The 71,240-nt window shown below is 47.1% G+C and overlaps 3 protein-coding genes across 5 annotated transcripts; 1 reads left to right on the forward strand and 2 right to left on the reverse strand.

The window, feature by feature from the left end:
- Nucleotides 1-3,459: 3,459 nt before the first annotated feature.
- LOC144721623 (AP-5 complex subunit sigma-1-like) lies at nucleotides 3,460-8,458 on the reverse strand. 2 transcript variants are annotated; one of them, XM_078599411.1, is made up of 2 exons: nucleotides 8,126-8,458; nucleotides 3,460-4,465 (listed from the first exon to the last, which is right to left on the reverse strand). In XM_078599411.1, exons 1-2 carry the CDS (start codon nucleotides 8,441-8,443, stop codon nucleotides 3,947-3,949), a joined length of 837 nt encoding a protein of 278 aa, XP_078455537.1. In that variant the 5' UTR covers nucleotides 8,444-8,458; the 3' UTR covers nucleotides 3,460-3,946. The 2 variants fall into 2 exon arrangements, with proteins under 2 accessions (XP_078455537.1, XP_078455538.1); XM_078599412.1 differs by having other exon boundaries at nucleotides 3,460-4,469; nucleotides 8,126-8,280.
- A 2,101-nt stretch (nucleotides 8,459-10,559) lies between these two features.
- Nucleotides 10,560-23,889, reverse strand: LOC144721625 (stress-70 protein, mitochondrial-like). Its single transcript, XM_078599415.1, has 17 exons — nucleotides 23,783-23,889; nucleotides 22,785-22,843; nucleotides 22,061-22,148; nucleotides 20,946-21,127; nucleotides 20,350-20,474; nucleotides 20,102-20,175; nucleotides 19,559-19,665; nucleotides 18,530-18,692; nucleotides 18,021-18,113; nucleotides 16,734-16,943; nucleotides 15,947-16,174; nucleotides 15,044-15,148; nucleotides 14,274-14,391; nucleotides 13,713-13,807; nucleotides 12,958-13,050; nucleotides 11,821-11,961; nucleotides 10,560-11,433 (listed from the first exon to the last, which is right to left on the reverse strand). Exons 1-17 carry the CDS (start codon nucleotides 23,819-23,821, stop codon nucleotides 11,323-11,325), a joined length of 2,031 nt encoding a protein of 676 aa, XP_078455541.1. The 5' UTR covers nucleotides 23,822-23,889; the 3' UTR covers nucleotides 10,560-11,322.
- Nucleotides 23,890-30,545: 6,656 nt separating this feature from the next.
- Nucleotides 30,546-57,912, forward strand: NUP107 (nucleoporin 107). Of its 2 annotated transcripts, none has more exons than XM_078599413.1 (28): nucleotides 30,546-30,886; nucleotides 31,865-31,936; nucleotides 32,680-32,787; nucleotides 34,087-34,220; nucleotides 34,991-35,144; nucleotides 35,601-35,704; nucleotides 36,083-36,210; nucleotides 37,655-37,709; nucleotides 37,813-37,884; nucleotides 39,761-39,849; nucleotides 40,680-40,758; nucleotides 41,346-41,459; nucleotides 42,334-42,424; nucleotides 42,903-42,988; nucleotides 44,044-44,103; nucleotides 45,084-45,229; nucleotides 46,688-46,736; nucleotides 47,128-47,197; nucleotides 48,318-48,433; nucleotides 49,799-49,837; nucleotides 51,460-51,610; nucleotides 52,095-52,207; nucleotides 52,784-52,886; nucleotides 53,455-53,627; nucleotides 54,986-55,111; nucleotides 55,236-55,349; nucleotides 56,309-56,479; nucleotides 57,330-57,912. In XM_078599413.1, the coding sequence occupies exons 2-28, from the start codon at nucleotides 31,882-31,884 to the stop codon at nucleotides 57,438-57,440; spliced, it is 2,811 nt and encodes a 936-aa protein (XP_078455539.1). In that variant the 5' UTR covers nucleotides 30,546-30,886; nucleotides 31,865-31,881; the 3' UTR covers nucleotides 57,441-57,912. The 2 variants fall into 2 exon arrangements, with proteins under 2 accessions (XP_078455539.1, XP_078455540.1); XM_078599414.1 differs by having other exon boundaries at nucleotides 30,762-30,895.
- Nucleotides 57,913-71,240: the final 13,328 nt, after the last annotated feature.

Raw genomic sequence — 71,240 nt, forward strand, 5'->3', positions numbered from 1 at the left:
GCTTGTGACAGATTCTGGCTTTGCGAGTCCCCTTGAAGCCAAAGTGAGCAAATCACTCGGAATGTGCCCGGCCTCGTCACATCTGGGAAGCCAAGCCGTCACGAGCCTGGATCGTGCTTGGATGTGTGACCGATGTGCACGTCACGTGAGCCGCTTTGTGGAGCTACCTTGGCGGGCAGCCGAGTGGAGATGAGAGGAAGTAAAAAAAAATCCACCCAAGTTGTGCTGCACCTTCTACGCTCCCACATTTATACTCCTCGCCTTCACCGATCTGCACCGAAGTGTGTCGTGAACCGTGGTAAACACCAAAAAACCCACCGTTGTGCTGAACTTTCTACGCTCCCACATTTATACTCCTCGCCTTCACCAATCTGCACCGGCCAGTGTGGTGAACCGCGGTAAACGTAATCGCCACGACCCGCACGGCGTGGGGTTGGCCTTCATCCAGCAGTGGATTAACAAGAGGCGCTGTGCACGTGTACAGGTCAAGCAAGCTCGTGGACAGCGAGCTGCAGCCGACGGGAGTGAGCTCGAGTTGATTTACAACCGGAGTTGTCTAAAACATCGTGGCATTCCGTAGATTATTCCCAAGTTACTCGAGTCATCACGTGGGCAGGTCCTCCCTTGAACGGTGAAAAAGCGCCGCTGACAACAGGCATCCACACGACACCCGCGTATTCAACGCTGTGAAACTCCCGAGCAATGCAGGATTGAAGATTCGCATACGTCACAAACCTCGTTTGTTTGTTTTTTATTCCATACAGCTTCCTTCTTCGCACGGCAGCGAAATGAAACAGCCACCAAGGGCAGGGTGGGGAAGAGCCACTCGAGAGGCTCGTGGTAGAACGTGGCAAGCAACAGAAGTTGACAAGCAATAGGTGGCACGCAATGTGACAAGCAATAGAACGTGGCAAGCAAGCTATGTCGATGTAATCGGGAAGAGGAGTTTGTGATGGACAAGGCACGTGCGTAGCAAGAGAATAGTGCACGCAACAAGGCCAATCAATGGGAATAGGACACGGGTGAGAAAACATTGTTCGGCACAATAAATTAAGAGGTTGCGATTGCTGGGACGCGTGTGTAGGATAGAGGGAGCAGTTGAGAGTGGCACCCATCGGTCGGTGATCAAGGGGAAGACGATGAGACCGGAAGAGCAGACACAGAAGACTAGGCTCTAAGGAAAGCTGTCTCGGGTGTGGACCAATCAACTTCAAGGACAGTGCATATATTATCAGTTATGTTTTTTGTTTGCATTATGGCTGCAGGTATTGTGGTCTATGCAAACATGACTCCTTGTAAAAAAGGTGTCAGTTTTGTTGCCAGATAGAAGGGTAAAAAAAACAATTATCAGACACAGAAGGTCATGGTGTCAAACTTTGCAACGGCAAAGGGAATCTCGCAGAAGGAAGCGATGGCGAGCTGCGATAGCAACCGGCACTGGCCGTGATGACCTCATGGCCTTCACTTGTCCATTCAGTGCAGCGAACCGAAACGCAATCTAATGATCAGATGGCCATGAGTCACTGACATCGCACTCATCCGCGCACAGCTTTTCAACCACATTTCCGCCCGCTCAATTGTGCACTGCAATAGCGTAACCACAAACACACAGGGTGACGAGGGGCAGCTATTGAACTGCACCTGACATTTGTCCCAAGTGCGCACAGTGATTCTAAAGGAAGGTTACGGCCGACTCGGGAGTGAACAGGGCTCCCAGCGGTGCTCTCGGCATTACGCTCAAGAGACTCTTCGCAGCTAGCAGTACAATCATCGCCTTGTGTTGGAGAATTGCCTCGGGAGATATGAAAGAACTACACCTCGAGTGAATTCCTCGCTTGCCACAATAAGCTCACATTTAGCATACCCTGCAGCACTGTGTTTGTTGCGTGACATTCCAACTTGCGATTGCTTCATTCTCGTAGCTGGAACATGCCGCATTAAGTGACTAAGCATGTTTAATAGGGTGTTTATTGGGTGCAGTCATTGGTGTGACCTGGGCTGTGAGCATCAACTCGCTGCACCCGATAACCCGGTTTGACCACGGGCGTTCGATACCCGGACTCAAACCCAACCCAGGGTTATAACAGCGGTGGGCTGGCTCAATGCTCCAATACGCCCATCATGAACCTGCCCGAACCGATCGACCACTTCGGCTCCTCTGTCGGCCTGGGGGCCCGCACGAGCGAGAGCCACCACGTCGCGCGACACCAACTCCCCCGCTCCCCCACCCACGCCGAGTTTCATCGCTCCAATCGTTCCACCTCGGCCGTAAAAAAAAGATATTACGCGGAGGGAGCAGAGGAACCATCGGCGGCAGCGGCCGTCGCCTGTGATGTGCCGTCGGAACGCTCGTGAACCGCGGCCGACTGTAAAATGCCACCCCCCCCCACCCCCCCCACCACCACCACTAAAATGTCAGCGGCGGGATTCGTTTTCAATGTTTGCGTTGCCGTCACCCAATGATCGGCTCGGTATATCGCGTTTCGTCATCTTGTCCCCCAGCCCGCCCGCCCGCCGCACCTCTCGATTGCATGGATGGCTACGTACGGTGCGGAATAGGTTCAACATACGTACATGTGTCTCGAGTGTAAAAAATATATATTTTTTAAAGAACCTTGGATAACGAGTTACCCATGCAATTCATGCGAACACGACACGCCCCCCCCCCCCCCCTTATTCGCACATGTAAATACGAACACATTATCGCGTGTCCATCCTTCGCAGGTTTACTTACGAACTGCAGACTGTGTTGAACGGAGCTCAAATTGAAGTGGCCGGGTGACTCAGGGGTCAGGGCACTTGAGCCGGTATTGCCGAGAACCCAGATTCGTCTCTAGGAGTCGGCCGCTGCCTTGTGATTAAACCGGGTCCCCTCCTCAAGTGTAGCGAGTTGATGCTTCTCAGCCCCTGGTACCAACGGCTTGACACAAACAACCCATCGTTATTAAATTTGATTTGTTACTTATTTTGGAAAAAATCCAGCTATTTGGCATTGCATTGACTTGATTGACATGGGAGAAACACTTTCTTCAGGTTATATAAAAATGTGTGCCCCTGGCGTATATGTGTAAATTCAGAGATATATGGAGACCTTTCTGAAGTGACTGCAAAAGTTAAGTCTGTGACGTCACCTTCCACGGTCATCCACTGACACGGAGCGATGCACTTCTAGCAGCAGAGCTACAAATGGGATCTTCTTCAGCTCGTAACTCAACAGTTACCAGTCGATGATACTTCAATCAAAAAGGTATTTTTCACAAGTGGTCACAATTAATGAGGGTGTGCAACTCTTCCAATTTCGGAATAGAACAACCCTGACATTAACAAAGCCGCCAGCCGTGCCAACACTGAGGGCGCCATAAGTGATTCATGGGGCAAATATCCACCGCAAACGCACACCCTGCAATCAACGCAAATCCACGGGAAATATCATACATACGGATTCGCTCAGCGACAAAAAAAAAGTAAACATTTAATTTTCACGGCAATTACGGAAGAATGTCTTTTTGTTGTCACACTCAATCACGGGGGGGGGGGAAACAACGATGTGTCAACAGCTTCATTGATAGAGCGACCCGACAACCTTTCGACGCGACATGGCTCCGACACTCCCGAGTAAGACAGGCATCTTCTTCAGGAACTGGAATCGCACGCTCACGTTCTCACTCGGTGCTACGGTCCCGACAACACGCGGCAACAACCCGGACGCGCGCTGGACGGTGGGGTCTGGACAGCACGACCGCGAAAACCTGCGCGGTAAAAGTGAACAACGCGGCGCTCAATCCGGCAAAACGGTCAGCGGGCAAATAGATGCATCGTCGCGATTCGCCAAATCGCCAAACAGGCGGGTGAGCAAGCGGCAAAATTCAGTGTCCTTCACTCATTTTTAGAGGGGGGGGGCACATTCGCCGATAAGACATCAGTGTCAGGGCCACCACCACCCACGTCACTTGACGTTCACGTAGGCGCTCAGCTCCCTCTCGACGCTCTGCACAAACTGGTGATTGAGGAAGAGCAGCTGTCCGAAGGGCAGCAGCGCGGCCAGCACCGCGTCCACGCGGTCCGCCTGCAGCAGCGCCTCGCAGCCCAGCGCCGCCGCCGGCGCCACGGGGGGCAGCAGGCGCTCGAGCAGGGCGTGGCGCACGTGGCGCAGCGTCGACTCGGCCAGCGTCATGTTGTCGTGCTCCTCGCACAGCAGCGTCAGGGCGAGCACCGACGCGGCCGCCGCCGGCGGCGCCGCCGCGGGGCCGGCGCCGCCACCGCCGCCGTCGCCGGGCAACGGCAGCCACAGCGCCCTGAGCTCCGAGTCGCAGGGGTCGCCCGCCGGCAGGCGCAGGGCGCCGACTTCGAGCGACGCCGACAACGCCGCCTCCTGCGCGGCGGTTGGCTCGACGCCCGGGAACGCCGCCGCCGCCGTCGACTGTGCCGAGGCGCTGGCGCTGCAGGGCTGGAACGCCGCCTGCACCTGCCTGGCGATGAAGGAAATGCGGAACGGGGGGCAGCCATGGCTTACGTGGGTTGTGACGACCGGGACGGGGTGTGCCGCGTTATTTTCAGGTTTTTTTTACAGCACACTTCACCGTACTTGTGAGTGCGGGTCGGTGACTGGAGCATATTTTGTCTCGCCTCTCGCTCAATCGAAATTTGCAACACGCCGTATTTAGAGATACGTTTTCATAAATACGGCGTATTACACATCTTGTAGAGGTGGTGAGATCGATTGGCAGCCGAAGGAGAGAACACACATCGGAGAAGATGACCGGTATGAAGACAGCAATGAGATCAGCTCATGTGCAGGAGTGAGAGGGATTGTGGTATCTCGAAACCATGGATGGTGATATGGGAATGCCTTCATTCAGCAGTGGACTGATCATGACTTATGGTGACACGCAAACTTCATTTTGATTTATGCGGTGAGTGGTTATGGCTAACAGGGCTCAGACACCTGCCCCTGAAACCTATTCACCAGTGTTAGTATTCACCGGTACGGTAAAACCTCTCAAAGCCGGACTTGGCGAGAGAGCGCAAGGTCACCACGAGTAGAGGACGTGAACCTGTGGCCTTGAGTGTGCCAGTCTGCCACGTCCTCTGCTAGTGGTGGACTTGATTGTGCCAGTCTACCACGTGCTCTGCTAATGGTGGACTTGATTGTGCCCGTCTACCACGTGCTCTTGCTAGTGGTGGACTTGATTGTGCCCGTCTACCACGTGCTCTTGCTAGTGGTGGACTTGATTGTGCCCGTCTACCATGTGCTATGCTAGCGGCGCGATTGTGCCGTCTCGTTTTTGGACATTCATTTTCAATCGTTGTTGTTATACATTTCATTAATTGCACAACAAGTAAGATTTTCTTAGAAAAATTACTTTTCTATTTCTGCCTCCCAAAAAATATGTTATCCCCCCCCCCGCCGCCTATGCCCAAGGGAGCGAGTGAGAAGCAAAAGATGTCATCGCAATCGCTGGCATCGGTTACATTTCCACACCCTCTTAAACACAACGCCGTCGCACAAAAGCGCGGTACCGATACTGCTATAGTTTTCAGATTCAACGTTTGTGGCTGCCAAACAGATCAGGCTAGAATTACCAGTGCTTTGCAATTTAATAATTCATCGGCGATTTGTCTCGTTTTTTTTAGCAGCCTCATCCGTGTACCAAGTAGAATAATTTATAGGTAATGTCAGCAATCACAAACAGTAGCTCAATCCTTTGTTAATAAAATATGACAATGCAATTCAACTTGTAAATCTATCCCCTGTTGCCACAGAGCACAACACGGACTCGCTTCAAATATCAACCACTGAGATCAACGTTTGTAGTTGGAGATGGGGCCATAGACTGGCTCATTTAGCCCCGGGCATAAACAATGCACCTCACGAATCTCACAAGTGCTCTATTATATTCAGGCAATAACCACTGAACCATAACAATCCTAAAGTTTCCCTACTCTCTGACTGAGCCTCGGGTATTTACAATGCACCATAAAAACTAAATCCCACAGGTGCCTAAGTCAAGTTTTGACTTGGCATATTTACATGTTAGAAGTTGCGATAACCAATGGGAATTCGAGGCCAGGTTGTCTACTTACCTTCGAAGTTTAAAACGAGAGGAAAGGTGGACAAGTCAGGGAGCAGGAGACGGGAGCGGGCAGCTCAGGTGAGATGGACCCAGAATCGAGGAGAGGTTGTCACCCCCAACCATCATGCTGCGTGGATGTTTTATGATTTATGGAGTGTTCCACCGCCCCCCCTCGCGGCACCACACCGGGCCTCCCCTTAGAACGCTGGTTACCTCTTCACCGCCCCCTCTTCCCTCCCCATATTTATAAAAGCCCTCACTGCCCCTTCTCCCCCCCGACGGAGAATCCCCACCGGGGCATGGAGCCTTCCACTCCCCGCCTAAGTATGGTTCTGAAGCGCGAACAGCCCCCCCACGCCCCCCCCCCCCCCCAGAAACCATCGGCGCCTTGTACGGGGCTCGAGGGCTCACCACAATAAGTAAAAAATACATAATACAAAAAAGTGGTGAGCTATCTATCGCTCGCCAATGATGTTAGCCATTGTTGGGAATCAACCTCGGGCAAGTGGGGTTCACGCCGCTGCACCGCCACTCCAGTGATAACGAAAAGTGGGCAGGAGAGCGACAACTGTGTTATCCGCGTCGTGTGTATCTGTGTGTGTGTGTGTACGGTTCACGGTTCATTCATCCTTGGTCGTGTCGCCGTCACCGGCGTGACAAACTGCCCCGGCCGGTACTCGAGTCAAGATGCCATCTCGAACAGCTTGAGTGAGCGTTTACACGCTGTGTACTTCGCGGAGCTAGATGTCATTTGCTTGGTTCTTTCGGTAAAGTCACGTAGAATGGAAATAATAAAATAATAATAAAACATAATAAAATAATTCTCACGACGTTTCGGCCACAACGCAAGCAGACGTCCTCAGGTGAAGAACAGGTCTGTCGGGAAGACAGCGTCTGGTCTGTCGGAAAGACAGCGTCTGTCTTCCCGACAGACCTGCTCTTCACCTGAGGACGGCTGTTTGCGTTGTGGCCGAAACGTCGTGAGAATTATTTTATTTTTATTATGTTATTATTTCCCTTCTACGTGACTTTACCGAAAGCACAAAGAAGATAAATCCCTGCAGTCACGAAAGCTTTAAATCGAAATAGATGTCATTTGTCGCCATCCACTGCTGCATGATGAAGTCCTTGCCAAGACCATCGGCCCACCGCACGGTCTCGCATTGACCGGCGTGGTGAAGTATGGTCAAACAACCCCGATGACCGACACGGCGTGGGAAGGCCTTCGTGCAGCGTGTGGATGAACACAAAGGGCCTGTGCATCGGTGTGACGACGCCGCCACATCGGTCTGACATTGCCAATGTGGCCAGGCCGAGACGGCTGCCATGACCAACAGCACAACGCAGCACGGACAGCGTGGAGGCCACGATTACGGGCCCCACAGTTGCGCGAAAAGACAAATATCGGGAACTTTCGTTTCTAACCCCATCCACAAAACCCTTTTCTCATATCCCTAACTCCCACCCATAAACCCTATACATCGAACTCTGACAATTAATGTCTCACTGTTGGCCGAATGGCTTTCACTAGGATATTTGGCATCCTCTCCCACGCCAGCCACCGCCGATCGACTACCGACGGAGCACCAATTTATGCCGATGGGTTAACAAAGGCGTGGAGGGGGCGGGCGGGGTCCGCCTGATGAAGCTAGTTGTGATTGCTGGCGAAACGTCGTACTCAAGATTGTAAATGTTGTGGATTTGCTCTCCAACACACAAGCGGTGTGCTGTACGAGTAACGAATTGGCCACGTTCCGTTTACGTGACAAACATTACCAATTGGCTGCATCGGCTGGTGGCGGGTTTAAACGACATTTATATTTACGCGATCTAACCCAAAACAATCCCTGTATTATGGATGATATTGTTCGCGAAAGCCTCCTCCGTGTTAACCAGAGGGCCACCCTCTCAGGAAGTCCAGCGCGCTCCCCCCCCCCCCGCCCACCACCATCTCACACCACGACAGCAACGAATCTCCCGCCTGACCCGGAGTGGCCGAGGTAACTTCCCGATAATCATGAGAGAGCGAGAGAGAGAGGCCTTCTTTATACCTCGCCACCGCCGCCATCCGTTCCTTGCGGAGAAGACGCAGCCGCTCGCCCTCGCAGCCGTCGTCCTGGAGCTTCTCGGCGGCGAACACCTGCGAGTAGAGGACGCGGCAGGGGCCCGCGGAGCTCACGGTGTGAATGAGGACGGCGTAAACCATGGCGATGGTGGTGATGGTGATGGCGATGTGGTGGTGATGGAGATGATGATGGTGGTGGCGAGACGCGCGCGCGAACACAACACGCGCACGTGCTTGGCGCACTTCCGGGGTCATCGATTCCGGAATCGGTGTCGTGCGTGGTCGAATTAGCGATTCGATTCATTACCCTTTGGGGCGATATCTATGGGACCTTTTTTGCCAGGACGGTATCAAAAATGATGGGTGAGGGGGGGATATAGGAGTGGCTTTAAGTGCGCATCTTCAGTGGCTTCCTAATATCGGAAAGAAGAGCGTCCCAGATGCCTTGTATCTATTTGGTGTTTGAACATCTTAACGCCAGTTTTATTGACAAACGGTAAAACCTATTTTTAATTTTTCAACCTCAGGGTTGATTTTTTTACGAGGTCAGACTAAAAGTAGTGAAACACTTATAGTCCATACATTCGGAGAATTCCGTATTCACTGGTTAGTCTGTGGGCATTCCATTTTCCCCATAGGAGCCTACAGGCACCCCCATGTTCACCTATGGGCCGTCGTTTCTTTCTCCATTTCTCCATGTACTCTGCATTGAACTTCTTTCGGGCTGTACGTAGCCAACCGTGCTAATCGGGGGTGCGGGGGAAGGACAACTAAACAAAACACAAAAATCAGTGCTGAAGAACGTAGTTTTCAATCTAGATGATTTAAAAGTGCATAGCTCCAGTGGCTTCCTAATATCGGAAAAGCGTTCCAGTCGGCCGCAGAAGCGCATCTGACCGTGTTTGTTCGATGAAGAGCTAAAGGCCGCTGCGAGGATGACCGGTCCTTGACGAGACCAGCAACGTACTTTGGTTCATTTGTGGCAAGCACTGTGTAATGAGTGTGACCTTCCATATTCGTTCGACAACCAGAAATCATTGCAGTTTAGAGAGCACTGTACGGACATGGTCGAATCTCAGTCGTCAGAGGGCTCAAATAGAATTGCTAAATCGTGATAACTTGCAATGCTAATTTGCAATTAAATATCGTGTTCGATTGTTCACATCCAATGTCGGGTATCGCTTCGCACGGACTTCCCAAAGCGCTTCTCGTGCTGGACAAGAACGTCCACTTGGAACAAAATATTTAACTGCTGTATCGGTCATTAGCAGGCATAGCCCAGTTTGCATCCTATACTTCGGTGCAAGGTTTGTGCATCATGCTCAAGTGTGATATGGAATGTTTTGTGCAAACCTCAAGTGCATTCTACTCGGATCACGAGGAATGACTGCAGAGAAAAATACACATTGTACCTCTATGACCCTGCATCTTTCCCAACTTTCCACGCACACTGACGAGGGTGGTGAGGCATTAACAGTTATACTGGTAGGAACCCACTGGTTCCACTAGCCCACAGGGGATTATTGTGTCCGTCCGTCCATCGTGCAGGGAGGGGCTGGGTGGAGAGGGGCTGATCACCCCGTGGTGCCCTTGTAGGGGTGTTACGGAGGAGCTGTATGTGTAGGGGTGTTAGAGAGAGAGCCGTTATGCATGGCAGCTTATGGGAAACAAACACAGTGGGCGGGGCTACGTGAGTGCACGGGGGGGGGTGCTCTCAACGACGTCCGCACCAGGCAGCCCGGGGCCCCACCCCTCAGCGGGGGTGGAGTATAAAGGGGGATGTGTCAGAGGGCTCGGGGCAGAATGTTTAAGTAAACTCTTGAAGACCGAAGACTGCCTAGCTAGAGCCCTGGACTCCCCTGGGACGCCGCCCTTGTCAGGGCCGCGCAGGACCGAGCCAGCGGCGTGGTCCCGTGAACCAGAGCCAGGACTCTGGGACTCCGGGTACCGTAGCCCGACTGACCAGTGTCGGGCCAGACAGCCTCCCCTAGCCCAGTATTTGGAGGATTAGGAGGCAGGCTAGGGGTAGCTAGCCGTGTGTTCCCAGCTATCCGGGTGAGGGGGCTGATACCCCCTCCAGTACTGTATGTCCCCAGTGACTGTTGTGAAATAAATACGTGTGCCTCTACTCGGGTGTCCACGCGTCAACGGTACTACACCCTTATAAAACTCAACGTTTAACCTACTCACGCCGGTTTGTGCCCGCCCTGTAGGGCATATTTGCGGAATACACCACGCCACCGTTGACCCTGGCCATTGACCGAGCAACCCAACGTTCCTACCAGCTCCCTCCGTAGGAATGTGTTCTACAGTGTATTGACAAAAGGGTTGTAAACGCCAATTTTATTTTGATTCGATAGGCGCAGTGTAACACAATCTTTGTAAATGCAAGATTTGCACAATAAAATACTGATACACAATTTGCACCCTGCACAGTAACTTTTATTACAAGAGACGATGTGCTCATAACACGATGCATCACCTTTATTTTGTAATCACATTTAAACGTACAAGTGCGTTGGAATACAGTATTGCCTCAATAATAGGCAGTAATGTAGCAGACACCAACAATACACTTAAAAAAAGTATCTAACTCTGTACAGAGCACAGACCTACTACCAGTAAATACAAGGCCATTTAATACCCTTCCCCCTCCACTCACTTCCACATCGCCAACAGTGCCCCAATCACACAAGCGCAAGCTGTAGATAGGTCCAATGATTTGCAGATATATACTATACAGCAGCCAGCGTCCGTGTGTAAGCGCCTTCAAAAACTAGCATCCTACCTGCGCCTTCCCCCCTTGTTTTAGCCACAAAACATGCGTCGGTAAAAAAAGCCAGCAAAATAAATTATATTTCTCTTTTTTCTTCTCTGAAACGGGCCATAGAAATGACTGTGCAATCACAAATGCTGTCAATTTAAAATGAAAATAAACAGCGGAATAAGTTGCCTGCCGTGTACTTTTTTTTATATCATTAGTGCTGTAGTTACGCAAGCGGTTTGCGTTTCCACAACACTGTTAAGTGACCATCTGTCCCCATCTGCTCACCAACTCTCATGTAATGAATGAATCTCAAGTGGAATTATATTTTCGTAACGCTACACAACGGTGTGGGTGGGGGGGGGGTTCCGGTGTCCATAGTCAAACGCCAATATTGTAATCCGTGCGTTTGACTGGCGTTACTGCTTGTCTTCTTTCTTCTCCTCTTGGCTGCCGCTGCTGCTGCTGCCGCCGCTGCTGCCGCCGCTGCCACCGCTGCCACTTCCTCCAGCTTCCCTCTCTGACGCCATCTGTAGCGCAAGGATTTAAACATGGTTAGTGGGCGAGCAATGGGTCAACTCTAGCGGCAATTTGATAAATTGTCAAACACCATCCAGGATAGATTTGATTAATAGAATTGTCTAATTTTTACCATCTAATTTGTCCCACTTCTTGTTCTGTATCATTTGTACAGTATTATTCTAAATGTAACATTTGCATGATTAAATTAAAATTTTTCATAAATCGTCGATAGCTATTCTCACACGCATAAGTAGTTGCATAACAAACCAGTTTCACAGCGATTGATGAATTCATCTGTTACCCGAGAAATGTATTCAAAAAGCAGCGATTGCAATATTCAACACACGGAATGTCACCACTCAAAGCGGACGAGAGGTGCGTGCAAAGCGACTTGCCTTCTTGTAGGCCATCTCGAACAGCTTGAGTGAGGACTGCTGCAGGGTGGAGGCCGCCTGCTTGATGGCCTCGCCCGTCTCGGTGTCCTTCCGCGTAAGCAGCTCCCGCACCTTTGCGATCTCCTCCTTCAGCTTGGTGCACTGGATCACGCAGAGACGTGTGGGAGACGACAGGTGTGTTAGCAAGACATACGCCATCATTTGGGAATATGGTTCTCAGTGGGGGGAGGGCAAATGCAGCTACGTCCTCCGATTATCAGGGTTGGCGACGTACGGTGAGAAAATAGTTCAACAGACATGTCCCCTGCAAGTTCCAGCAATGTCAGCCATGTCCAGGGAAATCAACGCTGCAGCTTTCTGGCCAATTCGTTATGATCGCGGTTAACCCGTGACTAGTTACACATGTACCTACCACCCAGGCCTTAGGCTCCAAAGCTGTGGGGCCATCACTCCCACGTTATTATTTTTCTTGTGTATCTGGTGCTTTGTGTGAAATTCACATGTAAAGAGTATTCACTAAACAAATAAGTGTCCAAAAAATAAATTTAGATAGAACTTTCCGCGCTTTGCCAATAACCAAATCGCCCAGAATGTGACAAATCTCTAAGGTTAAGCAAAACCAAGGCTGTACGTACGGGTTAACCATGGTATATATTTACCGTGGTATGTTTTACAGGAATATGTTTTTGACAGCAAAGGGTCAGGAAAAAAATTGTGGATGGTGGTTGGTGCGGGGGAGACATGTCAAAGATCAGCTCAGACACACACCACTGATGTTAGGCGTGGTCGAGAATCAAACGGACATGGCCAAATTCACAATACAGTGCACACCAAGCAACGTGCCACTACTCCACCTCACTTTACATATTGCTGAATGCACATTGCATTACTCGAAAATGTACTCTGTAGCAGGTTCAAAGTACAGGCCACCAAGGAGTGAACTCAGTTTCCTTTGTCAATGACTGCACGTGAATATTCCCAAAAGTGATTGTCACTGCACAACTGAGCGTGCTGCAGTGACCATACGATTTTGGGATTTGCGTTCCAATCTAAAGAGTGATTTAATTATTTCGGTGAAAACTTTGGTCATTCAAAACAATTAATAAATGGTACACAATGCAGTATTGTGAAGAATACCTCATCGGCTGGAAGCTGATCTTTAAACTCCTCCATCTTGCTCTCGATGTCATGGACGATGCCTTCCGCCTGGTTCACGGCCTCCACACGATCCTGCAAGGACACGACGACCACACGCGCCATCACCAAGGGCAGCAGTGACATCATCGAGCACGCCACACTTGAACGTGCATCAACGGACAGGAGCACTCGCACATTTTTACGCAAGACCATCGTGATTTTTCAAGGCTGTATTGTTGTAATATAAAATCATGCCCCAATTAGCGTCAGGGATTGCCTTCCTGAAAGGTGCGATGACGAATATCGAAACGTCAAAGCATTTTACAGGGTAGACGACAGATACAAGAAAGGACGGATGCTGTCAGCGATGGGTGGGGTTGAGGGACGCAAATCGGATAGCAGAATTAATAAAGTGACTTACTTGCGAAACGATGGAAAAGGGGAAAACATAAATCGGGGTATGACTGTACATTCAAACAGGATTCTAGCGTTGGGGTTTCAGGAAAACCTAAACGTTAAGAAAACTTATTTACAAATTAGTACTCTTGGTTAGAAAACTATTTGCCTCCTCCAAAATGTTTTGGGCTGGGTGCACCACAGGCACAGGGGAACAAGACTCAGTCGAGATTAACACTCACCATACAATTCAAAGTCTGTTGACGAAAAATATTAAACATCATTGTCGAGTTCCCAGAGCTTGAGGAGTTACGAGGCCTCGGTAAAACACGCAACAATAATCCGAATCCTTTACGCACCTTTCTCCTCCGGTCCTCCTCCGCGTACTTTTCTGCGTTCTTGACCATGTTCTCAATCTCATCCTTGCTGAGGCCACCCGATGACTGGATGACAACTGCAGGCACAACCACACACGGCAACAGTAAGGGGATTGCTATATCATGAAATCTTTAGTTGATATAACTGGAAAGTGTAACATCTGTCGTTTATTTTGCTATTTTCAACTCCCATCTCAAAAGTTTCGAAATTTCTAAAAGACCATAAGTTTAGCACGGTGAAAAATATTCAATCGTGTTATTTTTAGCTGTAGGTCAAATGTCATGAATTCTACTTAGTACATCATCACTACGATAGATCGGTTTATTTCCAGTCAAAATTAACCCACTCGATGTTGACAAAATTGAGTGTTGTGACCGACAGACAACTCACAAACTGACAAATTACCCTTCTCAGCTTAGAAGATGGCCTGTGTAAAGGCCTGCGCGTACGACCCAGTCTCCACCAAACCGCCCATCACCCCACACTGTCATGCCCTCCCCCCTCTCCCCGCCCCCCACGCACTGTTTAGACGGTAAACTCACTCTGCTGCTCGCGTCCCGTGCCCTTGTCCTTGGCGGATACGTGCACGATGCCGTTGGCGTCGATGTCGAAGGTCACTTCGATCTGGGGTACCCCACGCGGGGCTGGTGGGACGCCCACCTAAGCCATCAGAAGCAAAACAAGACACGACCCATTTACTTTCCCGGTGCAATTGGGAGTCAAGTCCATTGCGTGCCCTTATATTTAAAAATAGACGATGCTATAGAAAGGCTTACTTCTCCATTGCCAAGGCAAGCGCAGCCAGAAGGAAGGAAAATAGCTGTATCAGTTACCAATGACATTTTATTATTCTGTGTCATCTGCTTAGTCAGAGGTATAATGTTCCTCCAAAGAGACCTTGTAAACAGGAGGCCACACTTCAACAGTTGTATCCAGGGCTACTTACATGTAGTTAGCTCTGCTGGCTGCAAGCCCTTATGTTATAAACCGCCCTAATGAGCAGCACACCAAATTATATTTACCCATACTAAACAAGCCTTCAATTTAACCATTTTATACAGAGTCCAGGAGCCAATGCACATAGGATACCTGAGATCTGCCACTCACTACTCCAAATTCAATCAGGAACGATCTCGCATTAAGAGGCATATCTTCTAGAGAAACTCAAAATGCAACCGGTTCCAAGTAATTCCAACAGAAGACAATTGTGTTAGAAACAAAAAGCTAGAGCAGAAATCCAATAGACTCATTTACTACATTAATCCTTTTCACATTTATCTTCATGGAGTTTTTTGGGTCATCGTGTCTGTACCAGAGTGAATTGTCCCAGATTCTTGTTGTCACCGGCCATCTCGCGTTCACCCTGGAACACTTTGATCTCCACCTGCGTCTGTCCGTCGGCGGCAGTGGAGAACACCTGCAACAAAAAAGGGTACGTTCCACCTGAAGCTGTCACATCGACAATGCACCTCGGCAAAGAGGATGCCTCTTGAGATATATTTTGTGAAGTTATGCCATAGTTTGTGCTCAGAATAACCCTGTTGGTTTTCCACATTTTTTTCGGAATGCTGTATCGTTTAAATCATCACTGCACAAACGGCAGATGACACCAGAAGGCGTGTCATCTGGCCCTACACCAATGGGGACTAGGCTCTAAAGAAAGCCGTCTCGGGTGTGGGCCAATCAACTTCAAGGACAGTGCATATTATTATCCTTATCAGAGTTGCTTCTTTTTGTTTGCTTTATTGACTACTTGTGTTGTGGTCATTGCAAACATGATGCCTTGAATAAAGGTGTCAGTTTTGTACCAGTTAAAAGGGTAAAAACCTACCATTATATCTTGGTATATTCCTTTGCGGGGCTGACGTATTTCCGTATATTTTTTATATTTTAACGTTAACCGTCTTCCGTATAGAGAAAAACGCCCCTTTAGCCACACCACTAAGGGAGGCACAAAACAGTGGATTTTAATAAATGTGTTCGCCTTCAAATATAACTTCAATAATATCTGCACAACAATCTGCGGTCTAATGCTAACAGGATGGAATTTACAACCGCTTCATGAAGACATCATTATCTGTGAAGATAATAGTGGATAGCAGGCGTTTCTATCTATTGATATTGGGGGTTTGAACAGCAAGTGCTTAAACACACATCACGATGCAAGTACAACAACTCGAAGTTTAAGTGCCATTTCTTTTGCAAACATTCACACCTGTGACTTCTTGGTGGGGATGGTCGTGTTGCGGTTGATGAGCTTGGTGAATACGCCGCCCAGGGTCTCAATGCCCAACGAGAGGGGAGTCACGTCGAGCAGCAGGACGTCCGTGACGTCGCCCGCCAAGACGCCGCCCTGGATAGCGGCGCCGATCGCCACCGCCTCGTCTGGGTTCACCGCCTTGCTGGGCGCGCGACCAAACACCTCCTGCACCGTCTGCTGGACCTGCAGCGGGGAGAATGAACGGCAAGCGAAAGGGTGGGGGGGGGTGGACATGGTGGGCAGATGCGTACGACAAACCAGCGGTTAGTGTCATCTACGTTAGCAGTCACCACACAACAATCGTCATAACGTTGCCTACTTTGCATTGTCGTAGCGGGAATTAAACCAAGTACTTAGGGGACTGTGGTGTGGGAAGCAAAATGAAATGCAGGAAAAGTTTATTGTTGTACTGCTGAAATATAAACATCAAGGTAATGCAGATTTTCCCTATCATGCTTAGCTGTGTGTCCATAATCATTTAGTTTCCATCCGTCTATTAAGGCATATGCTCTGGCCGTTTCACCAATCCCCTGTAGTACTTTCATTGATTCTTAATGATGTCCATGGGATATGCAAGTCTTCTCTTCAGTACTACAGTTCAAAAGCTGAGATCTTTCTTCTACGTTCTGCATTGATGACCAAGGTTTCACACACACAAACACATTGCAATGGGGGAAAAAAACGTTTAAACTATGGTCTCACTTTTGTGGTTATTAATGCAAGACCCTGCAGCGGACCATACCTTGGGCATGCGGGTCATGCCACCAACAAGGATGACATCGCCGATGTCAGACTTGGCCACCTCGCCGTCCTGCAGGGCCTTCTGGCAGGGAGCGATGGTCTTGCGGATCAGATCGCCCACAATGTTCTCAAACTGCGACCGCGTCAGCTTCATGTTGAGATGCTTGGGGCCCGATGAGTCCATCGTCAGGTACGGCAGGTTGATGTCAGTCTGCAAAAGGTAGGCGGCACAAGTTTCTTAAATGCAGCCGGGGATAAAAAACCTAAGCAAGTAGATGTATAAGATGCCGGTTTATTGGGTTTAACATTCATATCAATAATTACAAAGTGCTGCAAATTAGCTTATTTTGATAAAAACTTGTACGAATTTGATAACACTGGATGACGGCCTCTCCATGCAACATAGGTGGCCGGGTTCATAGCTCACTGCGCAAACGAAAGCACCACCTCACTTCCACCCCGTTTTATATATTGTCCTGAATACAGTGGTTTACTTTTGAGGGATAAAAATATATTCTGTAGCAAGTTCAAAGCACAGGCCACCGAATAGTGAACTCAGTTTCCTTTCTAGATTTGAAGCTGCAAGTGAATATTCCCAAAAATGAATGTCACCGCACAACGGAGCATGCAGCAGTGACCGTACGATTCGGGGCTTGTTGCATCCAATGTGTGAAGAGATATTTTATTATGTGGGTGAAAACTTTGGTAAATATTCCAAAACAATGAATTAAGAAATGATTGAATTTAAAATCTCAAAATATAGCTTGTGGATGTAATCGACAAACATGCTGAACCACTACATAAAAAAAATGGAATTTCAAATGCTTTTCAATCAACTTTACTGAATTATATTTCCACTCCAAAAAAACCTGAATGAAACATTTAATATTGAACGATATCCCAGAGCCATCGCTGAGAAAGCAGTTGATGAAAATCACTCTGTTATACTGGTAGGAACCACGTGGTTCCACCAGCGCGTCGTGCATGCAAAAATGGGATGGGTGGGGCTGGGTGGGGAGGGTGGGGCTGGGTGGGGGGTGGGAGGGGTGGGGCTGGGTGGGGAGGGGCTGGTCACCCCGTGGTGCCCTTATAAAACTCAACGTTTAACCTACTCACGCCGGCTTATGCCCGCCCTCACAGTTGGGCATATTTGTGGAACATACCACGCCGCCGTTGACCCTGGCCATTGACCGAGCAACCCAACGTTCCTACCAGCTCCATCCGCAGGAATGTGTTCTACTGCTGCTATACATTAGGTGGTGTGATGATTCCACCCAGTGTGCAGTACCTGCAGAGCGGAGGAGAGCTCACACTTGGCCTTCTCGGCTGCCTCCCGCACACGTTGCAGGGCCATGCTGTCTTTGGTGAGGTCCACGCCGGACTGCACCGCGCACACACACACAATTCAAGACAAACAAGAAATTCAATTAATAAAGCACCGAAAGAAAATGCAGCTGCATCCCAAGACACTTGAATGAATCCTCAAGCAGAGCAGTTATCAGAATCGGGGACCCTCAAAGTATATCCCCGTACCAGGTGAGCCACATTTGAGAAAAGTCTTCATGCGTAGTGAGAGAGGAAGTTAATTCCAGATGGCAGGAGCTGTGACAGAAAAGCAACATTTGTCCGGTCTGGTTCGAGAGACGGACTTGACAAGGGGGATCGGAGGTTGTGAGATGGAACGTGACCACTAGTCACAAGCCTACTCTACCAGTGACCCATACAATATTCAGAGACATGAAGCGGTGACTCATAGGAATGCGTAATGAGGTGTTGATGAGGGGGGGGGGGACTCACCTCGCGCTTGAACTCCTTAACAATGTACTTGAGCAGGGCGTTGTCGAAGTCCTCACCACCCAGGAAGGTGTCTCCATTGGTCGACTTCACCTCAAACACCCCCTTCTGGATCTCCAGGATGGAGATGTCGAAGGTGCCTCCTCCCAAGTCGTACACGGCAATGCTGGAGCAGCAGAAGCGTGCAGGAGGAACTCATTAACATGACCGTGCGGGTGTTTAATCTGCCAAACGTGCGATGGTTTTGTGATTTAGTTACTTTTTTATATTTTCCATTTAACTTTTTTCCTTGAGAGACAGGTTGCTATGTACAACATCTGAATCTTTTAGATGCTATATAAATTAAAATTTCATTATATATTACAATAGAGCTGAGGATGTTTCTATATATTAAATATTAAAATTTTTCCATTTACAATCATATACGACTTTTACGTAAAACAGTACGCTACTATGAGACCAATATTCCTTATTAATAGAAATCTGGTTAGAAGTGTTTTTCTTACTGCTAAATTTTACAGTTATTCTTGTGCGTTTACACATTTAAATTAGTTTGCTATTTTGCCATTCATCTAAATGCAAGTCTCCCTTGAAACAGACTTCTGGTCTCATAATGTTATCTGTCAATCTAGAATGAGAAACAAGTCAAGTGAGATTCCATCTCATTTCCAAGTGGCGATGTAGATTTCACAGTGACTTTGCACATTTTATGGATTATAGTTATGGTTACAGAGCGTGCCAGATGCCACTTTAAGCCATCTCTGTACAACCAAGCTGTTTAAAGTGTAAATGGCCTTACAACTCCACAATCCTCTGTGGCTAAACACAACCTTGCACCACACCGATTCCTGGACAATCCCTCCTTGCCTGCGCTCAGCATAAACTTTAAATATTCCACAAAAATTGTGTTTATTTGGAATGCTGTGTCAATATATCATCATTGCACAGGCAAGGGAAAGACGTCGTCGAAAAATGGACGCGACTGTGCCTAGTTGGGAAGCGAAGAGGCCAGTGGCGACGTCATTTTCTTACACTTTGTCATCCGCCTTGTCCAGACCGTAGGCGAGGGCAGCTGCAGTTGGCTCATTGATCACCCTCAACACGTTCAGGCCAGAGATTTGTCCAGCATCTTTTGTTGCCTGACAGACCATAACACACACCACAACACACATAAAACTTTTGAGCACATGGAAACTAAAAGATTTGATAACTCTCAATTATCTATGGGCGAAGTAACTGCGGTTTAATTTTTTTACTGAAAAAAAGCTTACAGGCACGCTGGTTTATTCGCTGCTCTTTACCCGTTGAGGGTCAGTGACTCAATGCCCACATGACTGAAAATATGGCTGCAAATAAATTGATTTCAGAAATAACAAAAACAATTGACAAATTCTAGGTAAACAATACATGTGGTTATAGCTTAATTCGCACATGTTTCACATTAGCCATGTCCTTGTTTTATCTGAAGAACCTCCCCAAGCCCACCTCCCATTACCCTGGACAATCAGGTATTGAGTGTACTGTGAATTGTAGGTGCTGATAACCAAAATAACATAATGAAACGTCATCGCTCACCTGCCTCTGCGAGTCATTAAAGTATGCTGGCACTGTTATCACTGCATTCTTCACGGACGTTCCCATGAAGTTTTCTGCATTGAAAAAACAAACCACAGATGGTCACATAAGCCTCAGAGAATTTGAAAGTCATGCATCTGCTATGAATTTAAGGCTAACGACATAAAACATAACTATGCCAACACACTGCATAATCAATGAACCACTACAGCATGCACGTGTTATCGTGTAAAATGTGCACTACTAACCAGCGGTCTCTTTCATCTTCAAGAGCACAAAGGCCCCGATTTGACTGGGAGAGTACACCTTCCCGTGGGCCTCCACCCAAGCATCCCCATTGGACGCCCGTACTATCTTGTACGATAAGTTACTCCTGCAGAGCACAACCAAATAGATAACTTTCAACCTCGCACAAGGAACTAGAAATGTATTAGTTACTGCCTCTAATAAGAGACGTGTAAATAATGGTTGTGAAATTTTTTGACAATAAACCTTCAGAATCGACCCATTGGCAAAAATGCAAATTCTGTAATAAAGCAATATTCATGATAAATGTGGAAAGTTATTTAATTTATGCCACTCTGTAAGTGCAGTGCCTCTGTGCTATGGGCAATCTTTATCTATGTGCAGTGCCTATCTTTAACTAGTTGTTCATCTAATAATCAAAAAACTAAATATCTACCGGACTAACCATTTAAGTTTATATGCAAAGTGAAACACCTGGATGATTCTAAATTTTCCAGATAAGCAGCAAGGTGCAAACTGGCAGAAGTTTCAAAGCAAGAATGTTTCGAGAAAGAGAGGGTGTTAACCGAGAGATTACTGTGCCACCGTCACCACTCACATGTCTTTCTGCACATCGGAGTCATCGAAGCGGCGTCCGATGAGACGCTTGGTAGCATAGAAGGTGTTGTTTGGGTTGGTGACGGCCTGCCGCTTGGCGGGCATACCCACCAGTCGTTCGCCATCAGCGGTGAAGGCCACCACAGATGGTGTCGTTCGGGCGCCTTCCGCATTCTCCAGCACCTGACCCCACCATCAAAGCAAAGTGCTCTGTTAATTATTATTCAATAGGTTTGAGGACATCTCTAAAGAATATGGCCAAAACTTTTAAGATGGTGCTGCCAAATTTCTGCAGAAGGGGAAATGTTTCTGTTTTATCCCAAGAGAGTGATTTGCAAGTACTCTTTCAACTTAGGATGTTTGGCCAATACCAATTACACTGTATATTTGTTTCAGCTGTGAGAGGAAACCAGAGAACCTGGAGACCCATGCACACCAGGGGGAGAACAAACTCCACACACATAGGTGCCTGACTCAGGATGAAATCCAGGCCCTTTTTGCTTATGAGGCACAAGTATTACCACTGTACCACTGAATATTTTTATATTTTCTGTTGCAGTCTTAAAGTACAGGCCACTGAGGGGAGAAGCTCAGCTTTCCGTGCCAAAGTCTGCAGGTTTATATTCCCAAAATAAGTCACAACAGGATGGGGAGCACTGCTGTGATTGTACATTTGGGTTAAAAGTTGGGGAATCTCACCAGTCTATGATGTTGAACTGCACTGGAGTCACAATATACTACCGAGAAGGTAAACTTAACAATCATCTTCTTCTGACATTAATCATTTTATGAAGTGTGGTATTGAGATTGAAAGATGGGGACATGGGGTTAGATGGGAACAAGGTCACCTTAGTCAATAACTTAAATGTGGGCAGAAAACTTGCATTATTGGTGCAGATATTTTTGTTGTAAAAAATACATTTCCACACAAAAACATCGAATTTCAAGTACATGTTCTCGTGTTTTTCATGTTAGAACCGTAAACTATGCTTTAAGAATTCCTCGTAATTATCAGTAACGTTTTTCACACTTTGTAACAAAAAGTCTCAGAATTATTTTCACGGACAATGAACTTCAAGTGGGTTTGTCCAATGCAGTGAAGTTCGTACGCCCCACCTTGGCTTGCTTGCCCTCCATCACCGCCACGCAGGAGTTGGTGGTGCCCAGGTCGATGCCGATCACCGCTCCGCGGATTGCCTCCGACCTGCAAAATCCATTGCTAGTTAACACAAAGCATGTTCCTGTCAACATGGAAAGCAAGGCACTCAGTGTTGATCAAACCGGATATTGTGGTTTTTATGTCGCAGTCTTAAAGTACAGGCCACCGAGGGGAGAAGCTCAGCTTTCCGTGCCAAAGTCTGCATATTGATATTCCCAAGTTAAAGTCACAGCAGGATGGGGCGCGCTGATGTGACTGTACATTTGGGAGAAAAGTTGGTGAATCTGACCAGTCTATGATGTTGAACTGCACTGTCACCTAAAAATACTTCAACCGTCTTTCTCTGGTTCTGTTACATGAACCATGGTACGGAATGTGCCACTGAAATATGGGGGGGGGTAAATATGGAGGCATGGCACATTAGTTTGAATTAAGGCCACTTGAGCCATGGACAAAAAACGCACGTTTTAAGTAAATTTTATTAAAGTCTATTTAAATCGTCAAAATTATACTGAAATTAAGATCATTTTTAGTAAGTTGAAGGTATTAATGTTTTTCGTGTACAAACGAAAAACCAACTTTAATTATTTCTCAGTGATGAGTGACGTTTTTAATTGAGTTCATAAGGCTCATTATATAAATCCCAAAAAGTTTAAAATATCACCTTCACGTAATACTTACGCATACTGCCTGCGTGATAATCCTTTTAGAACATCTTGGTGCATAGAACTCCATTGCCCCTAGAAAGTAACACACACAAAATAGATCACGTCAGGAATTTTAAATGCATCACTAAGCACTCCCAAATGAAATAAATACAACTAAAATATGCTATGTCACAGTGAATTAATGACTCAAGGCCGCTGCTACACGCAGAAAGACGAGTCAGCCCCCCATTGCAGGCCTCTTACATCAGCCCCATTGTGTAATTGCGCCTTTTAGTTCTTGGCGCAGCTTATGCAACAAGGCATCAACGCCGCTCGGACGTGCGATGCACCTCGGGAGGGCTTCACCTCGTCTCTCTAGAAAGGCCCATGGACTCGCTGACCCCCGCGAGGCCGACCTCGCCGTAAATGTGGCACACAATGGCCCCAAGGTCACAGGCGAGTCCGGTCCGCACTCCCTTCCCCCGACCACGTGTGGCGGCGCGAGTTCCACGGACCTGAGGCCGCACACTAAATGTGTAACCGAATCAATCGTTGTACGCGCACTCAAAGATGTATAGTTTAACTAAATATATTTGACAAGAGTTGAAAGTGCAAAGGTTAAACCCCTCGCGTAGTCCTTTGCTCGCCCTCGCCACCACGTGGATCGCACGCACCCGCACAGCGAACTCTCGCATTTCTCTTTAAAGCTTTCAAAAGTCGGTCTCTCTACAAATTTGGCAGCTCGGCGCTGCGTGGAAACGCTGCTAGGCACGCACCAACTCAAGTTATAAACCTGCGAAAAATACTTTAAGGCAACCGATACACCACGACGACACCGCTGACCGCGCCAACCATGCTGTCGCTAGGCCTCAAAAAAGCCTGCCCGCCGGCTAGGCGATCACTAGGCCTCACGCAACGCAGTTACGAGTTACAACGCGAATTAAAGGCACCACGAGGCGTGTTAGCATGAAAGCGTGCCTTCAGAAGACGGACGCGCTACCACCGAGACGGAACGCGAGACCATTTACGCACTTTGGCGAGGAAACCGGCGAGCCCACGGGACGCTTGCATGGCGGACGCTGCTGCTTGCGACTGGCGACGTGAGACGAAAGGGCGGGGGGGTTGTGGGGGCTCGTCACGTGATACCCGAGGGGAGGGAGAGCGGGGGAAAGAGTCACGTGGTGCTAGGAGACGGGGGAGGGGAGTGAAATGGGGGGGGGAGGAGTCGAATTGCCTGAGAGCGTCACGTGATCGAGCAGGATCATGCAATGTGCCTGCAACAATTTATCATGCCATTTTTAATAGGGATTGGTTTATTTGAATATGCATATCAATTAAAACATTTTAAAACTGCTGATTTTATCTATGGGACCCTTGCTGCCTTGCATTGGTATCGATTGGTGTTTGAACATCTTAACACCTGTATTATTACTCTTTGGTTCTTTCGGTAAAGTCACGTAGGTAAAACGATTTAGTTGATTTCATTTATTTTATTTTATTGATTGTTTAACCTACGTGACTTTACCGAAAAAAACAAAGAGTATGAATCCTTGCAATCACGAAAGCTTCAAATCTAGAACCTGTATTATTGCAGGGAAGGGTAACGCCTATTTATATTAAATTTTGATTTAAAGCATTCGTGATTGCAGGGATTCATCTTCTTGGTTCTTTCGGTAAAGTCACGTAGAAGGGAAGTAATAAAATAATAAAAATAAAACATAATAAAATTATTCTCATTCAGACTCTGTCGCCTCGACGGACCTGGGTTTCACCTGAGGACGGCTGCTTGCGTTGTGGCCGAAACGTCGTGAGAATAATTGTATTATGTTTTATTTTTATTATTTTATTACTTCTCTTCTACGTGATTTTACCGAAAGAACCAAGAGGACCTATTTATATTTTTTTCATCCAAGTTGTTTTTTTATTCCCCAAAGTGTAAAGAAACTGTCTCCAATGCTTATTATCAACTAGCTTTCTGGCTTACATGTGCTGTGAAGAAAGTTCAACACAGTGCTATGAACGGACGCTTTTGAGATGTTTTTGTTACCTGAGCTGGTACACCACCAAATTATTTTGTTGTATAAACGCCAGGGAATGGGCGGAACCTTACACGGTATCATTAATAGTTCCCTGATTTCGCACGCAATTTGGTTCAGAAGCATTGAATGCAGCTGCCCCAAGGTTTTGGAAACGCCTAGTTTCGTCTGCTGACATCTCCATTGTCATCTCTGTTTTCATTTAAACTGTGCATTCATTTTACAACATATTTGCTGTCATTATCACGTATAATCAACGATTTTTGGGTTTAGATCGCGTTATTTATAAATGTGTCGTAACCCTCCACCACCCGACACGGCCAATCAGTAAAAAAAGTGTCACGTTGACAAAAGACAAATAGTTCACTGCTTTAGCCCACCGGTGTGTTGAAGCGTGAAACCACAACATTTACAATTTGAGTACGACGTTTCGCTGGTAATTGCATCCAGCATCATCGGGCAATTCGCCAGAATGGTGAGGCTCTGCTGTGTCTCCCGTTCTTATATAGAGCAGCAGCAGGGTGACGTCATCATTAACTCATTAACTCATCAGGTGCAAAGATTTGAGGGGGGGGGTTATTGTAATTATATACTTGATTAGTAATAAGGCTATTGTTACGATGCGAGTTGTAGATTAGTAATCATTTGGAATGTGTTCTATTGTGATTATGCTACATTAATAATCAGTTAGTGCTTGTTTCCCTTATAAGGAATTGTAATGCATCTTATTTAATAATACGCTGTGGGCTAAAGCAGTGAACTATTTGTCTTTTGTCAACGTGACACTTTTTTACTGATTGGCCGTGTCGGGTGGTGGAGGGTTACGACACATTTATAAATAACGCGATCTAAACCCAAAAATCGTTGATTATGAACAATATTGGTCGCGAAAGCCTACGTGTTAAACTGATTATCACGTATATTTGTTTTTTTAATTCCATAATTGTGGAAGGTCTTGATGTTGTCTGCCACCTTCAATTGCCTTTACAGTACTCGGAAAATAAACTTCTGATTAATAATAAAGGTTGTTTTGGGTTAGATCGCGTAAATATATATGCGTTGTTAAACCGTGGTGGCGGGTTTATATTTAACCGATCTAACCCCACCCACCTCCCAAAAAAACCTTTCTCATGGACATGGGTCGCGAAAGCCTTCGGGTTAAACAAACTTCTGATTTTGACTTAAAACTTCGTGATTGCAGGAATTAATATTCTTTGGTTCTTTCGGTAAAGTCACGTAGATAGAAAATAAAAATAATTACAAAATTATGAATAAAAATATTTTCTATATACTTGACTTTACCGAAAGAACCAAATACTCTATACTTGTGATTCTTCTTACGTGGGCCGGGAGCGGAACATTGATGGGGGGCGGTAGTTGGGGGGGCGAGAGGGGGCGGGGGGTCACGTGGCTTAGGGGTCGAGCCGAGAGCGTTCTGGACAGCTCCTCGCGCTTCTGCGTCACGTGGCCCGGACAGCCGGGGGATGGGCTGGGATGGAGACATATCGCGTGGTTAGAGAGGGGGAGAATTGGGCTGGGATGGAGACATCTCGCGTGGTTAGAGAGGGGGAGAATTGGGCTGGGATGGAGACATCTCGCGTGGTTAGAGAGGGGGAGAATTGGGCTGGGATGGAGACATATCGCGTGGTTAGAGAGGGGGAGAATTGGGCTGGGATGGAGACATCTCGCGTGGTTAGAGAGGGGGAGAATTGGGCTGGTATGGAGACATCTCACGTGGTTGGAGAGGGGGAGAATTGGGCTGGGATGGAGACATCTCGCGTGGTTAGAGAGGTTCGAGTGGCGAGAGGGGGAGAATTGGGCTGGGATGGAGACATATCGCGTGGTTGGAGAGGGGGATAATTGGGCTGGGATGGAGACATCTCGCGTGGTTAGAGAGGTTCGAGTGGCGAGAGGGGGAGAATTGGGCTGGGATGGAGAAGGAGGAGGGGGGATTGGGAGGAGCGGGCGGGGTTGGAGTGGGGTGGGGGAAGTGGGCGGGACAGGAGAGAGGTTGGGGGGACGGAAGTAGGCGGGGCTGGAGAGGGGTGGGGGGGAGTGGGCGGGGCTGGAGAGGGGGGTTGAGGAAGGGGGGGGTCGACGCTTCTGGAAGTTTCCGCGCGCCCATCTGTTCCTCGTCGCTGATTGGCTGAGCGGTCTTACGTGTTTAGATCGACTTAACGATTTAGTTTAGATCGGAATCGATTCTTATCGATTCCCAGTTGCAGCGCGGGTTAGCTTGCAAGCGGATTCCTTCTAGTTGTTGGGTAATCGTGAGCACGAATACAAACTACCTTGATCATTCTTGCCACAGTTGTATTTCATATATTTAGTAGGTAACGCGAGGAAAGCATACCTGACAACCCCTAATTAGTGCCTTCCTTGTTATAGAGAAATGTAAACCTTATTGGTCACCCCGTGCCCATATAAATCTCAACGTTCATCGTACAAAGTCCCATCACAAGGGAGAAACACAGACAAACTCTTAGGTTTTTTCGGTAAAGTCACTTAGGTAAAAATAAAAATAAATAATACAAATATTACTATTTTATTCCCATTATTTATTTATTCCGGTAAAGTCACGTAGGCTAAAATAAGTAATACAAATATTATTTTATTTCTATTTTTTTTATTTTTACCTACGTGACTTTAACGACAAAACCTAAGAGTATGAATCCTTGCAGTCACGAAAACTTCAAATCTATAACAAAGAGACAAATTATGTTTTCGTTGTTGCCCATGTTGAAACGGCTGTGCGCCATATGGACCTGAAATCTCAATTTCCCTGTGCAAGAATACGGGGTAAACCGAATGGGTTGACAGGTCTGCTGACTGAACGTGCCAGTAAGACCCCCTTTTTATTATTATTACACGTTTTTTTTTTTAACTCACTTCGTCTGTTGTATCCTCAAAAAATAAATATTGTAACTCAATTTTTACACACTTTCCAATGTGCTATCGACTGCAAACTTCGTATAGGTATGTCATACTTATGACAACACGATATTCTATCATAAAAAATCCAAAACATTTAAAAAACTTTTTACACGCTTTTAATTAACTTACTCTGTGTTGTCGTATACAAAAAATCTTGTAACTCAATTTCAACCGTATTCCCAGTGTCGTATCGACTGCAAACTTGGTATAGGTATGTCATACTGATGACAATACTATATTCTATCATTAAAAAGAAAAACATTTATATATTTTTAAACAATCTTTTTAACGGCTCTAATTGTCCACGCTCAACTCACGTTGCCGCGATGACGAAGATCAGAAATTGGGGATATTGTTAAAGAGAAATAGATTTTCATTGTCGAAGAAAAACAATGCATGGAGCGTTACATCGAGTCTAAAATGGCTTAAAATCAAATGTTTTCGTTCCGGATGAACGCTGCAACGTATGATCTTGTGTTTTCATTTAGTGTGCTGATCTTTAAAGGTGCATTTGAAAAATGTTGATACTCCGACTGATGCTCCTGCTGTTGTGGAGTGACTCATGCAGCCAGCTATGGCTACAGGGTTTGGTGGTACATGTTGTTTATGTCGTTTATTGTGAAATTTCGGTCAGTTTCTATGATCACTGTTACATTGCTTTCATGGCTTTATTTTGATGATTTCGAAAAGTGTTTTGGTTTGGCCATGTTTGTTTGTTGTAGTACGGAGTTAGAATAATGTCTTTAATCTAAGTTGTCTTGTGGTTGTTGTTGTTGTTTGACTTGCGTCCCACTGGGATTTTTGCACACAGCGTTGGTGAACGGTGCTTTTTCTTCTGGAAGACTTTGCAGTTTTTTCCTGGATTTTTCTGTTTGCGCATAGTCACTTTAAGATGTTTTCTTGTTCATGTTTTAGTTTTTTGTTTGTTGCGCTTGCACCCGATTCAAGAGCCGAATGGCTCACAGGGCTATACCAAATAAATGAAACTGAAAACTGAAAAACTCTTTTGTGTTACATTGAGACAGAAACAGGAACATGGACTCGAGGACATACACAATGTTGGTTGTGAAGAAGATAAAGTGGGCTCGGTTAGTTACGTGGGACACGTCGTTAGAAGGTATTTGCTAGCCGATGGCCGAGTCCAACGACAGCCGAAGAAGAAAGAACGTGCGAAGAGGAGATGGAGTGATGAATGGATCTCGTGTGCAAGGAGCTGTATTAATTGCTGCACATTACATGACAGCGTGAGATACGCGACGCCTTTATCCAGCAGGGAATAGATCTTGGATGATTAGATGAATAAACTCAAATACCTACACTGTAATCTCCATAAATATAAAAGGCAAAGTTGTGATTATGTGTGTCTGTTCCAAATGTTTAGCGTACTTCCCGACATGCAACAAACTTGAAATTTGCCATGTGGGTACTTTCCAGACTGTACACCATGCAAACATTATTAAAATACACTTTTGTGTTTTTTTTTGGGGGGGGGGAGCTCAATAATGCATTTATATTTTGCACGGCGAGTGATCTGTGACGTCACATCTGTCATGTGACCCGCGCACGTGGAAGCGTCACGCATTGTAGTGTAGCGGGTAGCGCTACGCTGCGCTACGAACCCGGCGACCCGAGTTCGATTCCCGCTCACCGGTGACGATTATTTTAACTGGTCCTGGGCCTCCCCTAGGTCGACTCAGCCTCAAACGAGTTTGTGTGTGAACATCGCCACTATGGAGACAAAGGCGGCCGGGTGTGGTGAATCCAAGTCCCGGGCGAAGCCGGGTAGTACAGCTCGTAAATTATACAAGCAGCCCTACAAGTGTCAGCTCACGCCACTGCTGGTGAAAAGGCCCCCACAAGGAGTTTTAGAGAGCCCCTCAAGACGATATTTGGCCTACTCTTCCACGCTGGCCAGACACTTTACCCCACCCACACGCGACCTGTCGGTCCACTGGTGGACCCATCAATGCTACTGCATTGACAGAGGCGGAGGGATTTCACGTTTCCCCATTTATTCAATTGCCGTGCCGGGAAATAGACTCGAACCGGCGACCTCTGTGGGTAAACATATTAAACTTAACAAAGTCGTTTTTTTTTACATTGTCTTTTTTCGTTTAGTTGTCCTTCCCCAGCACCTATCAGCACGTTTGGCTACGTACGGTGCGAAAGAAGTTCACTCAATATACAAAGATCCCCCGTATAGCCTTAACAGACTGTAGGGGCAAGTGCTGTAAGCGAGCAGCAGCACCTGTGAAGGTCGGCACGGCACACGAGGGGGTGGGTGGCCAGCACCACGCCCGGCCACCTTTGTCTCTCCAGTGGTGATATTTACGACACACCGCACCGGGTGCTCATTTGAGGCTGAGTCGACCTATTGGGGGAGGCCCAGGACCGGTTCAGAAAATCGTCACCGGTGTTGGCCGTGAGCGGGAATCGAACAGATATTCTTTGGTTCTTTCAGTAAAGTCACGTAGTAGAAAAATAAAAATAAAGTTAATAAAAAAACAGTAATGTAGACTGTAGCCTGGTTATTAATCGGAGTGAGTGTCCTGGCAGTCTATAATGTAGACTGTAGCCTGGTTCTTAACCTGAATGAGCGCAGCGCACTGGCAGTCTATAATGTAGACTTATTCTACCGCTCCGCCCACTCAATCTACGGATAACGTACAGCACATACAGTACCAAACACAGAATTAAAGTCCGTTTCGGGCAACGGCCCTTATTCATGCACCACGAGATAGGTGCACCCCCCCCCCCCGCTGCAATGCAAAGACACAAAGCAATCGATTGCCGAGCGCGTGCTGAACACGTCCAGGAGTCGACTCACTCGGTGCATCGACTGCTCGGGTCTTGCCGCCCCCACCCCCATCCCCCCGAACCACGTGATGAGGAGCCCCCGGGGCTCTGAGCGGGAAGAGGCTGACGGCTCAAAACTGCGGCGGCGCGTTTCTTTGGCCGTGCGCACTCGGAACTAACGAAGCGTTGTGTCGCGATTAATCGAATTGTTGTTCTCTTCTGTTGTGTGCTTTTCGATTTGTTTGGTCTACGACGGCAACTGGGAGGGGTTGGAGGTCGCCGGTGCCACGCGTGCGCTGGCTAGCTGGCCGCATTCAGGCACGGCAGGCCTCTACCGAAGGCCCGAGTTTTACAACACATGTAACCAGGGGTGAGTGAGGTACATTCTATTCTTGCTCGTCGGCGTCTTACATTTAACCGGGTAAAATGTCGCTTGAATGTCTTTTTGATTCACGGACAGTGACCAGGCGATCAAGGTGCTGAGGTGAATGGCTGCGTTTGGCGTCCTTTCACCAGATTGCATTCGATCGGGATGCAGTCTATCGATTCGCATCTGTTATTTAACCAAGTGAGAGTCCACTGAGATTCATTATGGCTTGTGTTTGACGTTGTTTATTTGTGTGTGTGTACAGTGTAGTTGAACTTCTTTCGCACCGTACGCAGCCAACCGCGTTAATCGGAGGTGCGGACAGCCCTTTTTGAGTGTTCTAGTCTCGTGTAAATTTCGTTATTTTAACCAGACGAGACCCCATTGAGAGTAATTTGATGGTGAAGTACGGTTAAATAAACACCCCCCGACCCACAATTGCGTCGGGAGCTTCCTGATCCAGCGGCGGATTGACAAATATCTGTAACGCACGTGAGAGAAAGAAGCAGCGTCTCGGGCAATGGGCATTCAGTTTAGTCAAGAGTAGAGGATGAATAGTGTGACTGATCGTTGGTAATAGTATACATTACAGCATTTCAATGCAGTACTTTGAAACGACTGACATTTGGGGGAAATAAGTTCTAGTACTGTACTCTAGACACGGTCAACATGTAGCGATATTAATGTACGGACCTTACAAATGCATTGCTGGAAGAAGGCCCACGCCGTGTTGGTGATTGGTGTTGTTTGCCAATACGTCACCACGCTGCTCAGTATGAGTTTCAGAAGGCGGGGATCATACACGTGGACACATAGAAGTACTGTTCAACTAAATTTATTTTGCTGCACCCCTCTGTCTGCGGAGTAAGTTCCGTATGCACTTGGCTAACAAATGACGTTTAGTCAAAGTTGATAAAGTATTTATTGTTATTTACGACTTAGTTTAAATCCGCCTCCTACCAATAACGTGTTGTTAAACAGATCACTGGCAGTGCAGAATGGAGCAATCTTTCGCAGGCAGCATCAAGAGGAAAGGTGCCAAGAAGAACACTGGTAAAACAACGTGGTGCTACTTATAAGTTGTGGTTATGTTTGCACTTGTTAACCCCAGCAAAGCCGAGCCGAACGACGGTTTCAGGAGAGCCATTTTTCAAATGTTCACACGTCGGTGCAATTATCGCTCTTTGTATTACATTTAAGATATTGGCACACGAATTTTCAAATTTGGACAATGACGCCTGAACACCGTGGCATAACCCTTCATGGGCATGTCAAGCAGAGCTAGGGTTCAATTGCAGTGTTTTTCATGATCAGTTGCAATCACAGCTTGGTATTCATGGCAATTTCAGCTAATATGTAATGGTGCTGTAATTGCAGTTAGAACTGACACAGGTCTGATGACCAGTCAACTCTGGTTTTGTTCTCATGACTCCCTTGCAATAGATTTTCTACCTCGGTTGCCACTAAATTGCTTACAAATACTGTTGAATTATACATATTTTACACGATGATGCATGCAGGACTGGACATGTACAATTATGTTATTCATTATGCAAAGTATACACCGATACGCTAATATTTCATTTGGGTTAAGATAGCTATTATGTACACATAATACAGAACGAGAAACAATATTTACAAGATGGTAAAAATGAGACGAAATAATTGTAATTGTTAAGTGAATCACGATCCCAAATTGTGACAATTGAACCAGCATGTGAGCGAGTTGGGGGGGGTATGAATTATTACATTCCTATTGCAGTAGCGGTGATGGAAATTACTTTTTTCACCGGCAGTGCTGTCATTGCTGGACGACACTGTTGGGGGAACAGACAGCCCCGTCCTGAAGGACAGCAGTCGGCACAGGTCCATCAACACGCCGGAGTCTTTCTGCAGCCCATCTGGTAAACCGCAGAAACACTCGCACAATACACATGTCGTATTTAGTTCACATTTTACCTTTGTTGCGCTCTTTGTGGTTATTGTTCATGTTGTTTAAACATAATTTGTCAAATTAATGAAGATAGCTCTTTTAACTTGATCATCCCGCGCCGACTACATGATCTCCCCCCACATTCTGAAATATCTTCTGTGGATTCTACTCTGCATACTTTTCTATTTATTTCACTCAACTCCTAATTGTATCCCCTGCTCTTGCAGCCTTCTGTTAAACTTGTTCTTCAACCTATGCTTTGATGGGCTGCTGTGTAATCCCTGCTGTTGTTCCTACTGTCTGGAATTCTGTTTTCCTGGCCATTGCATATTCATACGCACTTCCACAATAAAATAAAAATCTAAATTTCCAGCAGGGATTATAATGTATTCATAAGGCTGGAAACTCTTCAAATACCCTCGATCTACAAGTTTCCCCTGTGTGTACATTGTCTATATTATAATCACATTTAGAAGATTTAGAAATCGAAATTGTACTCGCATCAGGAGGTGCCTGCCTTTCAGTCTGGCCCACCAACTAGGCCATATGAAAAGGAAAGCTAGCATTTACACAGGGGCTCTCCTTGTACAACAAACATATGGTTCTCGAGTCCCAAGGAAAATGATGGACAAACATCTTTCAATAAATCAATTATAGTGGGATGATAATTCGAAAAAAAATATTCGGGCATTTGTCAATTGGTGTCTAGTGAGCAACCTTAATCAAACAATCACTCCATAAAATATTTTCCCTGCTCTGCAGGTCATGTCACACCTTCTCACAAAACACAACAGACACCATTTGGAAAGGGGACTTTTTTGCTCCTTTTTAGTGTTACTAGAATTTTGGCTGCCACTAACTCTTGTGGAGGGCTTCTCGGCGCTTCGCGCCCCCCAATGTGTACCGATACTACTGACTATTGTATTTCGGGTGTGTAAGCATATATGCTTACAAAATGAATTCGTTTTTTGGGGGGTTAGGAGTAAAAGAAAAATTGGAGGGGTTGACAATTTTTGGAAACCTGTTGGATCAACTTTTTACTCCCACATCTGGGGGAGGGGGGGTTCACATTCTATAACTTTTTGATTCAGGCCTTCTGAAAAGCTCTCATAATTTAGTTGACCGACAAACGGAATGCCAGGATTTAATAATATATGCTCTTCCTCATACTACTTTTGGTTCTCGGGTATAGATTGAATGACGGACATCTGCGGAATAAATGGTAGCAGGATGATGTTACTTGATGTGTAAAACCTGCTTTTGCCTGCAGTGACACTGCATGGCCATGGCACCGCTCCGCCTTTTGACATTTCCAAAATGCTGAGTCCGGTCAACACCTCATGGAGCACACCTCCGCGAAGGCAAAGCCGAACACCACTTGCCAGGAATACCAGCCTGATGAGGGTAAGCCTGTAGAACTTAACAAAACATTTCCCTAGATTTGTGTGCATGCTTTTTAAGAGTCTGTATTACGCCACAGTGTCAGTAATAAGCATGCAATTATTCATCTTTACCCATGGATTTGGTGAACTGTAATTTCCGCGGTCACGATTGATCTCGTTTGTAGTTTGGTTTTTATCCGCCTTGTATTATTTTACTCGCTCTGTTAGTTAAATGTAACAGCATGTCGCATTGTTATAAATACATTTTCACCTGCACAATTCAATGCGTGCGTCATGAGTGTAAGCATCAATTTTAACCAATCAATAACCAACATCGTGTAGTCGTTGGTGTACTACGCCACGAACCCAGCAACCTGAGTTCGACTCCCACTCCACTCGCCTTCAACCCACGCTGGTCAACGTGGTAAAGTATAGTCAAAGCAATCCCCATGACCAACATGGCAAAGGGAGGCTTTCATCAAGCACATGATTGATAAAGGGCTCTAAAAAGAACATGACGGACCTTTACATGTGTAGTTGGTGAGCTCGATAAGAACTGTTATTTCTTCTTCTTGGTTCTTTCGGTAAAGTCACGTAGAATGGAAATAATAAAATAATAACAATTAAACATAATAAAATAATTCTCACGACGTTTCGGACACAACGCAAGCAGCCGTCCTCAGGTGAAGACCAGGTCTGTCGGGGAGACAGCGTCTGAATCCCTGCAGTCACGAAAGCTTTAAATCGAAATTCAACCACTGTTGTTTCCTTTCACTGCGTGTCCCACATCAGGTTTCCCTGCTCAATGACAGTGAGTCAAATACGTCTGTACGGACGATCCCCTGGCGAACGACCTTCCTCACAGATGTGCTGTCCCCGGGCAACTGCACTGAGGACCTCACAGCTGGCGCTGCCATGTTGCAAGAAGATGACCCTGGAGTGGCAGGTGAGACTTGGCTGATGCACAGGCATGGATGCTTCACAATCGAACATCATCATTCAGTCCCTTGCTTATCACTCTTTTATTAAATGCTACAACCGCAGTCATTATTTTCAATGTACCTCGCGTCCTTACGCCTCTGCCAATGTCACCGACTCATTCTACCAGATTGAATGTGTTCAACTATCGTTATGGGATGGAGCATTTATCCTTTGCTTGTACTGTGTGGCATTCAAACTCCCTCCTGTTGACTTTTCCAAAGCGCTTATATTCTTGCTTAATTAAAAAAATGTGTTACCTGCTGTACTGTCATGAGCGATGTCAGTCGCTCGTCTTTTGCATTATAGACCTTTTGGAGATTGTACTCATCGACTGACAAAAACACAGAAAAAACGTGTTGAGTGTGTGGAAAAAATATATACCCGATGATCTAATAAGGAATTGTTGTTTTTATTTATTCAGCTACGATGATCATGTTTTCCGATTTTCTGGACTCCTTAATCAAGCGCTCGTCCAGTGAGGTCTTTCTCCTGGTGGAAGACTACGAAACTATATGCAACAACCAGGTACAACGTGGGCTCGGTTTAAATATGAAATCAATGAGAAGTATGTATTTACAGATTAGATTTCCAGAATTGTAAGTTCAATTGTGCAATTGGCATCGATACCACGAGACAAAGAAATGTTTGTTTTGGAACTCATCAGCTATCAGTGCATCACCCTATGGTTAAAAATGCTCGGATAACCACATCAACCGGCATAGACCTGGTAACACTCTTATCCAGCACTGGATGGACATCAGCTTTTGATATAGGAATATCATGTCACCAGGACTTAACTGTGCAGACCTTTACATGACCACTAAACAATACAATGCAGCAGCAACTTTTTAGGAATATGCACTACTTTTCGATGCAATACGGAGGATTGCTTTGTTTTGGCAGGTGTCGTTTTTGAAGAAGATCGCATCCCGCACTGGGCCGGCGCATCATAAGCTCTCAAAGACCACCAGCATCCTATGGCTGCTCAAGCAGGAGATGGTTACGTGGAGACTGCTTGCATCGCTTTACAAGTCAGTACAGCGGCGCACAGCCTGGCTATACCTACCTGCTGTATGTGCATAACGCACAGCATTGATGTTGATGCAGGGCTTTTGTTATCTGCCAGGCATGTAACAATTCACCCTCCCACCCCCACAATTTGAGGAATTTTCTATATTCAGGATCATGTTTTTATAAAAAAAAAAGAATGTCTTTTTTTGTCTTGCATGTACTGTGCATCTTGTTTGGAATATGTATTGTGTGTCCTCTATGGTCTGCACTGTCTTATCTTAATGATATTTTTTCCAAGGAGCTTTATAGCAATTATACAATTGTGCACAGCATGATAATAATTTAAAATAAAGAATTGGGTTATTGGTGTAGTTTGTATGCTTTAAAGCAAGATAAATTGATAAGTATGGTTTTGGATAGGCCTTGTCGTAGTTGATGGGGGCGATAGAAAGTTGGGGGGTTGAAAGTTGATCGGGCAACATTGCATTGGGAAGACAAAGGGGGCGAGGGGCTGGAGCCAGGAGGGAGAAGTGGGCCACCGCGATGGAGTCCCCCGCACCGCCGACGACATCCGCAATGTCCGTGCCCGCGACGAGGAAGAACGCGCAGCCTCGGCCCGACTCGCTTGCCACGGACGTGAAGCTTCCCTCTGTGCCCGGCATGCTGATACGGCGAAGACTCCCCCGGCAGGAGCTTGACCTCCCATCCCTGGGACCGCACAAAGCCCCGATGTCCTCGGGCTGCCGATGCCTCGGCGACCACGTGGCCCGAAAAAGGAGCCATCCGACGCGGGTGACAGAGCGGCCAACCCGTCACGCGGGATGGCGTGGAAGTTGCACGGCGCTGCCCGTTGGCAGCCGGGCCATGGGGGGCAACCGCCGGCAGCCGGGCCCAGAGGACGTCCGGTGGGCGCGGGGGCAGGCAGGAAGACGCGGGAGGGGGTGCAGCGCCGATTGTAAGGGGCGGCGCGGAACGGGCGATAGAGCTGCCCAGCGAGGAACCACTGGCAGCCAGGCTGCCGAGAGGATGCCCATTGGGCGCAGGAGCAGGCAGAAGACGTCGGGGAATAAAACAAATCATAGTGGTAGAGGACGGGAAGAAGAAGGAGGAGAGATAGATATAGGGGAGGTAAGGGATGGCAGAGGGAAAATAAGTATCGAGTAGATGGCTGCTGCTGCCAGCTTGCATGGCACTGCCGCCGTCTTACTGTATGTAGTTTATCTCATGTCTTGTTGCTTGTACTCTCTCTCATTTGTTTTGTCTGATCTGTATTAGCGGTCGAGTTCCATCTCAATCTACAAAATATGCCCGTCTTGTGGCATACACTTTCACAAACCGGAAATAATCTATTCCTTTCCACGCGATTCAATGTGCATATCGTGAGCATAAGGCGTAATTTTACTTGTTGCATGTTCACCACCTGCTTGTATTTATACATATACCTGTGTTCAACTCGAACTGCAGAGATCGCGTGCAGACAGCCCTCGAAGAGGATGAAGTGATGCCCATCGATGAATTTGTAAGTGGAACGCTCCCAGCGCTCGCACAGCAAACACGAGCGACCTTGTGCTACCCCAGTGCAGGTTTAACTGTCGCCCCGGTCTGGCTTTTGTTCCATGCAGGTTTCGGGGCCCAGCGAGAAGAAGGTTATGGAGGCTTTATTCCGCAGAGATGTCACCACCAGGCAGAGCCAGGTACAGATACACGCAGCCGCAGCAACAGTAGCATTCGTGATGCCTGCATCACTGGGCGTAATCCATGAAGTTATTGTTGTGTTTCCACCACCGTTGAAAATCAGACACAAACCATGCTAGGGCCATTCAAAGAGCCACCTGGCTCCATAGACGCAGCCCTTCCCACTGTTGAGTCTGCCACTTCTCCGTCCAATACCCCTGCAGCCGGAGCGGAAGCAAGCTTGAATATTTAAAAGTAGATTCTCACACATTTACTTCCGCTTGAATTGTGTTATACTATTCCAAGTTGATATGTATTTTTATATATGTATACATATTTTAACTATTACTATTTGTATGTTTACCAGGTAAGGCCCACTGAGCTATATAGCTCTTTTTCAGATGCGACCTGGCCACAAATGATAGCTGAACGAAGTGGCTTATCACTTGTAAATTTATAGCAGCCAAATACTCTAAACGCATGTTGATTCTAAATGTGGTGGGAAAAATGTCCCGGAGAAAAATTCCCTGCGTTTTTTATTTTACAACAATAAACACGGCCTTGAAGTGAACTAGCCAAGGGATGCCATTGACTCCCACACGTCCAGTTTCTGTGTTGATCCCAGATGCCTTGACGAGTCCTAAGGGTGGCCTGAATATAAGCAAGAAGCTTCCTTGCGAGAGCGAGCCATGCCACTCCGCTAAAGTGAGCCACGCAGCCCAGGTGATTCCTGGGCTGGCTCGCTAAGGCTACTGCGAGAATTTGGGCCGAGTTCACCCACTATCCCGGTTCATTGTTTATGTTGAACTTCTTTCATACCGTATGTAGCCAACCGTGCTAATCGGAGGTGCGACATAAACTGGGCTGGCGTGGTTCGCAGTGGTCATGGGGAACGTGGCAGAAATAATGTGCTCTAAATAAAGCGCATGGCATGCGTTACATTTCTCTCTGCAGTGTGTTTTTACTTTTGGAAATATCTTATCGTTGTTGTAGGAGTGAAGTAATTTGCAAAGTATAATGTCCTTGGCGGTCTCTTGAGAGATTGCAAACTAGAGCAGCATGCTCCAGTAAAACCTTGCGTATTTCATGAATGAATAAACAGTTATAACTTCTCAATAAATGTTTTATTATTTGTTGTAATCAGTTTATGTCTTGCACAATTGTTGCAATATAATCAGAGCGATTGTAGCACATGATTGAGTGGCTACATTCATGACAAACTGCTACGTATCAGTGAGTTTGGTATCTTCATTTATTCCGGTTTCATGGCAGCCGACTTAACTTTGACATACATTTCCTCCCACTAGGCACAATAATTCACCCCCTAACCCAAGCGATTTTTGAATTGCCGGCATTCATGGTCATTTTTCGATTCAAGAATATTTTTTTTTCTAATTCGCTCTGTCTGGTATGTATCTTCTCATTCATCTCTTTAGCTTGAAAGTACATTGGAATATAATTGGCACGGACCAACTGGGCATTATAGACAAGCAATGACGCTTCGATTCACAGAATGCAATAGATATTTAGCTTGAAAGTACATTGGCCTATAATTGGCATGGACCAACTGGGCATTATAGACATGCAATGATGCTTCGATTCACGGAATACAATAGATCAGCACATTAACGATATATGTGTTTATAGATATTAAGGACTGTTACATGTAGGCCAATTGTTTCATTATAGTAGTTTGAGCTCTCCAGAACAAACGTTAAAATATTTAAACGAGACGGGAATAATCTTACGAAAAAAATAGATTCTTGGGTCAAATCGCTACTCGAATCATGATAGCTAATCGAATCGCCGTGGAGCGGTGGATCATTCAATACTTAGTAAATAATACATTGGTAAATTTCGGAAGATGTCCACCTTAATAAGCTGCACTGCGCACAGATTGTGGTTGACTGGCTTGAAAACATCGCCAAAGAGGAGATCGGTGCATTCAGCGACACCGTCCCATTCTCATCGTCCTCCGTGTGCTGGTGAGAACAACACCTCTTTAAACATCCATCAAGGGAATTAAAGTTACAATGTGGATGTATTTAGTGTCCAAATGTGGCCATATCTCAAGGAAGGTCTTATGCATTTGAACAGATGCAGGGAGTCAACAGCATGGATGGCTGTGGGAAGAAAATTTGGATTATAAGGGAAGCGGAGGAAAACGAGCATCTCCCTACTGAGTGAAGGTCGCCTGGGGGCTTTGTTAGATAGCCTTTTGGTTTGAAGAACTCATGGAAGGGAGTAGAGTGAGATGAGAGACAGGAGGGGAGTAGAGGCAGATGAGAATGGAGAGGCAGGAGGTCACGGGGAGGACAGTAGAGCAGAGGTCGCAAACGGGTTTTGATTCCGTACCCGTACCCGGCCGCACCAGGGTCGCAAACGGGTACCCGTACCCTACCCGATACCCGGCTACCCATACCCGGCCGGGTATCGGGTAGGGTACGGGTACCCGATTGCGACCTCTGGGATGAAGCCATGTTGCAGGCGAGGGTGGGTTGATTCTAGGAACTTTAATTGTGAGAAGAGATAAGACGTTGGGAATGAGTGACAAATGGTTACTCACCAGTGACTCACGGCCTACCCGTACCCGGCCGCACCAGGGTCGCAAACGGGTACCCGTACCCGGCCGGGTACGGGTAGCCGGGTATCGGGTAGGGTACGGGTATCGGGTACCCGATTGCGACCTCTGCAGTAGAGTGAGAGGAGAGTTAGAAATGGGACCAGTTACGGTGGAGCTTGAAGACAGATTGCAGCAGCAGAGTTTGTCAGTGCTGTGCTTGACCAATAGTGATTTTCTGTTGACGCATTGCAGGGACAACACCCTGCACCTCCTGAAACAAGGAAACCTGTGCAGCGTCCTCGGCATGCGGCGACCTTTTGTCACTGAATTGGTGAGTACGGGCTGTGTCCTGTCGTTGTGCGATTGTCCCAGCTCTGAGCTGTGGCTGTAAAATGCTAGGCGCAGCTGTGATGAGTGCGATGTAAGACTTGTATGACACTGCGAATGCAACCAATCTCATCATATCTCGGAATTTTATTTGGGTTAAGCTTGGTTAGTAAATGGATGGGAGACTGATGGGGATATCAGGTGGTGTATGCTTGGGCTGTGACGTGTCCAGGAGATGACGGTACACCAATGGTATTATTAAATGTATCTGTAGGGAGCTTTATGTGTTATCCCCTTGTGTATGTGACCTTTCTCTGGGTACTCGGTTTCCTCCCACGTGTGCCAAACACGACTAAAATTGGCCAAACATTCCCATGTATGATCCCCTTGAAAAAACTTGCAAGGCTTTCCTGAGAAAATAATGAACGGCAATATTAATTATCATTCCATCATCACCACTTTAGTAAGCACTGAACATTAGAAAGTAGCCTATAAATCATTTGTGCGATATACCGATTGCATCTTAAATTCGCTTGTCTGTGATGTGGTGAATGTGAAACTGTGGCGCTTTGTTGTGTACTGGCGGAATAGGACCCAGACGCCCCCATTCGACAGAAGCTGCCGCTCGCTGAGCTGGACCAGGAGGACGAGGCCAAGCTGCTGAAGCACCTCTTCTGCCTCATTCGCGCTGGCATGGTCGAGGAGGTGCGTGCGTGCGTCCAGACAGTGTGCACAGGGAAGCGTTTGGGCAGATCGCCCCTTTAAACTATTTATTAAACTATCTTAAATGTTATCAGGTACGTCCCACGGAGCTATATATCTCTTTTTCAGAAGCGACCTGGCCACAAATGAAAGCTCAACAAAGTGGCTTATCACGTGTAAATGTATAGCAGCCAAATACTAAATGCGGAGGGAAAAACTGGAGGAGCTGGAGAAAAATCCACGCAACTACGAGGAGAACATGCAAATCTAAATATATCGGCATGAGGGTCGCGATAAGAACCCACGACCTGTATACAAGGCTAGGGAGTTAACATGTCGCCACTGTATCAACCAGAATGTGTAAAGTGACGTAATAAGATGTTCTCTGTTCACTATGCTTCTATTTCAAATGTAACAATGTTTTTCGTTGTTTCCTTGTCTGTCTTACATAGGCTATCGCCCCGCTTGCCTGAACGCTACTTGAGAATATAATTAATTTGTAACCTGCATAAATCGGAAATAATCACGTCACAAGTGCAGGTTTCATTGGATGTTGCCCTAAAGATAAATTGTAATGGACAAATCGACGTGTCATTTGGTGCCTACTGTTTTCGGTGAGGGTTAGTGGCCAGTGTCCTTGGTAGAACACCATCTGGACAACATCAGACTATTATACGCATCTATTCGGAAACGGCCACGCCTCGATAGCAATAGCCACTGCATCACGGGTGCATGTCATTTTGGCTCGCATGATCGCACATCCTAGGCTAGAACAGCGCGGCATCCCACACTGGGGGTTGAGTTTTGTTGCAGTTGCCGCTGCAGTTTGTTTAGCGGTCACTTACGACGTCATGGATTTTTCTTGGTGCGGTGACAGGCGGAGCGGCAGTGCCGTCGGTGCGGGCAGGCATGGCGGGCAGCCACCCTGGAGGGGTGGAAACTCTACCATGACCCCAACTACGACGGCGGTGAGAGCCGCCTCCAATAAATCCCCCGCTGTCTTTTTTTTTACGCTTTCCAACTGAGGTTGAAAGCATTCGCGCATTAGATGTGATCCATTAAAACTGGAATTTTAGGTGTGTTATTATTATATGGCGATTCACCCTGTGAAAAACTTGGGAAATTGATGAAAGGGGTTTGCCCATCGCTTTGCGAGAACACAAATGGTGCTAAATGGATCATGCGCACGCATTCCCTCCCGACGACGACACTCCATGGCTGATGGATGAGACTGGTGACTGGCAGCCAAGGAAGGAGAGAACGCGCCCGACAGACGACCGTTATGGAGACGAAGCAATGAGATGGGTCACTGCGAAGAAGTAAAATGGACCGTGGGCACCACGGGACTATGGAGGATCGCTACAGCGTGGAGAAGCGTTCATCCAGCAGCGGATAGACCACGACTCGTGTTGATGCGCGCGGCGTGCGTTGTGTTGGTACCCTCAGTGGGGAGCGACGGGGAGCTGCAGCCTGTGGAAGGGAACCCCTACCGGGACGTGTGGCGGTCGTGCTGCTGGAGAATGGCCGAGGAGGTAAGGTTTCGTGTGCCACTAGCCCTCGTCCCTTCAGAAAGCATCGAGACTACTCGGATTCCGTACATGTTAGATTTTCACAGATTGCTTTTTAACGCTTTCCAACTTCAATGTTTATATCGTGATTTAATGCATTAGCTGTCCCTATGTCTGGCTGTCCATCTCTATGAATCAGAATCTTTTGTTTAATCCTGGAGGAATCTGATGAGCTTTGAAGCTCTTTCTCACAGACGTCCAGTCGGGACGGGTCAGTAAGTTACAACAACTAATAATACAGAAAAGGTAAGCAAGTCACAAAAATTATAAGTAAACAAAAATAAAGTATATAAGTACAAATTGCACATACATTTGTAGTGGGGTGTCACAATGACTCGCTTAAATATGGTCCTAACATAAATTAAATGTTAGTATAAAGCTGTGTTACTACTGGGGCAAAATTAATTTCCCAAAACTTGGCAATAAAACCAGTGTTAAATGGATAAACCTTTTCGACCAGTGCGATTTAATGTCACATGTCATGTGCCATGTGATGTCGTGTGCAGCTCGTGAGGGTAATGTTGTTATCTCCTGAAATAAATGCTTCCAAGCGTTATAGAATCATTGTACATGCATGATTTTCGTCCCTTGTCTTTAAACTTAATTTCTGGGCAAGTTGACATTTATCGCACTACCCAAAATCCAAACCATCACGCATCGTAATCTTCCTTTTTGCTTATCAGACGCAGAAAGGTAACTGCATGGATCATAAAACGCACGCAAGTTAGACTCCTTCATCTAGACTTAAGAAAAGTAAGTGGGCTCGGGCAGGGCACATCGCTAGAAGTGATGATGGCCAATGCATGAGAGAATCACGACTAAGTAAAAGCCAAAAGGAGGGGATACACATGAGAGTACAAACATCACGGAAATGGGGTGACAAAATAGACGGATCGTTACATCGCCAAACTGTAAGTAATGGTGACAGCTTTGGGATGACTTCATCCAGCGGTAGATTGATCATGGCTGATGATGAGTTGCTTGTGACCTCTCCGCCTAAACGTCAATTTCTTATACAGGAGCAGTTCAACAGACACGAGCGGGCCATTTACGCGGCTCTCAGCGGCAACCTCAAACAGGTGCGGTCATTTGTTGAGAATGTAAAACTGAGCATGTTTTGACAAGATGATATCTGCTAAAATTAAAGTTTATCCTTCAAACACGAGGATCGTGTAGTTAAATGTCATGGTGACGCGTATGGGGCTGGGACTGGGCACGGTCCCTCATCTTCCACACAAGAGTTAACGATCGTCTTGTTACGAATTCCCTCCCCACGATGGTCTGATTTTAATTGTGAACGGGTAATTAAGAGGGTGCGGCAGTGGCGTATATGGCGCACTGCGCGATTTAAGCCAGTGGCTTGAGATTGATTCTCGGCTACGGCTTGCAGCAGTATTGAGTGATACCTGAACTGGTCTTTGCCCGTTCAGCAGCTTGCACTCATGAGCATGGTCAAGTATGGTCAAGCAAGCCCCACGATAGACCGCATGGGAAGGCCTCGATTCATGAGTCCATTGTTTCTGTCGAAGTGTTTACCATCCCATTTGCATTTTTATCTCGTTAGCACAAAGTACAATGTTGTTCGTGCCGTTAGCCTAATTGTAACAGTGGCATATAATTTGTATGTGATTTATATACATGTAGATTAACATAGCATTTGCATTTTACTGCATCTCAAGACGCTATATATCAGTGGGAATTATTATTTTATAAAGAGAAGCAGTCACACTGAGGGTAAAGGAACAGCATTGAGCTTGCACTTGGAATGGGATGTGAAGTCAACAGAACTAATAGCTGGGGGAATGGCGTTTCAGACAATGGGAAGCACCAGAGGAGAATGAGTGACCTCACAGTAAGAAAAAGTTGAATGGGGGCTTCGACAGAAAGTCTTGCTGCAGGAATAAAGGTGCTTGGAGGGCGAGTAGAGTCCTATGCGAGGGGAGAGGGAGGAGGGCACGTGGAGGGGAGAAGAAAGAGCTAATACAGGAGAGGTAATATGAGTGGTCTCGTTCCCGTGTGGGTGTGGACGCCGCCCTGTGTTGTTGTCGTGGGACCCTAGATCCTGCCGGTGTGCGAGTCGTGGGAAGACTGCGTGTGGGCATACTTCCGCGTGCTGGTGGACCAGCTCGTGGAGGCAGAGGTGCGCACGCTCGTCACTCGCCCAAGAGAGCTGGTCAACCTGCCCGCCGACGGCACCACCCTCGAGTGAGCGATGTGCCCCCTCTTCCTTCCCCCCCCCGACCGTCAGGCACATCCCTGGTGCCCGTTGCGGCCGGTGGTTAGATGCTGGGCTCTTGACACAGAAGGGGGACATGGGGTGTGAAATATAAACCTTTGGTACAGTTTGTAAAATAATTATTATATGAAAATAGGTACATTTGTTTCGGTTTGTTCATACACTGATAACAGATATTATGCACTGATGTCTGTAATGCCATACGGTATAATCACTTGCTGTGAATGTCGAATACATTTTTATCAGATGAATCGTTTAAAATGTTCTTGTGTTCATGACGCAAGCAAAGTAGTGCTTGTGTATTTATTATTTACGTTCATGCATATTGCTTACAGATTATAATGTGCATAGGTTCACGGAATAAACAAAACTGTTCAAGAAACAATTCAAATGAGATGGTAAATGAGTCAAACATTTATTTATTCTCAACTCCGAATGGTGAAAAGTCATCAGACCACTGCTGGGGCAAATCTTTACGCGATTATTATAGTCACTACTACTCGTATTTGAGCGACATAGTAGTTTAGCAATACTTAGCGCAGTTGGTAAACATAGAATTCTTGTTTCATTTACTGTCAATAAAGTGCTGCGCCAGGGGCTTGGAATGTTTAAAGCGTGTCGTCTTCGCTCGGCAGTGATGTGTTATGGGTGGCACCTGCCATGCCAGCTGTTACGTTGACCATTAGCCAGGCTTTGTCTAATCACCCATGGGGCCGGGCTATTGCTTCAACAATAGGCTGTCATTGTGCGATAACATTATGGTCTATAACAAGCAGCGTTTTTTTTATATGTATAGTATATTATTTAAAAAATCACAACTGTTTTTTTCACTCAATTCAAAACATTTTTATTTTTAATTGATCTAACTATTTGTGAGTGATCGACCTGATATAAATACTAATTATGTTCTAAGGGTTACAAGGTTACGTTTTGGACATGGGTAAAAGCGAGTCTTAAGCTCATTACAACACACATTTGAAAACTAAATTGTTATATTTTGGGCCTCCTAAAATTGTGGTCCAATTCTTTTAAATGTTTTGGTTTTGAAACATCGGCCCTATAAAAATGTTTTGAACAGCGGTCACTAGAAATCAATTCTTTCTCTAAATCATAGGCTCAGGTACAGTTTGAGATAATGGGGAATTAAAAGCCCCTACCAATGACGAGCATTACATAATAATGGAATGCAGTGTTCTTGACAAACAATCTATATATTATTCAACCTTGGATTTTGACCCACAGTATTTCCTTTGTGTCTAAATACGTAGGAACACATTTACAAAAATGTGGGTCTGGCAGAGTGAACATAGTAGGCTTAATAAAGTTAATCTTAACGGATTGCTCATACCGTCATACCTCTGCGCCTGAGTTTGAAGTTAAATGTAAACAATTAACGCATTTTTTAACCTCCATTCTTTGTTAAACAGCCTGACGACTGAAAAGATTTTTGAAGATCTTCAGGCCACTGATAACACGGTAAGAGTGACGCAAGCACAGTGTGATAAGGGGCATGTCAGCGGCCTGCGGTTATCCGGCGTTTGACACGCGTGTTCATCCAGGTGGCTCGCCATGCATGATTCCCCAATCGTTTCACACAAGATATGAATTCCCAAGTGCCTTGCGTCGCAAACGGGTGTGAACGCAGCTCTTCAAAATCCCCAGCTATTTTAGTTGATCCTTAGATAAGAAACGGTGATGTATGAATTAATAAATCAATTGTGCATTTAATAGCCATTATTCTTGGTTAAATATATTTCAGTAGTGGTGTCAAAACTGCATCCCCATATGAATTAGTTTTTATATGATTGAATTGTTTTTTTTCTATTTAAATAAATGTGATGTGGCCTTTGTTTAATGTGCTGAGTAGAGAGTCCTGGATGAAATGAAGGAGCCGTTTCACATCATACAGAAGTACATCATCCTGTCTGACATTGATGGTAAGACTTTTAGCACAATACTCTACATTACTTTAAATACATATTCTATTGGATAACGTTTATATATGCGTCTGAAAAATAACCTATAATGATACGATATTTTTTATGTCTAATATAATTGCACTATGTAATAATAATTTTCAGCCCTCTTAATCCACTGCTGGATGAAGGGGTCCCTAGCAGTGTTTGTTTATCACCATACTTCACCTCGCCTGGTCGGTGCAATCTGTGGCAGGGAATTGAACGCAGGCCAACGGGTTGATGGTCGAATGTGGTACCTGCTGTGCTTCAGTTCTACCCAGCAAGAGTGCATTAAGGCTGCAATATTTAAAACGTAGCATTTCAGAAATAGCATTTGTACGAATGAGCCAGAATTAATGGTCAATAAAAAAACAACAACTAGGTTGTTAAACATGCGGCTGGTGGTGTCTCTTAACTTCCATGAGTGAGCTCACTCTATACACCTATCAACTGCAGAGTCCGTAGACCAAAACATTGGGTCTGTTGCATACAGCAGTAGAATCACCATGACTGATGTTGACAACGAAGCCGACAGTCTTCCGGCGACTCGGTACATCCTGCGCGTCCTGTATCGGCGGGGCACAGCTGCCTCGGAGGTCTCACCTACGCGCGCCAGCCGACGTGCGTGTGTGACGGGAGCGGTAGCGTAGCGGTTCAAGTTCATTTATTAGGTATAGCCCTGTGAGCCATTCGGCTCTTGAATCGGGTGCAACCGCAACAAAGAAAAAACAAAAACATGAACAAAAAAAACATCTTAAAGTGAATATGTGACTGAGTGCAAACAGAAAATCCAAGAAAAGACAGTAAAATATTGCTGCTCTACGAGCCTGGCGACCTGACTTCGATTCCCGCTCATGGCCAACACCAGTGACGATTATCTGAACCGGCCGTGGGCCTCCCCTAGGTCGACTCGGCCTCAAATGAATACCTGGCGCGGAGTGTAAACATTGCCACTATGGAGACAAAAGGCGGCTGGGCGTGGTGCTGGCCACGCACCCCTTCATGTGCCGTGCCGGCCTTCATAGGTGCTACTCGCTAACAGCACTTGCCCCAACAGTCTGTTAAGGCTATATGGGGGGGGGTCTTTGTGTATCCTCAGGGCTGCTGGGTGAATTTTCTCAGTGGCTGTCGCAGACGGCCACCCTGCCCCCCCACTTGATGCGCTTCATGTCGCACCTCGTGCTGTTCTTCCGCACGCTGGGCCTGCACACAAAGGTGAGAACGAGGAAGCGAGCGAATTGACGAATGTTACGGCTGTGCTATCGACGTCGCGTCATGAGACGGAGAATCCATTTGGATCTCTCGCAGGGCAGTGCAGCCATCCGTGTTGGAGAACAGTCCTCGGAAATCGGATGTTGCGGAACTAGTTGTGAGATCCCTTCAAGTGACCTCGGGTCTGCACAACACACAGAAGCAATTTCGCACCTGCCCTGGTTGAGAAAATTTTACTCTTCTTGGTTCTTTCGGTAAAGTCACGTAGAAGGGAAGTAATAAAATAATAAAAATAGAACAAGCAGCCGTCCTCAGGTGAAGACCAGGTCTGTCGGGGAGACAGCGTCAGACGCTGTAGACAGGCTGCTTGCGTTGTGGCCGAAACGTCGTGAGAATTATTTTATTATGTGTTATTTTTATTATTTTATTACTTCCCTCCTACGTGACTTTACCGAAAGAACCAAGAAGATGAATCCCTGCAGTCACGAAAGCTTTAAATCGAAAAATGTTACTCACCTCTCATTAAAAACCTTACGTTTTAATCCTCAACAGCTGGCATGTAACAAAACGAAGTGAAGAACCATACTTCTTGCTATGGCTTTTGCCCAGTCATCAATGACCAGGCTAAGACCTGAGAACCCCGTTTAATCACAGGTGCCTGCCTGGATTTGTACCCAGGATCTCTCGGTGGTGGTGGTGGTTGGCGCTGTGATCTCGGAGCCACCCACGTGGGCACCTCTTGAATGATGGCTGAATGTCTGTTGGCAAAGCTCTCACGAGTGTAAAATGACACTGGTACATTGCCAGAGGCTTAGAAAAGTAAAAATTATTCTTAATACGGCGATACTGACTGGGACAATATCTAATTGCTAACAATTTATTTTCTTGTTTCTTTCGGTAAAGTCACGTAGAAGGGAAATAATAAAATAAAAAATAATAAAATTGTGTCTTTTATTTTTTATTTTATTATTTCCCTTCTACGTGACTTTACCGAAAGAACCAAGAAGATGAATCCCTGCAGTCACGAAAGCTTTAAATCGAAATGCTAACAATTTATTATGAAAAAATGCATTTAATCTGTTAGAATATAGGCAGGTAACGACTCGCCCAGGCCTAACGGCAATTAGGTTAATTATTTATTATTTTGGGGTCATGATTTAATTTTTGAATAATTATTGTTTTGCCTTGTGAACCTGCTGGGTTTGTGTGAACTCATCACATTGCATACATCCGTTGGAATGAATCCATTTTTAAACTCATGATTTGATGCCTTTGTCGTAAGTGCGGTAATAGGAATAATGCATGGATTACTTTTCACCTTCATGTTAGATGCCATTGAAGTCAAATAACTGTGTTTTTTTTATTCAGGAGGATGTGTGCGTGGATGTCCTGAAGACATACGTCGAGGTAAGCCACTCCGGTTCGTGTACTAGTGACTGAACGACTAATACAAGGCCCCATGACAAGTTCCCCAACAGTTACGAGCCCCCTTGAATCCATCTGGTTCTACCAGTGTTGCATCGTTCGATGAATAAAGATGACTCTAGAACGCAAAGAACTTTGTGCAATGAGGTGGTTTTTCCACCGTATCGATACTGCTTTTTCTGAGTTTCATGAATCAGTGTTGAATCCTTGGGCAATACATTTAAACCCCAAGGATCCTAAAGGTGCCTTAGCCTGACTGTGTTAATGTGTTAATTGGCGCATATATTTGTATATACTGTGCATCGGCTGCTCAAGTCTGCTCACGTCTGCACACCCGTTTACGTATCCAATCTAAATAACCAAAACTAATAAATGAAAGCGTAATTATTGCGTCTCGCATGACCTGACATTGTCCTGTGTGCTGACGTTCTGGCGACACCCACAACTTGACTTGCATAGACTGTGAAGAAAATGTATTCATTTATCCAGACGTGACACCCACAGTGTGTGCATGCCTCCAACTTTGCATTTGGGGCGTGTAATTACGTGCCAATGTTGTGGTGAAAATGTGCAATACATTTGTGCAGTGGTTCAATTGTAATCATTTGTTGAGCTTTCACAATCTTTGTAAAATGTAATAATGATCGTTTGTAAATACCTATTACAAATGCATGCATAATATAAAATGTGAATTCTGTAAAACATAGTTTCGGATATCAAGTTCTCACATAGGATGATGAGTACATTCACATGAAACTTCTCTATAATCTGAACGGCTACTTCAAGTGTCACTGTAAGTACCTGATAGTTAAACCTCTTATCACCTACAGTTGAGACAGCATTTGAACAGCACATACTGTGTCAGCTCTAGTTCCAGATTCTTCTCTTGTATCCTACGTGCCAGGTTTTCTAGCTCGCTTGGCTTAATACGGAGCACATGGTACGCTAAACCATACCATGGATGGCCTGCACCCTCCCGATAAGCAATGCTTGCCACAAATGAACCACAGTACCTTGCTGATCTCATCAAGGAACATAAATCATCACACGAACTCCGGTCATCCTCGCAGCGGTGGCTTTTTGGTTAGCCTTCGAAGAAAGATGGTCACCGCATTGCTCGCTTTCAGATGCACTTCCGCGTCCTTCTAAAACTCTCTTCCTTCTGATATTAGGAAGCTACTGGAGCTATGCACTTTTAAATCTAGATTGAAAACTAATTTATTTAGAACTTATACTCTTAGTTTTTTCGGTAAAGTCACATAGGTAAAAAATGAAATGAAAATTAATAAAAATAAAATAATACAAATCACGACGTTTCGGAGGCAACACAAGTCTCCGTCATCAGGTGGGACCGTCACAGCCAGATTTGCTGTATCAAGTTATTATTAATTATGAATTTGAATTTCATTTTTTTACCTACGTGACTTTACCGAAAAAACTAAGAGTATGAATCCTTGCAGTCACGAAAGCTTCAAATCTAGAATTATTTAGAATTGCTTTTTGCGTTTAGTTCGTAGTCTTTTCCCCCGCATTTCCGATTAGCATTGTTGGATACGCACGGTGCAAAAGAAGCTCTACATACATACATACACACCTACCCCCAGCTGCTGATGCGAGAGGAGCGCACGGAGCTGGTGGCGTTCTACGCGAGCCACCTCCCGCCGGAGGTCGCCGTGTCGCTCTACGCCACCTTCCTGGAGGACATCACTGGCACGGCGCTGCGCCAGCACTGCCTGCAGCTCGCCGAGAGAGCGGGTACCTATACCCGCACTCGCGCCACTCGGGGTGGCTGTGGGGAGAGAGGGGCACAGGTGGGGGGGGCAGTTTGGCCCAAGTCTCAGATTCGAGGGGCCCTCAAAGATGGTCTCTCATCTGGCATTTTTTTCCCCAAAACCTCTAAAAATCTTTCGGTGTCTTGCGTGTTGGTTATGAAATGCTTTGAGAGCGCCGGGATAACATTTGCTCAAAGTCGCACATTTTTTTTTTCGAGTGAGAATTAATTGAATAGCAGGAAGAAGAAATACAAAAATATTATAAATAAATTGTTCTTCTCCAAGGTGACCCTGGCTAGAGGTTGACCCTGATTCTATCACGTGACTTACAGCTCAACAAAATCCCGACCAACTTGTGAAAAATGGGAAACTTGAATAAAAACGCGCTCCAAAAGGTATAACAAAAAGTTGTCGTTCGAAATTGAGCCGAGCATATATATATATCTGCTGTCGCCCTCTCCGGGCAGGACTGGACGTGGCGGCCGTGACCAAGACGATCGTGGAGAACGTGCGTGGCCAAGACTCGGGAGACTTCGCTCACCACGACTGCACGGCGCTCCTCGACGCGACCACCACTCCGGTATGCGCACACGTGCGTGCGTTGGGCGCAGATGGACGCTGCCACTTTGGCACTTGTGTTCTTTGTCCTGGGAGGTCTACGCCCCCTACGCTTGAGACCTCAAGAGGTCTTCGGTGGAATACGTGCAAGTGGCAGTGAGTATAGATAGGATTCCACCTCGTTTTCACGTGTTTTTGTTTTACAAGAGTCCTAGTTTTGCATTGGCAGCACTGTCCTGGGCACTACTGTGTAATATCCCATGTCAAGCTGTGTACACCGTAGAAGCTGAATATAAACACGGCTTGTACGAGTACATTTCTGATGCTTACAGATTCTGTTGAAGGGATTGCAAAGGGCAGCTTCTGATACAAGCCCACTTTTGGAAATAAGCACACGGTGCCTTGCCCCCAAAGTGTGTGCTAATATGCAGCTTGTTTCATCTGCAGCAGTTCCTAAGCACACACACACCACGTGTATTTCCGGATAGTAACAGCTATATAATGGATTTTTGGATGGGATCTCACAGTTTATGCTGTGCAGCGCTCGGTGGCACTGCGTCCGACTCGTGTTCGCGTGTGTCCATGTGCTCACCCGCAGGAGGACAAGAAGAAGATCGATGCCATCGAGTGGTTGGTATTCGACCCGAGCCAGCGCATCGAGGCACTCCGGCAGAGCAATGCCATCATCCGGACGTTCCTGGGTACGAGTCCGCGGGTCAACCTCGCAACTCTGAGCCTTACAGATGAGATCAGATGCCATGCATGCACTGTTTGTCCAACTTAACTGTCAAACAGGGCTCACGGTTATCACTTTTATGGTAAATACAAAATTAAGCAAACCCATAATGCATATTGTTGACATTTTTGATTCATTAACACTTTTTAAAGTAACAAAAAAAATTAACTAACGTAAATAAAAGCGTGACGTAGAAGTAAGTATCTGGTTACACTGCACAACCGATCTGTGCCGGGCATGTACAGAGTAAGCCCAGCATAGCTGAGAAGGGGTCAAGTTGTTTTTCCACTGCAGAAGCCATGCCGTGCTGCCAATGTCACGTGCAATGAATGAGTCGAGTCGCACATGTGGATAGCGCGGTGACGCTGTGTCCCTGCGGTGTATTGTCTCGTGAGGCTGTGTCACGATTCGGTTCCAACTCGGCTTGGAAAATCACCAGTGGAAAAACAACCCGTACCATGCGGGCCCAGCGTTGGCTCGGCTCCGATGTGCTCGTGGAAAAGGGGTCAACGGAAACATTTACTTTCCCCCAGCGACCAAGAAGCACGAGGCGGCCAATGCGGCGCTGGAGATAATCCCGGTGGACTCCATCGATGTGATTTATCGGCTGCACGAGGAGCCGGCCATGGAGGGAGGTGGCGGTCGCAGCATGGAGAGCAGCGCTAAGAACACCATCAGGGAGCACCTCTCTATACGCTTCTACCTGGTAATGGTCTGCCCCACGCAGTTGCACTTACAACAAATTCGCGCGACCTCACTATTCGATTAACTGCCACGATTCGGGGTTTTTGGTTGAATGTTTACCTTTAAACGTTGCGGCAAATGCGGTGACTTCTAATGGCAGCAGAAGGTGTCGCAAAACCCATGATGTACAGAATGTTACATACGTCCTGTTTGTCAAGCCACTGCTGGATTAGTGCCTGCCCACACCGTGTGTGTCGTAGGGGTTGTTTGACCATACTTCACCTTCCTGGTCAGTGCAGGATGGTGTGAAGGCTGACAGCGTAGACAGGGGAGCATAGTACAGTTTAACAGTGGATTGTGTTGTACTCTACAATTTGAGTATTGTGGAAATTGTTAACCCCCTGCGATTCAATCAGTTGTCACGATTCTATTTTAAGAATCAATTTTTGTTATTTTATGCAGATAAAATCCAAAGTGGATGCTAGGTTTACATGAACCAATTGCACGCGCAACATTTATGAATCAGAAAGTAGTAGAATATCTTAACCCACGTGATTTGATCACGAGTAAAATAATTAAACTTAAGAAATAAATAATTACGATCACATTATTCAATATCTCATGATTTCCTAAAGGGTGGCTTTTTACAATGGGAAAACTACTTATCCTTCCAAATCTATTGTATTATCCTCGCACACTGATAAACTATGGAGCTAGCTCCTTGCATACCATCTACCCAGATGCAATCTCTAGCAACTGGAAAACTGGAGTTTTCTTAATTTTGTTGTTGTTTTAAATCTCTCACACTTTGATGCTATTGTTAGGGGACTTGAGAGGGCATGCTGGCAGACTAGCCTCACCTCGGCAACATTACCAACCCTTGAAAATAAGTTTGGAAAATGCATGCATACGCACAGATTGTGTATGCTTCACAATATGCGTTTGTCCTCTGAGGTATATTAAGCAGCACTTTCAAAGCCATCTGATAGTTGTCGGTGTAAAATTATTGAGCATTTTTGCAAGTAGTTATGTTTGGCCTGGTTTGTGTCTGCAAGTTTTTTGGCAGCCCTTTGATAAATCAGTTTTTTAATAGGGTAATTCCCAAACAGCAACATGACTTTACACTTAGAGGTCCGTTCATATCGGATCATCTTTACGAGAATTACAGTACTCCCCTCCACCCTGTTATGGACGGGCGAGCGGACAGCTAATGCGTGCATTCTTTCCACTTTCGTTTGAAAGTGTTAAAAGCGAAACCGGGAGGGAACATTTAGTGTTGAAACAGGATAAGGTGGGGGGGTGGGGGTCATAGTTGAACGATTGCGGACTCTCCCGCTCTCTCTCTCGCCAATCTGATTCCCGTGCATCGTCCTTTTCCAGCAAGCGCACGACTCCTTCAACGCCTGGTTCTGCCACTACAAGCAGGAGCCCGGCAAACCGACGCTGCCCACGCGACACAACTTCTGCGACAAGGTGGCGCACGAGCAACGCGAGGACCAGTACCAGGTACGCACGCCACGGAGGGAGCAGCGGATATTAACGGCGACGGCCGCGATTGCGACTGCGACGACGTCCGCTGCGTACGTTGTCTCTGACCCCGCGCTCGTTGCCCCCACCCCCGCCACGCCAGCTTGACCTCAAAGCGTGGGAGTCCCAGCTGCGGTTCCTGACGGCCCAGGCCAAAGACCACATCCACAATGTGCTGCTGTTCGTGGAGGGCGGCTGGATGGTGGACTCGCGGGAGGTGAGTCTGGGGTCTGGACAGCGTTACAAACGGCCCCTTTGATCAAACAAGATTCGTACCGCTTCAAAAAATATCTTCGTCATTTTCTCCTTCGATCCCTTGCTCTTCATGATTGTCGGGGCACAGCTGCTCTTGCCATAACAGTACCTGCCCACGCATTTGTTTTGTCTCCACTAGTGCCAGAGTGGGTAATCCAACACTCGTAATTTGTTTCCTTAAATCCCAACCGTTAAATTCCCACCGCTGAGGGAGGTGATGCTCTGGATTGGCTGCCAACGGACAAGGCCTCGCCAGGGTCTGAAACTATAAGCGTTGCTCTGTTTGATGGCTTATCGGAAGCGTCCTTGCATCTGCGGACGGACGCCTGCGTTTTGTTGTGGGAGAAGTGTTACATGAACTACAGCAGCAAGGGCACATTGCTTTCAAGTTTGCCACTGCTTGCATTGCAGCAGATAAGCCGTGACACCTTTTTTTCTGATTGCTTTTAGAAAAAAATGTTGTGTGTGAACATAGGGAGACAAATTTAAATTAAGGCAAGATATCACCGCTGGTCTTATCTGTGGTCGAAACATTAACTCTGGTCGATGGTTTCATAGAGCGGTGCACTCTAACCACAGCGCCACTGTTCCACAGAAATAGCTAAGATACTCTCGGGAAATTTGAGGGCAGATATTACCGGAAATTGACTTCGAGCAACTCCTGACAATTTGTACACAAATTGCAAATCTACGGACAGAACTCTGCCAAGAGAACAAAAGAAAATACTGCTGAAAATTGCCGTAGTGCAGTGTTGGCCTCTTGTTTCCCGGCAAGCCGCATTGATTAAATAACTTCTGAGATCCCTTCAAGTGAGCTCTGCTCTACTCAGGAGGGTTGACTCGGTGTCTTGTGTGCATGTGTTGTTGCTGTGCCTGCACGCCCCATCCCCCGTTTTTGCCCGCTCACCCCGTGCGGGGCAGGAGGGTGGCGACGAGGACGAGGATCGGGCCCGGCAGATGCGCCAGCTGCGCCACCTGTGCCTGCCGTCCATGTGCTTCCTGCTGCACTCGGTGCTGCACGGCGCTGGCCTCTACCAGGAGTGCGTGCGCCTTGCGGACATGGTCGCCGACAAGCACAACGCAATCTACGAGGCACGTGGCGCCCCCACTGCCTACCAAGACAAAGTTCCTGTCCCCCCCGTGTAGCCTTTACAGACTGTAGAGACAAGTGCTGTTAGCGAGTTGCACCTACGAAGGCTGGCACTATGGCACACGAGGGGTAGGGGGTGGCTAGCAACACGCCCGGGGGACCGCTTTTTATCTCCCGAGAGGTGACGTTTACACGCTACACCAGGTGCTCGATTTGAGGCTGAGTCGCCCTAGGGGAGGCCCAGGACTGGTTCAGATAATCGTCACAGTGGCATAATGCGGTTTGCATGTGCCCCCAGTACTCAACAGGAGGTAGTAGTTATAACCCTAATCCTAGTCTTCTACCTTTTAAACCAGAGACATAATAAACCTGAGAAAGGATTATGCTTTGCATTGATGCGGGTTAGCGGAACATCATGATTGTTGTCTTCCGTAAGCTTGCGACCAGTTAGTTACACCAACTGCTTTTGAATACAAGCCTGGCTTAGCGCATTTGGGATGAGCTCGTGTTGGAAGAGCAAGCGCACACACAGGCCTGTTGTAAGTGCACAGACGTGTGCCACTGGCACGCGTACCGCTTCTCGCTAGAGGAGTGAAACTGCCCCAGAAGCCCAGGCGCGTCTTAACAGGGGATCATTGTCCCTGCGCCTCTCTCTCGAGACTGCATGCACCACCACAGTTCCCAGCTTCGAGTGAGCCAAGGTCACGGACTTACAAGCCCAGTCACTGAAGGCTGCGTGCTGCACAGCCGACTCCCAAAAGGGGTTCGAGGCTAGCGTTTTCCCTTTTGAATGTTTTTATTGTCTTGACCGTGTGTGTGTGTGTGTTCCCACCCCCCCTCACCCACACACAGGTGTTCAGCAAGGAGGAGCTGCAGACCTTCTTGCAGAAGGTGTGCGAGTCGAGCCTGAAACTCCTCGACATGAATTTGGACCCTTTGGGCTACGACATTCACTCGTTCTGAGTCTGCTGGCCAACTTGTGGGGTTCTGGGTGACAATAAATAAAAAACAATTGTTTGTTGTACATTGGTACATTGAGCTGGTTTATTTTTTTCTAAATTCAAATTCCCCACCCCCCCCCAACCACCTCCTATGCAGGTGATCCATCTCACTCGAGCCATTGTGACAGTGCCAGGATGTGTGTTGCTTGATTCATCTTTCTCGTATATGTGTAACCTGCTGTGGTGATTTAATTGGAGAACAGCAAACGCGACAGTTTGTATCACTTTCTCATTAGTGTCGGAAGAGTGCGCGCCCCTCACTGCCTTGGGAACTGTGCCGTGTCCTTGGGCAAGCCACTGCCTATGAAGCCCGTACCTACCGATACGGGAGTGTTATGCATACACATTCTAGTGATTATGCTATGTTATGGTTACAACTCCCCTCACTTATTTTGTAATATGTTTAAATCAATAAAGTTTTTTTTTAAATATCGTGTTAAGTCTAATGCGTTGTCTTGTGGTTAGGTCGGCGGACTTGCCAAATGGTACGATATACGGCACTTGCATTACAAAGTGGAATTCGAAATTATTTTATTTGATTTCTATTATTTAATTTTACCTACGTGACTTTACCGAAAAAACCTAAGAGTATGAATCCTTGCAGTCACGAAAGCTTCAAATCTAGAATTCGAAATAAGGTTAACTTAATTTTCAATCGAGCGTCGTAACGTAGGAGAAACGCTGTAACCCAACTTCTGAAAAGTCTACAGCCGGTGAGTCTCAAGGTCGGTGTTCGAGACAGGCACTTTGGTAGAGCTGGAACTATCAACCATCGAAATTATTGATTCCTCTTCTTGGTTCTTTCGGTAAAGTCACGTAGAAGGGAAATAATGAAACATAATAAAATTATAATTCTCACGACGTTTCGGCCACAACGCAAGCAGCCGTCCTCAGGTGAAGAACAGGTCTGTCGGAAAGACAGCGTCTTTCCGACAGACAAAGACAGCGTCTTTCCGACAGACCTGTTCTTCGCCTGAGGACGGCTGCTTGCGTTGTGGCTGAAACGTCATGAGAATTATTTTATGTTTTATTTGTATTATTTCCCTTCTACGTGACTTTACCGAAAGAACCAAGAAGATGAATCCCTGCAGTCACGAAAGCTTTGAATCGAAAATTATTGATTCCTTTTACTGATTATTTCTGCTTTGCAACAAGCATAGCATTTTCATATCGTGAACACAACTAATTTTCACATCCAATGTTGAGGTAGGTGGGCATTGCTCATGATCATCGGCACATCACGCCTACGTCCGTTGCTGTGAGCTTCCAGCGTTTCGGAGATCCGATATCCTTCCGTCCGCTATTTCAAAATAATCGGCTGATTAATCGAATACAAAATATTTATTACAAAACGATTTTGATGCATGTGGTGTTTAAATGCGGCCACATCTCAACGTGCTGCGCATAAACTTGGTATATATTAAAGGGTATTTGAGGTTAGCGATTTGTCGTATTATCTGGCTGTGTAGCAAATGAAAAAATACAATTACTTTACTATGCAAGTAAATAAAATGTGTTTTAATATTTACGTGTTTTTATTTAAGGTTTTTTTTTTTTATAACATGCGACAGGCCCCGCACTAGCTTAATCCGGCACTGGTTGGCAGGAGTGAGTTCCCTGAGGGTATTTTAAGACGGTAAATGCCACCTTAAAGTCAATGAATGATTTCATCACTGCACTTGTAATTTGCTTAAATTACTCTTGAGTTGAATGCATACCTTTTACAATTGTGCTCGCTGCAATCGGATTGTTACTTTGCAGCGTTCACAGGCCAACGTTCACCAGGTGGATGGAGGTGCTTGCCTCTTAGCATCAAATGACACCGACAAAAACAAATAACACGTTTCTCATGGACAGCTCTTGAGAGGAATGTGAAATCTGGCCTTCCACCCAAATAGCGATGCCATTCGATATGTGAGATGAACAATCCTTAAATGCTTTAGAATTAAAGACGGACAAAAAAACGAGATTGTATTACAGAATTTAAGCATGACTGTCTTCATGTTTAATGGAGAAAACCTATGCTCCATTGTTATATATCGCGATTAAATTACTGCAAAGTGTGGGCCGATGCAAGTGGCAGCATAATACAAATACAGTACTCGTTTTGTACGTTACCTCTTCACTCCAAGTCAAAACACTCAATGTGACTCATTGCTCAAACGAGCATTGATGCAGTGCTCATTATCTCCCCTTTTACAGCCCTACAGAGCCAGGTGGTGGAAGTTCCACATTCCTATGACGGTGGAGAGTCCTCACCATAGAACAGCCACTGTTGACTTCCTCACAAAGCGGTACTCATGGCAATGCCTGAGGGTTCACCCCCCCCCCCCCCCCAAAAAAAAACAGGATTCGTACTCGCAACCTTCAGAATGTGTGCCCACTCGCTCCACCACTGGGTCGCCACAGTGGCGAGATATTAACTACCTCGCCTGGTATACAGGAGGTCGTGGGTTCAATCCCGATGCTGACGCCTGTATATTTGAAGTGTGCATGCTCTCTCCCTGTGGTCGCGTGGATTTGTCTTCGGGTCCTTCAATTTTTCCCTCCGCATTTAGAATCAACGTGCATTGAGTATTTGGCTGCTATAAATTTGCACATGATAGGCCACGTTGTTGAGCTATCATTCGTGGCCAGGTCGCTTCTGAAAAATAAATTTATATCTCGGTGAGCCTTGCCTGGTAAAATAAAACAGTTTTGTTTTTTTGCGTCCACCACTGAGTCTCGTGTTGAGTCGCCGAGCCAACCTTTTTTGCTGTTTCAACTCAAACATGACTTCAGTTTAAAAAAAAATGTTGTAACCCTACCATCAAGTCAGCGGTTACAAACTAAAAAAAACCCCGCTGGAATCATGGTCAATTGAATAGCCACGTCAAACGTTAAACAGTGATAAATGACCAACTTTGTCATGTGCCCTGCGGACATGCTTTTTAATGAATCGCCCTCGCCCTGTTGCGAGTTCCACTCCAGGCCCATGTGGCCGGGTCGGCTTCAGATGAGCGAGTGTGAGAGCATTTGTTGTGGTTGTAGGTGATTGTGTGTGTGTCGGTGAGTGGGTGTCGGTGTGTGTGTGTCGGTGAGTGGGGAGCGGTAGTGTCGCGGTTAGCGCCGCACTGCGCTACGAACCTGGCGACCCGGGTTCGATTCCCGCTCACGGCCAACACCAGTGACGATTATCTGAACCGGTCCTGGGCCTCCCCTAAGTCGACTCAGCCTCAAATGAGTACCTGGTGCGACGTGTAAGCATCGCCACTGGGGAGACAAAGCCGACCGGGCGTGGTGCTGGCCCACCCACCCCCTCGTGTGCCGTGCCGGCCTTCATAGGTGTTCGATAACAGCACTTGCCCCCAGCAGTCTGTGAAGTCTACACGGGGGATCTTTGTCTTTGTGTGCGCGCGCGCGCGCCCGAGTGAGCGCTGTGAGAGTGCAAATCTCTTGATCCCGGCGACAGGGGATGTGTGTTTGGACGAATGAGCGCTCACACCTGTGCGGCCGTGGCCGTGACGGGCGACGCCCGGAATGCGGCTGGAGGGAGGAAGGGAGGAAGGGAGGTGGGGGGGAGAAAAATGAGAGAGAGCGAGAGACAGATCCACGGGGGGCGGACAAGTCCCGACGAATGACGAAGTCCCGAGCGAGTGTCGCTTACACGGCGTGGGACGAAAAGCGACACCGCGGGCAGGCAAGCAAGCAAGCGGCAAGAGCAGCGAGGGCAGCGGTGGCAGCGAGAGCACCACCTGAGCGGTCGGAATCTAAAATGGGGGGGGGGGGGGGGGGACCCAAGGCACGCGCGCGCGCACACGAAAGGAGTTGGGATTTTATTTTTTTTGCCTTTCGCGCAACATGCGTACGATGGGTAATCTCCCCGCAAAGCATACGTAATTTGACAGCGCGGGATTAGCGCTTAAAGCTGTAGTTGGGATAACTGTCACTGTCAAAGGGAAGGGGGTGGGGGGTGCGTTCGCTCTCTCTCGACGGGGGTTTTGAGAGTCGTATGAAGTAATGGGGGGGAGGGGGGGTTCCCTTTTTCTCTTTCTCTGCCCTCTCGAGAAAATTGCATCACCAATGGCATATTTGCACAAAGTAGCTTATTTTGCTGAATGTCGTGTAAAATTAGGGACACTCAATTTGGATTGTTGGGGGGATATGAAGAGCGGTGTGGAAATTGGTATCGGTGCCTGCCTCGAGAAATAAAATTTAAGCGTCGACATTTTAGTGTCATCGCCCGGAGTTGGTATTTAAAACGCACGCCTAAGCCTATTTTACGTTATAAGTATTTGCCGTCGTAATTTACGTTGAGGGTGAGCCGTGCGATATTTAAAAATTAGCCATTCAAAACTGAAACTTTCAATGACATCAGCTGCTGTGATACATTCACTGCTTGGATAAAGGCCTCCGGAAGCCGTCTCCATCTCTGAACGGTCGTGCCATGTAACAATATATCATCCAGGCACGCGAGCTGGTGCAATTTATCCATCTTCATTGACGTTTGGCGAGATGTTAACTACCTCGCATGGCACACAGGAAGTCATGGGTTCGATCCAGACACTGATGTCTGTTTATTTTTAGTTTGAATGTTCTCTCCGTGAATTTTTCTCCGGGTCCTTTGGTTTATTCCCTCCACATCTGCAAACACTCGTTTCGAATATTTAGCTGCTATAAATTTCCACTTGATAAGCCACTTCGTTGAACCATCATTTATGGCCAGGTCGCTTCTGAAAAGGAGCTGTATAGCTTAGTGGGCCTTACCTGGTAAAATAAAAATAAAAAACAGTTTGGTTTAGTTTTTTTGTGTTTAAGGTGTGTTTTCACTTTTGGCTGTCGCCGTCGTTAAACTTTCAACGTAATGGCTTTAAATATCGTGATCCCCATCCAGCATGAGCAGAGACGGAGAGATGACATGAGCTCATGTGTAGGACCGAGATGGATCGTGGCATCGTGGAACTCTTCGGGATAGCGATGGCCGTGGCATGGGGAGTCCTTCATCTATCAGTGAATAGAAGATGGCTCACGATGGTGAACGCCAGCGAACGATGGGCACTCTCCCGTGTGTGCTTGTGGCTACGAGCACCAACCCATGGGCCATCGAGCTTAAGCGATGCCTCCGAAAAAATATACGAAGGTCGTGCATCAGCAACTCACCAACTCTCAAAAAAGCTCAATCACTACGAACTCTATACTCTAATAGTTGCTCTTCGTTGACCACGTGACGAGTGCATCCTTCCCGTGAAATGTCCCTGCGTGTCTGTGTTACGAATGCAACGATGCTGAAAATGCATCGATAAGTAATGGGTTCATAAGCTCGCACAGTGCACGCTTCGAATCGCGTGTATGAACGCATGTCGTATTCATACGTGTTGTATGTAATGGGTTTCACGCGATTACCTCCAGTAACTAGAGGCCGCTACGATTGCCACAATGTTAAATCGTAGTCGGTCCGGGTGGGGTGGGGAGAGGGGTTTGATCACAGTCACGCCAATGAGACAACACATTTCTATTGGGAATACTGCAGCTAGCAGTGCACCACCCTGTGCCAGTCGACGAACTGCCTCCGAATTCAACGTGGATGGATTTCGTCATCCGCCCTCGGGGTCATAATCTTTCTCGCGTCGCCCTGCAAACGGTCGTCGCCTGCCGACAAACAACAGCTCTCACTCACGACCGAGGCTTACTTAATTAGGAAGGAGCCAAGTGAACTCGCTCCACCTTTCAAAGGACAATTCCTGGTTCTGCCCCCGCCGGTTTACATTCTCGCTGGCTCGAACGGCAGATAACATTTTACTTTAAATTTCCCTTTCATTTTTAACTGCACCCTCCCCACCTTCCCGACACACCCCGACCCCTTCTCCTCCCCCGAGGGACGTGTCACGGTGAGTCCTTGCAGCTAGAGGGCTCCCGGAGTCTCGGAGGCGTGAAATGAACTCGTGATAAGGTACAGCCTGCGGATTGTTTTTGCGCGGTGTGGAATGCGTGCCAGCCACGGATTGAGACCGCTACGGGACGGTTCCTTTGACAGGAAGCACTCGTGCACACCGACACACCAAAGACAAAGATCCCCCGTATAGCCTTTAACGGGCTGTTGGGGCAAGTGCTGTTAGCGGGCACCTTTGAAGACCGGCCTATTAGAGGCCCAGAACCGATTAAGATATTCTTCACCGATGTTGGCTGTGAGTGGGAATGAAACTGTCATAACCACTGCACTACCGCTCCAACAATAACAGCAGCAGCAGCAACCGCCATTCGTTACTAAGTGGCGGTGACGTCACAACGGCGCTTGTGCCAGGCTATGTGCACTTTGAGGCCACGTGGTGTGTCGAAGGCTCGCTGGTAGGAGGCCACGGGGCAGACCCAGGTGCCGTGGGAGGATTGCACCACCTGTGCCCCCTACAATTACACGGATACACGCGCACACAGTCCGGAATGGTGTTTCAAACATTGCGTTTCACGATAAAAAAAAGTCTGATGTGTGATCCGTCAGCGCAAATATGTGGCATTGTTGATCACCAAAAATGCCCAGTCTTATTCAAAGGTCACTCTCGCAAATTAGACTGAGGTGATCCCGTGTGGTGTCACGTGGTTAAACAAAATCAACTGTCATTATTATCGTCATCATCATCATCACTGATCGTACGCGGGTCTGCGCTCACAAATAGTAGTCAGTGATCTGATTGACACGAGACGAGTGTATCATCCAGTTTCTATCCACTGGTGGATGAAGCAAATTACATCACTGAAATGGGGAAACAAATTCGCTCCCTGCCGTGAAACTTGACAGCACTCCTCGTCAGAAAAAGTATTGAGACTTGGAGAGGATTGTGTGGGCACACGAATGTTACAATAATGGCATCCCCATGCCGACCACCATCTCCCACAATCCACTGCGGCTACCATCCAGCTCGCTCCACCGCTGGATGAAAACATCGTCATGCCGAACCATACTCCACGATGCTGGATCGTGGTGGGGGTGGACCGTACCGGTTCAAATATCACTCGCCGCTTAAGCTAATCGATGAATCAATGCATCATTACATAACACACACACACGTTATATGCCATCCGATTCACTTCCAATAGTAATGAAACATCACGTAACAGTATATTATTTAACAAGGCAAGCCCAGTGACAGGACACTGGCGGCGGTGGCATACTCCGCTACAGTCCCAGCGAGCTGGTGTTCGACTCCCGGTCACGGATACACATCAGTGGCGAGTGACATCTGCACCACGTCCCGACTCTCAGGCTTGAGGCAAAGCCTACAGAGACAAGACTGCAGACGTGCTTGGGCTGCTGTATACACGAACAGTCACGACTAATTCACATTCTACTCGCCCACCCACACCGCCCGCACGAGGGTCAATTTCTCTCGAGCCTTTGACGCCCCACGCTCACTAATATTGCGTTCGGTGTCGCTTTGCATCCTCAAAATATGTTTTAAAAAAAACAATCGAATAATCACGGCTTAATTTCTCACTTCGTGTTTTTTTCCCCCCGGGTCCCTGGCATACTGGATGTCGTGTGACGGGTGCGAAATTATTATTAGGTTCGCTGACCAGGACAGACCCGTCAGTCATTTGTTGGATCGAGACCCCTTCACACTACACCATGTGTGGGTTTTTCCTTACCATACTTCACCACGCTGGTCAGTGTGAGTTGGTGAAGGGCTTCGTGGGGGTGGGGAAGACACGGAGCAGTTCAAATTTCACGAACCGCTGATGTTCGCCGTGGCCGCGAAACAAATTCAGGTCATCGGGTTCAGAGCGCGTGCAGCGCGCTGACCAATGCGCCACCACTTAACCCCGTCGCTTTGGAAGTGGTCGTTACCTACTTATTTATTTCCGTCCTGGGTGAAGGTTTAAGAGGCGCTTTATTCTGCGCTGAGCGTGAGCTTAAGGTGCCGGCCCGTAACCATCTTGATGGCTTCCTGTTTAGTCTCCGAAAACGCCCCGAGTCGCGCCGGGCAAGCAAAGGAGAGGAAGGAGCTCGTCACTAAAAGAGAAAGAGCCACGGGGGCAGGAGAGAGAGAGAGAGACATGAGCGGTAGACGGTCACTGCATCGCGCGCTTTCGGACGCCCTTCTGTGGCCGTCTGGAACGCTCTGCCTTCCCGTATTCGGAAGCCACTGGAGCTAATCACTTTAAAATCTTGATTGAAAACGAATTTTTTTAAAACTGCTTTTGTGAGCGGATGCGCTTCTGCGGCCGTCTGGAACGCTCTGCCTTCCCATATTCGGAAGCCACTGGAGTTAATCACTTTTAAATCTGGATTGAAAACTAATTTCTTTAAAACTGCTTTTGTGTGCGGATGCGCTTCTGCGGCCGTCTGGAACGCTCTGCCTTCCCATATTCGGAAGCCACTAGAGCCAATCACTTTTAAATCGAGACTGAAAACTATTTTATTTAAAACTGATTTTTGTGTTAAGTTTGTTGTCCTTCTCCCGCACCTCCAATTCGCACGGATGGATACGTACGGTGCGAAGGAAGTTCAACGCACATACGCGCATATCGTACTCGCTGAGCGTGGGCTGGCTGTGGGTTTCGGTAGGACGCCTTGGTGTGAGCCACATACAGACATGCTGAACACAAGCCCCGCTCTTGTCTTGGCTGATTCACCGGCGTGTCTGTCTGCCACGGCAGAAGCTGGGCTGCGTGACGCGTGCTGCAGGAATGGCTGACTCAGAAGCACGGCACCCTCATCCCGATCGGCGCAGGAGATGAGCAAGCGGCACACTCACACGATGCAGGACCAAAAAAATACATAGACACCCCGTGTCGCCTTTTAGCAGACCGTTGGGGCAAGTACTGTTAGCGAAGGCCGGCACGGCACACAAGACGGGGGTTGTCCAGCGCCACACCCGTCCGCCTTTGCTGATTGCTGATTGTTTACAGACGGCACGAGGTACTCATTTAAGGCAGAGTCGAGCCCTAATACCGATTTATATATTCGTCATCGATGTTGGCCGTGAACGGGGATCGAACTCGATTTCCTGGGCTTGTAGGGGAGTGCACTAAACCATTACGCTACAGCTCCTCGCAGAGACAAAGATCCCCCGTGTAGCCTTCACAGACTGCTGGGGCAAGTGCTGTTAGCGAGCACCTATGAAGGCCGGCTCGGCACACGAGGGGGTGGGTGGGCCAGCACCACGCCCGGCCGCCTTTGTCTCCCCAGTGGCGATGCTTACACGTCGCACCAGGTACTTATTTGAGGCTGAGTCGACCTATGGGAGGCCCAGGACAGGTTCAGATAATCGTCACTGGTGTTGGTCATGAGCGGTAATCGAACTCGTATCGCAGGGTTCGTAGCGCAGCGTAACGCTAACCGCAGCTCACCCCAAAGCACATACACACGTACACACACACACGCGCGTACACACACGCGTACACACGTACACACACACGCGTACACACACACGCGTACACACACAGACACACGTACACACACAGACACACGTACACACACACGTACACACACGTACACACACAGACACACGTACACACACGCGTACACACACGCGTACACACGTACACACACACGCGTACACACACAGACACACGTACACACACAGACACACGTACACACGTACACACACGTACACACACAGACACACGTACACACACACGTGCACACACAGACACACGTACACACACACGTACACACACACACGCGTGCACACACAGACACACGCACGACTGCCCTCCTATAATTCGAGACAAGTGGACTTTTTTATGCGGCGCACGTGTAGCGCTCGCACTCAGAGCCCGCGGAGCACGCAGCCGGGTACGCGAAGTCACGAAACGCGCCCACGGACTCACGACGTTAGACAACTGAACGGAGTGTGTCCTCTCTGCAACCAGCGCCGGCGTTTGAAATGTCTGACTATACAATTGCCCACCGCGCGCTCTCTCTTTGTCTCGGACCCGGTAAGCAGCTCACCCGATTCACCGATGATTGATTTGATTGTCAATCCACTGCTGGATGAATGCCTTCCTTGTCAATCTTGGACGTTATTTTGCCGTACTTCACCACATTGGTGAAGCGGGAGACGGGGAAGCCGGGGGGGGGAGGGGAGAGGGAGCAAGATCGACTCACACATCAAACGCCACTGAAGTTTTGCCGAACCTCAGATCGCACAGTGGTGGTGATGTAGCAGCGCTTGAACCACCGGGGCCCCTGCTCCAGCCACAGCCGTGAATCTGCGGCAATAAATCATACATAGCGGCTCCACCAGGAGATGGGCAAAGAATGGGGGGGGGGCGGAGAGATGGTGGGAGCCGGGGGGTCCACACGATCCATTGCAGGTTCTAAATCACAACTGAAGGCAGCGGCCACGACTTTATGTTTTGTACAACGGCGCTAAAATATGTTCTGCGTTTAGGGGCCACGTGTCCCACAAAGCGGTTTAACGTTCGCTCTGTCCGCCGGCAACTCACGAGTCGAATTACTGGGCAGGAGGGGCACGCGAAGTGCGCTAGAAGGCAGCGTTAGTATGTATGTTGTATGTATGTTGTATGTATGTTGTATGTACTGTATGTTGAACTTTTTTCGCAGAGTACGGAGACAACAGTGCTAATCGGGTAGAAGAACAACAAACTAAACACAAACAAGCAGTTCTACATCGACGAGTTTTCGCAATCTAGATCATTTAAAAGTGCATAGCTTCAGTGGCTTCCTAATATCGGAAGGAAGAGCGTTCCAGACGGCCGCAGAAGCGCATCAGAAAGCGCCGCGCGATGCGGCGGCCGTTTTTGTTCGATGTCCAGCACCCAAAAAGGCGCTGCAGCGAGGACGAACGGAGTCGGCGTGACCGTGAATGCTCCTGAGGACACGTGCAGGGCCCGAACACTCGCGTGAGACGAAACGCACTCGCTCCGCCGACGTTTCGACTTCAAATGTCGAGTGGATTTGGCGAAGATGTAGCGAACATCTTCTTGGTTCTTTCGGTAAAGTCATCACGTAGAAGGGAAATAATAAAATAATAAATAAAACATAATAAAATAATTCTCACCACGTTTCGGCCACAACGCAAGCAGCCGTCCTCAGGTGAAGAACAGACGCTGTCTTTCCGACAGACCTGTTCTTCACCTGAGGACGGCTACTTGCGTTGTGGCCGAAACGTCGTGAGAATTATTTTATAATGTTTTATTTATTATTTTATTATTTCCCTTCTACGTGACTTTACCGAAAGAACCAAGAAGATGATTCCCTGCAGTCACGAAAGCTTTAAATCGAAATGTAGCGAACACATTCGATCAGCCGTGGAGTCATCGATTGGCAAACCTGATATATTATGGGTATCAGCCAGCCAGGCCATGCAATTACGTCCGGTGAGGCCTCTAGGAAGCATCAACCCAATTCACGTGGTCTGCCAAATATCTCAATGCAGGTTAATCTTGGGTGGGGGGGGGGGGGAAAGATCGAGACTGAACGAGGCTTGAGATAATAATAATAATTATTATGACTCGTGCTCAATAAAACATATCATCAATATGAAAACAAATCAAACCTCCCGATTCAAGCAACATCCTCTTGAAAAAAAAGAGAGAAATCTTGAGATTCCTAATGAGATTCGTTGAGGCTTTCCTGGATAAATAAAGGCTATTAGCATCATCATTATTTTTAATCACCGCTATTTGCCACAACAATTCCAGATTAGTGCCGCTGATGTCTAATTTGTTTTCTAAATTGCTCTCGCCTCTGTCTCCTCCTCGGTGGGGGGGGGGGGTGTGGAGGGAGAGGGACACACCACGACGACAAGTCGCGGGGAAACGAAGACAAACGCGTGGAACCCCGCGTAGCACAGCGGGGGACATCCCCAACCAAACAAGGGCAGTCGCCTGCTCCTCCTCCTCCTCGAGTTGCTATCACGAGATGCTATCTGCCGGTCCCCCGTCCGCCGCCGCTGCTAAAGTGGGAACCTCTCGCGATGTGTTAATAGCGGCTTACAACAACAACACTCAAGAGAGAGAGAGAGGTCTTTAGAGAAGAGCCCACGATGACGGGATGTGAGACGCACTGTGTTCCCTCGTGTGTCTCCTGTGTGCGTTTCTGTCGTGTGTGTGTGTGCTTTTGTCTCCCACTAGGGAGACAAAGGCGGCCGGGCGTGGTGCTGGCCACACACCCCCTCGTGTGCCGTGCCGGCCTTCATAGGTGCTCGCTAACAGCAGTTGCCCCAACCAGTATATTAAGGCTATACGGGGGATCTTTGTCTTTGTTTTTTTGGACCGGTCCTGGGCCTCCCCGTAGGTCGACTCAGCCACAGATTATCGTCACTGGTATTGGCCCGTGAGCGGGAATCGAACCCGGGTAGCTGGGTTCGTAACGCAGCGCGCTAACCATCGCACCACCGCTCCCCACATAACACACACTCACGAACGCGGCGTGTAATTAATCGCTTTCGAGCCAACGGGACTCCGTGTCAAACGACGAACACGTGTTTGCAAAGCTACTTCCATTATGCCAATTATTTACCCACGTTTTTTTTTGGTGTCTGTCCTAATTGATCTTTCCACTTCATTAACACGGAGACACGAGCGGAGCGGCACGTCACGGCCTAATAATTGCATCCGTAAGTTATGCACTTAATGGCTTAAATTATATTGCGCGTTGCACGTTATCTATGAGCCAGAGCGACCGGCTCGCGTGCAAATCTAAATGTGACTCGTGAATTGTGGAAAGGTTTGGAACTGGCGTTAGCAGCAAGGGAATAGCGAGATACAATCTAACAGAAAAGGAAACAAATACAAAACCCCTTCTTCTTGGTTCTTTCAGTAAAGTCACGTACAAGGGAAATAATAAAAAATAATTCTCACGACGTTTCAGCCACAACGCAAGCAGCCGTCCTCAGCTTGCGTTCTGGCCGAAACGTCGTGAGAATAATTGTATTATGTTTTATTTTTATTATTTTATTATTTCCCTTCTACGTGACTTTACCGAAAGAACCAAGAAGATAAATCCCTGCAGTCACGAAAGCTTTAAATCGAAACACAAAACCGTATATAAACTTCGCAACTGGGTAAAACCACGCCATTTGGGTGTAGCACTGGGCGCTGCACTGGTTAGCGCCCTGCGCTATGAACCCAGCAGGCCACCTCAGTTCTTAAAACTAAAACTATCTCTTTTATTTCACCAGGTAAGGGCCCACTAAGCTATAATAACTCTTTTTCAGAAGCGACCTGGCCACAAATGATAGCTCCGCGAAGTGGCTTATCACGTGGAAATTTACATGACAGCCAAATATTGTAAACGCGTGTTTCTAAATGTGGAGGGAAAAAACCGGAGGACCCGGAGAAAAATCCACGCGACCACGGGGAGAGAGACAGAGAGACAGAGACACGCAAACTCCAAATATACGGGAATGGAAGAAGGTCGCCGGGTTCGAAGCACAGATCGCCAACCTCGACACGACCGCTCCGCCGTGTTTCCTTTAACAGACTGGAGGAGCGAGTGCTGTTAGCGAGCACCTGTGAAGGCCGGCACGGCACAAAGACATACACGCAGACACACACCTCCAGTGACTATATCGGCCAAATGCGCCACGTCAAACATCTCCGTTAACTGTAGCTTTTGTCACAATGAACGGGACATTAATGCTGGTGCCGGCCAGAGTGGTTTATGGAAGTTTGGGAAAACTGCTTTTTGTGTTTTTTTCTTCTTCAGAAACTGCTTTTTGTGTATAGTTTGTTGTCCTTCACCCCCGCGCACCTCCGACGAGCACGGTTGGCTACGTACGGTGTGAAAGAAGTTCAACACGGTACCTACAGACAAAAC

Source organism: Lampetra planeri, chromosome 12 (genome assembly GCF_965212315.1).
Source record: "Lampetra planeri chromosome 12, kcLamPlan1.2.h2, whole genome shotgun sequence".
In the NCBI taxonomy this organism is placed as follows: domain Eukaryota; kingdom Metazoa; phylum Chordata; class Hyperoartia; order Petromyzontiformes; family Petromyzontidae; genus Lampetra; species Lampetra planeri.

Excerpts from the sequence above, each read along its gene's own strand:
- LOC144721623 (XM_078599411.1), bottom strand. The coding sequence starts at position 8,443 with ATGAATCGAATCGCTAATTCGACCACGCACGACACCGATTCCGGAATC. Across the intron at positions 4,466-8,125 it reads CGGATGGCGGCGGTGGCGAG|GTGCAGGCGGCGTTCCAGCC; the intron begins GTATAAAGAAGG and ends ATCGCCAGGCAG.
- LOC144721625 (XM_078599415.1), bottom strand. The coding sequence starts at position 23,821 with ATGCAAGCGTCCCGTGGGCTCGCCGGTTTCCTCGCCAAA. Across the intron at positions 22,149-22,784 it reads TTATCACGCAGGCAGTATGC|GTCGGAGGCAATCCGCGGAG; the intron begins GTAAGTATTACG and ends TGGATTTTGCAG. Across the intron at positions 13,808-14,273 it reads CACGGGACGCGAGCAGCAGA|TTGTCATCCAGTCATCGGGT; the intron begins GTGAGTTTACCG and ends TTGTGCCTGCAG.
- NUP107 (XM_078599413.1), top strand. The coding sequence starts at position 31,882 with ATGGAGCAATCTTTCGCAGGCAGCATCAAGAGGAAAGGTGCCAAGAAG. Across the intron at positions 45,230-46,687 it reads GCCGACGGCACCACCCTCGA|CCTGACGACTGAAAAGATTT; the intron begins GTGAGCGATGTG and ends TTTGTTAAACAG. Across the intron at positions 53,628-54,985 it reads TCTCTATACGCTTCTACCTG|CAAGCGCACGACTCCTTCAA; the intron begins GTAATGGTCTGC and ends GTCCTTTTCCAG.